The 72089-nt window shown below is 43.3% G+C and overlaps 2 protein-coding genes across 4 annotated transcripts; both read right to left on the reverse strand.

Annotated features, from left to right (window-relative positions):
• Window positions 1–12627: 12627 nt before the first annotated feature.
• LOC123137901 (rop guanine nucleotide exchange factor 14) lies at window positions 12628–18499 on the reverse strand. 3 transcript variants are annotated; one of them, XM_044557785.1, is made up of 9 exons: window positions 18254–18499; window positions 18116–18171; window positions 16872–16987; window positions 14510–14923; window positions 14282–14436; window positions 14114–14188; window positions 13640–13915; window positions 13208–13555; window positions 12628–13118 (listed from the first exon to the last, which is right to left on the reverse strand). In XM_044557785.1, exons 3-9 carry the CDS (start codon window positions 16945–16947, stop codon window positions 12831–12833), a joined length of 1632 nt encoding a protein of 543 aa, XP_044413720.1. In that variant the 5' UTR covers window positions 16948–16987; window positions 18116–18171; window positions 18254–18499; the 3' UTR covers window positions 12628–12830. The 3 variants fall into 3 exon arrangements, with proteins under 3 accessions (XP_044413720.1, XP_044413722.1, XP_044413721.1); XM_044557787.1 differs by having other exon boundaries at window positions 18116–18174; window positions 18254–18488; XM_044557786.1 differs by lacking the exons at window positions 18116–18171; window positions 18254–18499 and adding an exon at window positions 17094–17443.
• Window positions 18500–42168: 23669 nt separating this feature from the next.
• On the reverse strand, window positions 42169–46765 carry LOC123137903 (syntaxin-22). Its single transcript, XM_044557788.1, has 7 exons — window positions 46303–46765; window positions 46014–46107; window positions 45755–45891; window positions 43872–43946; window positions 42802–42959; window positions 42628–42728; window positions 42169–42547 (listed from the first exon to the last, which is right to left on the reverse strand). Exons 1-7 carry the CDS (start codon window positions 46470–46472, stop codon window positions 42482–42484), a joined length of 801 nt encoding a protein of 266 aa, XP_044413723.1. The 5' UTR covers window positions 46473–46765; the 3' UTR covers window positions 42169–42481.
• Window positions 46766–72089: the final 25324 nt, after the last annotated feature.

A 72089-nucleotide genomic window follows, 5' to 3' on the forward strand; every position in this document is an offset into this window, starting at 1 on the left:
TCTTGTGTAGCTCTTTGATGACTTGCCCTTCCTTTCCGAATCCTTTCTTCTACGAGAGGGTCTTCGTTCATAACGATCATCTCTACTCCTTCTCTCTCTTGGTAGTGACTCATCTCTTTTACTTAAATCTTCTCTTTTCTTGTAGGTAGTCGTACACTCATTGGAGTAGTGTCTGGGTCTTCCACAATTGTAGCAATTGCGATCACGACTAGAAGATCTTTTGTCATTGTAGGACCTTGACTTGGAACTTCTCTCTTTGCTTCTATTCGTGTAGAATTTGTTGAAGTTCTTCACCATTAAGCTCAATTCTTCATTGAAGACTTGTTTCTCACTTGATGTTGTTGGAGCATCACATGAAGTTTTATAAGCACCACTTGACTTGTTGTGGAGCTCCTCCTTATCCTTGAGTGACATCTCATGAGCAACAATTCTACCAATGACTTTCGTTGGCTTGAGGTCTTTGTAGTTGGGCATCATTTGGATCAAGGTGCACACGGTATCATATTTTCCATCCAAGGATCTTAGGATCTTCTTGATGATGAATTTGTCAATCATTTCTTCACTTCCTAAGCCGGCAATCTCATTTGTGATGGGAGCAATCCTAGAGTACATTTCAGCGACTCCTTCACCATCCTTCATTTTGAACTTGTCAAGTTGACTTTGAATCACATCCAATTTGGATTCCTTGATGGACTCGGTACCTTCGTGCATATCAACCAAAGTATCCCAAATTTCCTTTGCATTCTCAAGACGGCTGATTTTGTTGAATTCTTCAGGGCACAATCCGTTGAAGAGAATATCGCAAGCTTGAGCATTGTATTGCAACATCTTCAATTCTTTCGCGGATGCTTCACGATCCGGTTCTCTTCCATCCTCGAAGTATTCACCTTGCAAGCCAATACGCACAATAGCCTAAATAGTGGGATTATGATCAAGAATATGCATTTTCATCTTATGCTTCCAACTAGCAAAATTAGTACCATCAAAGTAAGGACCTCTACGGTGGTAATTTCCCTCGCTGGACGCCATGCTCTCCTAGGTTGTGAAACCAAGGCTATGATCACCAGTGCTATGGAAATCAAGGCAAATGGAGACCAAAGCTCTAATATCACTTGTAGGATCGAAAGTAGGTCTAGAGGGGGTGATTAGACTACTTGACCAAATAAAGATCTAACCTTTTCCCAATTTTAAGTGTTGGCAGATTTTAGCAACTAGCACAAGTCAAGCAATCAACCTACACATGCAATTCTAAGAGTGTAACCGCGAAAATTAAAACACTACATATGAATGTAAAGGGAAGGGTTTGGAGAAGGCAAACGCAATGTGGACATAGAGATTTTTGGCGTGGTTCTGATAGGTGGTGCTATTGTAAGTCCACGTTGATGGAGACTTCAACTCATGAAGGGTAACGGTTACGCGAGTCCACGAAGGGCTCCGCCCACGAAGGCTCCACGAAGAAGCAACCTTGTCTATCCCACCATGGTCATCGCTCATGAAGGACTTGCCTGATTCGGGTAGATCTTCACGAATTAGGCGATCTCCTTGCCCTTACAAACTTCTTGGTTCAAATCTACAATCTTGTCGGAGGCTCCCAAGCGACACCTAACCAATCAGGAGACACCACTCCCCAAAAGGTAATAGATGGTGTGTTGATGATGAACTTGCTCTTGTGCTTAAAATGATAGTCTCCCCAACACTCAACTCTCTCTCACAGATTTGGCTATGGTGGAAAGATGATTTGAGTGGAAAGCAACTTGGGGAAGGCTAGAGATCAAGATTCTTGTGGCAGGATTGCTATATCTTGGTCTCAACACATGAGTAGGTGGTTCTCTCTCAGAAAATGAGTAGTGGAAGTGTAGGCACGTTCTGATGGCTCTCTCACAAATGGATATGGGGGTGGAGGGGTATGTATAGCCTCCACACAAAATCCAACATTTACACACATTTGACCCAAATCGGTCAGACCGAAATAGAAGAACTCGGTGAGATCGATTCAGTTCAAAATCTGAACGTTAGGAATCTTGGTGGGACCGAATGGAACAACTCGGTGTGACCGATGTGCTAGGGCTTACAGCAAACATCAACTGGGTGAAGCCGGTTGCTTGAACTCGGTGAGACCAATTTCAGCAAAGAGCAAACAGAGAATTGATCAAGCAAACTTGGTTGGACCGATCGCTCATCTCGGTGAGACCGAAATGTTACGAAGGAAAACAGAGAGTTTGCAGGGCCATCTCGGTAAGACCGAGATCCATATTGGTGTGACTGGACTGTTAGGGTTTTGGAAGTGGCTATGTCAAATGAACTCGGTGGCGCCAGATGGATCAAATCGGTGGGGCCGAGTTTGACTTTGAGTTTTGGACATATTTGGAATGAGAAAGTGGTTGAGGACTTTGGAGAAATATCACTAAGCACTTTGAGCAAGTAGACCATTAAGCAACACCTTATCCCCTTTTAATAGTATTGGCTTTCCTATGGACTTAATGTGATCTTGGATCACTAAATTAGAAATGAAGAGTCTTGAGATTTTGCCAATCTTTGTCCTTAGCATTTTGAGTGGTCCATATCTCTAGTCCATGCCATGTCAATCATTGAACTCTCTGAAATGTTTAACTTGAATGGATATTAGTTCAACGAGCTATATCTTTTTATGAATTACCAAAACCACCTGGGGATTAGTTGCACTTTCACTGGCCTAAATGAAAAAATAACAAAAAGAAATGACACGAAAAAAAAATAAGAAAATGATTTGACGTCACAACTTAGATGTGTGATATTATCTCACATTTTGATATTATATAGTCTTTTTTGCGGAGTAAAGGGAGTTTTTATTGCATGTTTATAGTGTTACAAACAAGAGGCCACAAATCCTCGATACAAGGTGGAACCGAGTGTAACCACACAACTATAGTTCTCTCACAGCGGCAATAATTGGCCAACCGATCTGCAACACTATTCTGACTATGGTGAATTTTGTGAGGTAAAAACTCCGTACTACTCATTAACTCTTTGATCTCAAGAACTAAATGACCGTAAGCTGACTTAATAAGGCCGTTGTTAGACAAGGCTGAAAGTGCTTCAGATGAATCCAACTGGATGACCACTGGGAGCGATGTATGTTGTATAGCCAAAGCCATACTTTGCATGAGTGTGTGGATCGCCGCCTCTAGTTTTTTTTAGAAAAGGAGGCTCACCCATGCATGCGGCCATATTATTGAAAAGTTCGAAACAAAACATAGTCTTAGATTCATTACAGCTCGCAAACTGAGCAAAAATATAAATAAAACTCATTGCCACAACTGGCAGGAAAAATAGGACAAGATAACTAGACTCCTATCCTATTATGAGACTGTCATCCAAACCGGTTGAATATAGCCCATGCTACCATCTCCCACTGGTTGCACCCAGTAACCAAAGGCTCACTGGAGTCCGTAGGAGTGAGTAAGGAGCACGTACGGATCCATGTCATAGCTCTAAAGATGACCTGCAAGAAAGTTAAAATATGTTTTCTAGTAAAGATCATATCATTCCCGTAGTTCCATATAAGCCCAAATAAGCGCACTTATTCCAATCCGAATATGAGACGCAGTAATATGGTTACTCCAGCTAGACACGTCCCAGATAACGTTTCAATGCTAATTGGAGGAGTAATGTTAAAGGCTATATGTATCATTCGCCAAAGTAATTTTGCGAGAGGGCAATCTATGAATATGTGTTGTATTGTTTCGTCATGATCACAAAAACAACAGCGTGCACTACCTACCCAACATCGCTTTAGTAAATTATCTTTAGTAAGGATGACTTGCTTGTGGACAAACCACATGAAAATTTTGATATGTAAGGGAACCTTAATTTTCCAAATATGTATCGATTTTGGGATTGGGCCAGAATTAATTAGATCCAAATACATAGATTTGATCGTAAACACTTTGTTTCTAGTTAACTTCCAGTGAAAGGAATTGGGTTGGTCGGATAGTTGAATCTCCATCAACCTTTGTACCAAGTGTAGCCAGGAATTCCAACGCTCCCCTACTAACGATCTCCTAAACTGTATATTTAAGGGCACCGCATGTAATACTGTAGCCATGCAATCCTCCTTAGTTGTACAATATTATATAAGGTGGGTACTATATGGCTAGAGGTGTCTCCCCTAACCACGTATCATCCTAAAATCTTGTTGTCATCCCATTGCCAACAAAGAATTTGGCCCTATGAAAGAACATATCTTTCGTTCGCATAAGCCCCTTCTAGAATGGGGAATCATTAGGTCTTGCGGTACCTTGGGCCAGTGATTTAGATTGTAAATATTTGTTTCGTAATATCTGTGCCCACATACCATCAGTTTCTACTGATAACCAATATAGACATTTACTCATTAGGCATTTATTTTTAATCTCCATGTTCTTAATTCCGAGACCCCCCTGGTCCTTGGGTCGGCAAATGATATCCCATCTTGCCAAGGCGATATTTTGTCTTAACCTCATCTGACTGCCAAAAAAATCAAGATCGATAAAAATCTAGTCTCTTCCGTACCCCTTTAGGTATTTCTAAGAATGATAACAGGAACATCAACATACTCGTTAGTATTGAATTAATGAGCACCAACCGGCCTCCATAAGACATAAGCTTGCCCGTCCAGCAGCTTAGTTTTTTTTAAATCGATCTTCAATGCATTTCCATCCTTTATTAGTAAGTTTACAATGATGAATCGGGATGCCCAGGTAGCTGAAATGCAGAGATCCCAATGCACATCCGAACAATTGTCAATATGCATCTTGTTCCTCTTTGGCCATACCAAATCAAAACAATTCTCTCTTGTGAAAATCTATTTTTAGTCCTGACAATTGTTCAAAGAGACATAGCACCAGTTTCATATTCCGAGCCTTTGCAAGATCATGCTCCATGAAAAGAATAGTGTCGTCGGCATATTGTAAGATGGATACTCCCCCATCGACCAAATGAGGAACGAGACCACCAACTTGGTCATTCTCCTTGGCCCGGCCTATAAGAACGGTCAGCATATTAGCCACCATATTGAATAAGAGAGGAGACATAGAATTTCCTTGTTTCAAACCCTTATGAGTCTGAAAATAGTGATCGACTGATATCATCACTAACCTTTACTCCGACACTACCTTTTTGGACTAGGGAATCCACCTGATTCCTCCATGTCTCATTAAATCCCTTCATGCACATTGCCTGTTGACGGAAAGGCCACTTTACTTTATCATATGCCTTATCGAAATCCACTTTGAAGATAACCCCATCTAGATTCTTCGAATGGATTTCATGGAGAGTTTCATATAAGACAACAACCCCTTCTAGGATGTGTCTCCCTGGCATGAAAGCCGTCTGGCTCTGGCTTGGTTGCACCATCGAGTGGGTGATCTGTGTCAGTCTATTAGTACCCACTTTCGTGAATATTTTGAAACTCACATTTAAAAGGCAAATTGGCCAAAGTTGCTCGATTCAAAATTTCTTCTTTCTTTGGCAATAGTGTTATCATACCAAAGTTAAGATGGAAGAGTTCCAGGTGGCCATTGAAAAAAAAAATCGTTAAACATAGGCATAAGATCACCCTTTATAATATGCCAACATTTCTTATAAAATTCCGCAGGGAACCCATCTGGTCCTGGTGCTTTATTCGGTTTCATTTGTGATATTACATTGAAAACCTCTTTCTCAATAAACGGTGTAGATAAAATATCATTTTCATCTTACCGAAGTTGAGGGATATCCCCAACAATAGACTCATCCAGGGACACCACATTACCCCCGGAGACCTGAATAGTTGTTTATAATAGTTGGAAATATATGACTTGAGGTTCTCATGACCCACCACGGTTCCTTCGTCTTGTTCAAGCTGGATGATTTTATTTTTTCTATGTTTGCCATTCGCAATCATGTGAAAAAATTATGTATTATCATCCCCTTGGACAACCTTAAGAACCTTAGCACGCAAGGCCCATTTCAGTTCTTCTTCTCTAATAAGAGCACACAGGTACAAAGCATTTCGGCTTCAGACTTTGCGGCCTACTCTGACACATCGAGCAAGTTTGATTCCGCTTTCAGGTCCAAAGCATCAATCAATTGGATCAATCACCGCCTCCGGTGGATCATTGCAACGAAAGATACAATGGTACGAGAAAACTGGATTTTGCCTGTATCATCTTGGAGTATCATGCCACCAACAGCTGACCCGTCGGAGTTCAAAAAGGACCCATCCACGGAAAGGGCAACAGTGCCCAGATGTGATATAGTCAGACCCTATGCTTAACTTTTTTTGGATAAAAGAGAGTTACCTCTCTGATTTCCACTAATAGAAATCACCACGTCTTACAGACTAAGCAGAAAGATAAGATGAACGAAACGAGGCTACCTCCCCCCGGTTTTTGTCAGCATTACTTCTGGAGGAGGTAGGAGGAGCCATCCCTCCCTCTATCCATATTTTCCTCCGAACCATGAAGACCTTTACCGAGGGGGATATCTAAGGCCTGGGCTCAAAACGGTCCCAGCACCAGCATTATAGAATTTTAGCAATCTAGAACAGAGAACTACGATAAGCTATTACAAGCAGTTTCACACAAAAGTCTTCACCGGAGAGGTAGAAAAAGCAAGAAAATCAGCAAAAAGGCTTGAAGAAGCAGAATTCATTGCAGCGTCACAGGTTCAGTGGGGCTTTTGTCACCCCAAGATCCTCCTGGTCCCCAGGCGCCACCCATGTGCTGCTCGGAACACTTCTTCACCCACTTCACCGATCTGCCTTGTTCCAGCCTCCATCATTTTACTTCTTACGGGGTTTTTCTGCAAAATATTCCAATCATGTAAATTTTTGAGCAACAAGTTAACAGGCGCACAAGGATCATTCACCCTGTTATTATCAAAAACAACACTATTTCTCAATTTCCAAATAGTCCAACAAACAGCTGAAATCCCTATCCAGATAAACCCCTTTTATCCTTATCAAAAGTTCTTGCCCAATCCCTCATCATCATATCTAGATTATCTGGTATGTCTTTTAGATTAAAAGCACATTTCAAAATAGTCCACAATAATCTAGCAACTGAGCAAGTCAAAAACAAGTGATTAATGGTTTCTATTCTCCCACAAAATGGGCATTTGTCATCCCCTTTCCATCCCCTGTGAAGCAGGTTATGTTTGGTGAGAATACTATTCCTAAGAGCTAGCCACATGAAGACTCTAAGTCTAGGCAGTATCTTGATCTTCCACATATATAGATGTGGATATTTGATCCCATTTTCTATTAAATGCCTATAATAGGACTTTACTGTGTATGTCCCTTTTTTGTAAGGGTCCATTTGATCTTATCCTTTACATTACTTAATACCACCGAATTGCATGCCTCTTTTATATGCTCCCACAGCTCTCTAGAATCCCCTGTCAGAGCTCTCCTAAACTGAATATTGTCAATCCCCCCCTCAAAGACCTCTTTAACTGTCTTTTATTATCAAAACATATATTATATAGTTTGGGGAAGTTTTTGTATAAAGATGCCGATCCAATCCACCAGTCTTCCCAAAATCTGGTGTTTCCCCCATCTCCTACAACAAATTTACACAAAGAGGTAAAATGATCTCTATGCTTTAATAATTCCTTCCAAAATTGGGAATCTCCCTATTTAGCCACTATATTTCCAATGGCCTTACACCCTTGATATTTTTTCAGAATTATGTCCTGCCACAAACCTTCTGTATTGTATATTTTCCACCACCACTTGCTCAATAAAGCTTTGTTCATACAAGCTAAATTGTGAATCCCTAAACCACCCATGTCTTTGGGCCTGCAGACATCAGCCCATTTGACCAAATGATATCTTTTCTTTTTATCATCTTCTTGCCATAGAAGCCTAGCTCTAAAAAAGTCCATACGTTTTTCAACCCCCACAGGCAGTCCATAAAAGGACATCATAAAGTAAGGGATGCTTGTCAAGGAAGACTGGATCAAAGTAACCCTCCCAGCACTAGCAAGAAGCCTTCCTTGCCAGGTCTCATATTTCTTTTCCATCTTACTTTCTGTAGGCTTCCAATGTTTATTCCTGATTCTCCCCTTATCAACTGGCAAACCTAAGTATTTCATAGGCAAGGTGCCAACAGGACAAGTGAATATTTTAGCATACTCAGCTTTCCTGCTATCTGCTTCTCCAAAAAGGAAAAGTTCACTTTTGTGAAAATTGATTTTCAAACCAGACATTTGCTCAAATAGGCAAAGTATACATTTAAGGTTTTGAGCACTATCTACATCATCTTGTATAAGGAAGATGGTATCATCTGCATATTGAAGCATGTTAATCCCATCTTCAACATATTCTTCTAGAACCCCTTTAACTAACCCATTTTTCCTAGCATTATCCAGCATTATGGCCAAAGCATCAGCTGCGAGGTCAAAATTAAGAGGTGACAAAGAGTCCCCCTGTCTCAGCCCCTTATGAGTAGGAAAATATTTCCCCAGGTTTTCATTAACTTCTACACACACCTTTCCACCTCTGATGGTGTCCATCACCCAGTCTATCCATTTATTTGGGAACCCTTTGATCTTGAGTATTTGAAAAAGAAAGGTCAATTTAATCTTATCATAAGATTTCTCAAAATCTATTTTTAACAGCAAGGCACCTTGTTTTTTCCTTTTTATACTATCCAAGCTTCATGTAAGATCAAAAAACCCTCCATAATGTATCTGCCTTTTATAAAAGTAGTCTGTACAGGAGAGATAACATTAGCTGCCACCATATTCAGCCTATTCATTAAGACTTTTGTAATGATTTTGAAGCATACATTCAACAAACATATGGGCCTAAAGTTTTGTATCCTATTAGCATTTTTGCTTTTAGGCACCAAAGTGATAATACCATAATTCAACCTACTGATATCAATTTTCTTATTGGCAAAATCATCCAACAAGTTTTTGAGATCATTTTTAACCAACTCCCAATAATGCTGATAAAATTCAGTTGTAAAGCCATCAGGACCAGGAGATTTATTATGGGCCATTTTAAAGACCACATTTGTAATTTCTTCCATTGAGAATTCCTCTGTCAGCGTAGCCTTGTACTGATCTTGTATCCTCTGTGAATTTTCTATATTTAGAGATATTGTGGAATTATCAGGATGCCCAAATAGGTTTTTGTAGAAATTAGTGATATATTCCACTATATCTTTTTCACCCTCAACAACTCCCTCATCTTGTTCAAGTTTATTTATCATGTTTCTCCTTAATCTTCCATTAGCCTTGGCATGAAAGAATTTTGTATTACTATCACCTTCCAACAATTCATCCACCTTAGCTCTTTGTTTCCATTTAGCTTCCTCTTGTTGTAGGAGCCTATCCAGCTATGCTCTAAGATCTTTTTGCTCTACTCTGTCTGCAGCAGTAAGCCCATTAAGTTCACAATGTTTATCAATATTGTCTAATTTGAGTAGAATGTCTTTCTTCAACTCAATATACCAGGCATTCATGTTTCTGTTCCACCCTTTTAATTTGGGTCTAAGAAGTCTAAATTTCCCCAAAAGTCTATCAACACTATCTCCAGTGATGTTACTATCCTTCCAAACTTCATGCATAATCTTATCAATCCCCTCCCTAAGAAACCAAGCATTTTCAAATCTGAAAAGGGGGTCAGATTTCTGAATATCACCAGAAGCCAAGAAGAGTGGAGTATGGTCAGACTTTTCTCTAGTCAAAGTTGTAATATGAGTCAAGGGGTATATCTCTTCCCATTCATTACTACATAAAATCCTATCTAGTTTTCAAAGGTAGGAACAGGCAGGTTGTTTCCCCATGTAAAGTTCCTGCCACTCATTTCAAGTTCCCTAACTCCAGCTTGTTCCAGAATGCATTAAACAAGAAACTCTAATGACCTGGTGTACCAGGTTTATTTTTTTCACTGGCTTTCCTGATATTAAAATCCCCTCCAATCAGAATGGGGTTTACACTGTTTTGGAAAATTCTAGTGAGCTTAGCTAGGAATCTAGCTTTCCTCTCTAGTTGAGCATCTCCATAAACCACCACCAAATCCCAAATGAATCTAGTTTTTTGATCCTGAACTGTCATCTTAATATGATAATCTCCTTCATCTTGAGATATAACATCAAGAGTAGTATAATTAACCCCTAGCAATAATCCACCAGATTTCCCCCTAGCTGGAGTGAAATGCCAGTGAAAATCTCTAACAGCACATATTTGTTGTAGTTCATTTCTAGAAATCTCTTGCCTCATGGTCTCTTGCAATCCCAGGAAGTCTACTTTCATATCCATGATCATCTCTCTTAAGAATCTTTTTTTAATATCCCCCCCCCCAAAACCTCTCATATTCCAGAAAATACCTCTCATTTCTTTCTTCTTCTTTTTTCTTAACCGAAGATTCCAAAATTTTAACAACGCAGGCAGTTTTAACCCCAGAACCCCTGGTGGTTTTATTATTATTCTTCCTCACATCTTTTTTTCTAGATGAAAAAAGCTCTCTGACTATCTCCCAATCATCATCCTCTCTATCATCTCCCCCATCTTCCCCCTGATCTAAGAGATCTTTCAGGGTGTAATCCCCAGTATCAATGATCTCAGCCTCTTCAGGCATTACAACTTGTTTTTGTTCTCTATTAAAATCAAACAACCACAGATCAATTCTAGCTTGTTCCACTTTTTTTATCAATTCAACATTATGTTCAATCATATCAGGATTATTTCCTAGTTTCACCCCAACCCCCTCAGCAACTTTCTGAAAGAAATTATCAGAATTTGGAAAATTCTCGTTATCATTTAGCTTACCATAATTGTCCTCCTTAGCAGCCCTTTCCTTTGCTAGCTCAGTGATATTTCGATATTCCTTTCCTTTCAGCCTAAGGCACCTCCTCCGCTCCTCCTCTTCTTCCTTTAGATCAGCATCACCTTTCCCAGCCTTCATAATCTTGGTCTCAAAAGAATCAGTTTCTTGACTAGCTGTGTAATCCACTGGCTCAACATATCCTAATCCAATGTCTTGTTCCATCAACTCCTGATCTGTTATCTCTCCTTCCCCCTCTTGTTTGTCCTCAATCTGCATATCTTCATCCAAGTTTTCCATTTCCTCTCCCTCAGCAGTATTTTTCTCTCCAGATTGTGACCCTTTCACATCCTCATTCCCTTTCAGATTAACTTGAAGCAACTCATGTTGTCTCTTCACCTCTTTCTCAAGGGTTTTCCTAATTATCTCCATCTCCTTCCTCTTTTTTTCTTCCAACATCAACTGTGCAGTCTGTCTAGCAGCCAATTCTTCTGCTTTTTGCAACCTAGATAACAGATCATCTTCTCTCCCCTGCCTCTCTGCACTAATCCCTATTTTCTCACTTTCTTTAGCAGTGTCAGTATTTTGACAACTGTCTCCAGACTTCAGAACCACCTGTTCATACTGTTTTAAGCCCAAGCTTCCCAAACTCACATTTTGTTTCCCAGTATCTATTTGCTTGCTTTTCTTCTGCATGTCATTCTCTCTCTGTGCCTCAAAGTGTTCCAGCTCCAAATATTCAAACATTTTCCTTTTACTCCCCTCCTCAAACTTGTACCATCCCTGTTCAGCTACTGAATCAAATTCAAAGAAAATATCATACATGAGCAATCCTTGGTGGTTATCTCAGTCCCTGCTGGTATCTTGTGTATGTCCCTCACTCCAACCTTCACCTTGATCTCCTCCCTGGAATGAATGTGCTCAATGTCCACCTCCACCACTGGCCCCAAAGCAGAACCAATCTCACAGACCCTATGCTTAACTATAGGAGGAGAGGAGAAGGTTGCAGCAGGGCCAACAGGTCCGTGTACCTTTTCAACCAAACTACCGGCATCTGAATTGCTGACAGCAAAAGAATCAGGGGGGTCAGCTGGATGTGATATATAGACAACCTAAGCAATTTTATAGACCTGATAAAACAAGCAGCGAGTACAGAAGCCAATCATGATTCACGACATATCATCAGTCGTGGGAACGGATCATTAGCCAGCCGCGTAGTCGCACATGCTGCCGGACGAAGAAATCTGGAGTACATGGCATACTACGGACTAGTGCGCGCGCAGCCGTCATGGGCTCGGGTCCCCCACGTCTGGGGCATCTGTCACAACAGGTGGACCGAGGTCCCACCACTGCGGCAGCGCCCCCACTTTACGGCACGTGGAGGCTCTCAGCGAGTCATCAGTAGCCAGTCAGCTTTGTCACGGGCAGGTGCAGGTGCGCCCAAAAGAGCATTTCGTCGTGGAATAATCGCATTCCCCCATCACACGCTCACACCACTCTTCAGTCAAATATACGGGCAGCTTCGATTAACCACGTGCTCAGAGAATTACGCGGTCGCCACGGCACGGCAAATCTCTCGCTTGAAGCTTCAGATCACGGCGCGGCGATAGGATCGGTCTGTCTGAAAACTCCAACTCCAAGCCTGGCTTCAGATTTGACACGTTCCATTCTGCCCGGACACCGGCCACACCCACACGTCTAGTCCCACGACCGGAGACGCGTCCGTCGTCGTGAACCCGTCGAGCAGGGCCGATCTTGTACACACGCACGCATACGACCTACGTCCACCCATCATCATCACACAGGCAGGCATCGTCAGGTACAAATCTACAACCAACCAAGCACACGAACCCTGACCAAGACACAACAGGTTTCGCTCCGTTGCAAAAGCAGCAGCATCTGGGTTGCCATCAGCATTCAGCATTCAGCATTCAGCAAGACTCGGCCAATGCTGCTGTTACAGATTACAAATGCACCATTAGTAGTAAGGTAGATGCAACTTGTGTACGCAGCCGGCACGCAGCCATCACCCTGTACAACACCCCGCCCGCCCGCATCACCACATGAGCTGCTTGGCCCCTCTCTTCTTGACGACGGCGTCGAATCGGCCGTCGACCATGCTGATCTGGTCCATGAGGGACCGCCGTATGTGGCCCGGCGGCGTCTCGGTGATGCCCGCCAGGTACACGTCGGAGGAGAGGTCGAACTTGAGGGTGGCCATGGGCGTGTTGGGCTTCTTCACCAGGTCGTCCTCCAGCATGATCTCCGCCACCCGGGACAGGATGCTGAACGCCACCCCTACAAGAACCCTCGAGTAGGCCTCCACAATGGCGTGCCCCACGTCCTGCGCCACCCAAGGAGTTTTTTCAGAAAAATTGACAAGCAAGCATCCCTTTCACCCACCGGCATGTTGTGCCATGACAAACTTGTTACCTCGTTATACTGGACCTTCACGACGTCGATGAACGTTGGAGGCAGGTTGGGGAATCTGGACTTCAGAAGCTGGATGAGGGTCTCGACCCTTTCGATGCACGCCGACATCTTCTCCAGCTCCGACGAACTGTCCTTCATGAACTTCCACGAATGCCGTGCAGGAGACTTCCTGCTTCTTTCCTCTGAGATCCTTTGGTTCCATGCAAAAAGTGCACCTTCTAACCGGTTCATGGTCTCGAGCACGCTATGCTCGGTTTTTAGACTCAGAGAAACAAAGATTTCTTCGATAGGAATATAGTCCGTGGTTATGGCATGGTACAGGTCTTCACCCAAGCTAGATCTGCCAGACTGCAAGTCCAATCAAGTATTCATTACGATCATCAATTATACAACTCGGTAAAAAATGCAAGTAAATATAATTTGTGTCCTTGCCTTTGGAAGGGCGTCCATAACAGCCATGGGAATAGGGATCTGAAACAGGACTTGTTCGTTGATAGACTTGGCAGCTTTGAGGATTTGATGAACAAGTTTAGCCTGAAACACAATCCTTTTCCTCTGGGACTGAGATAGACCTTGTTCAGGGACACAAGGGGATGGAAGCCACCACTTTTTGGTCTGTCTTTCACCATTATTTTTGCCCCGGCCACCTGATCGGCTACCACTCTCCACGTACCAATACTCCGTGTCAACCATTGAGTCCAGAACTTCCTGCATATTTGGTTGCATACGCCATTGGTAAATCCAAACTGTCGCAAACAAGCATAATATGCGGAATATGCAATATTTGTTATGGCTAGATCGATGTTTTTTTTAATAGAGATGAAGATTGTGTTAGATCTGAATATCCATATAGTGCTCTCTATCAAAGATAATTTCAAGAGAGATGAAAACACAGTGGCAACATACAATTAGCATGGAATCAAGCTTCTGTAGAGCAGGAAGGTTCACATGAACATCTGAACGGGCCTTCGGGGTCATAATCTGCACGAAGCAACCAAACAAAATAGTTTTTACATCTCAGATGAACTTCATGCAAACAGAGAACACTTAATTCAGTTGCTCATTAGCCATTACCTCAAACATGCACCCATCTGCTCCATTTTGCTTTGTGGGTACCAGCTCGACCATGTAGGTCGTAGGAGAAAGCAACCAGTCCATTTCCTTCCGCCACCTGATCTTTTTTTCCTCACACAATGGTTCCAACTTCCACAGCTCTCCAAAAATAGTGGCTGTCATGGTGAACGCTCATTTTACTGATGATGATGGTAAACTAAATTGGGCAGCTTGTGAAGTTCAGTATACCTGAGAGATTGGTTATGCCATTGGACAAGGCCAGAGCAGCACAAACTCCTCTGGCACCTCCAGAAACGTCATCACCAAGCAGTAGCTTTGCAAACTTCTCCTTCATGGTTTCAATATCAGCGGCACTCAATGTATATGTGATTGGATTCTTCCCTTTGACAGGGAGTAGATGGATAGCATCGAGTGTATCCAACTCATAAAGTGAATGCTCCTCCTGCTTGCTCAGTGGAAGGCATTGGGAAGAGAAGGAAGAGCCATCAACATCTTTGCTGGAGGAGCAACTTGAAGCTTCATCTTCAAGGGAATCAGCGGTGACACAGCCATCCGCCCCTGTTGTTGCACTAACGCCACTATCCTCATCATATGAGGAACTGTTGAAAATGCAGCTCTCGAGGCCATTGTATGTCGTCACCTCTACATCAGTGGATATTTTTCAATTTATATGCACAACTGAAAAAATATATTATGGAGACATACGCACTAAAAATATTTGGTCAGATGCCACGGCACAATAGCACCTTAGCTTAGGATATTGCAAAGAACGGATTAAAATAGCATCAGGATATACAACTGCTATTGGATCTTTTGGGTCACTGAACTTATGCATGCGCATATATGCGCCTTATTAGCAGTAATTTAAGCAAGACTTGCAGCTCATCATGGTTTAAGGAGGAGCCCCAGTTAACCAAGAACAAAAACTGGAGCAATTATGAATATGTACAAGTCATTCGTTGCTTAGATAGGAGGAACGATAATTAAAGTAAGCATGGCAGCATCTGGGACTCCTCGGTTCACTAAAGCTTATAAAAGTGCATATGAGCACTTCATTAGAACGATAACGCAAGTAAGCCATTGATGTTCCTGGTGGTTTAAAGAGAACCCCCGGTTAACCATAGAATGGGTACAGCACAGCAATAAAGCAAACTAAGATTATAACAATCCATCTCAGGGAGAACTTTGAAAGTGCATCTGCAAAAGAATCTTGTGCATCTCTCTACGACAGTATAGACTACATAGTTGTGACCCAGACTTAGCTTAATCTAAACTACTTATTAGCTATAGTATCATCACAGAAACGGCATAAAAAAACGCTCCACTCAGTGCTAAACAAGCAAACAAATCTCCGCACCCCAAAAAACGGACATCGTATATACAAGTTACAAATTTACAATACAAATCCTGAGAGAGTCGCAACGTCCTTGTTCAGGAATTAAATAAAATACAGCAACTCATTATTTGTAACCCGCATTTCTATACAGAAACTAATTATCGACACTCCATCCAGTGACCTACGCCGCGCAAACCGTGATAGAAAGATTCTCACGAGGTGTACACACATTCTGCAGGCATATGCTCGCCCCACATGTTCGTAGACAGGCTATCCTGCCGTTACGCATTGTGGTACTAGCCAAGTCGTAGGCCCTGCTCTCCTCTACCTGCCCTGCGTCTCAAAAGCAGCAGCGTGCTACCACGTTAGCCCTTTTGCCCCCAAAGTCAATGGTGGCACAGAGACGCCGCACTTGGCGTTGCTGGGAGCGGCCGGGGCCCACACCACCCAACCCAGTAACCCCGCTCCACTCCACTCCACTGTATATAAACAACTCTACAGGAAGCTACAGAAATATACAAACGGACGCGAAACGGATGGCACCAGAAAGGGGCCAAAAAGTAGCCGGAGATAAGAAATCTTCACGGGTTCGAAGCAAGCAGCCGTTGATGGATAGCCAGAGGCAAAAGTCGGTGATTAATGGCAACCATACTGTAATCGGAGTGCCAGTGCTGTGTTGCCAGGGGAAGTTGAACGGGGCGTGAATGCCGGATCCTATCGATCGGACAAGGAGATCATAAACTAGTGTACTATACTAGCTCCAGTTGCCGTGTCTTTCGTGGCCGGTGATCCCCATTTACTCCCACGTCGCACAGCAGAGTGTGGCAGCCAGCCTCTGATGAGAAAGCACGCGTGCAGGGGTACGCGATGAACAGTGGGCTGCCGCAGGCCCTGACTTCTGGGTTCCGAATGACAGTACCACCCGGGCATCTCTAACAGGCTCGGCGGCTTTGATTTGAGCAGCTGAAAGGGTTGTAACTTGCAAGTAAAAGCTCCTAATTTCGGGCCAGATTTGGGACCTCCTGATGCAGCACGGCAGGGCGCCCGGGGTTTGCACACACGGGCATCCAACGGCTAACAGCTAGTACCACTACCAACTCGTGCACTCGAGTATAAAAATGGGTAACGAAGATACGAACATAAACTGCCTTGATGAACACCACGCAACAGATCAAAAATTTAGACCAAAAATGTCACTACCAGGACCTAAGAGAGAAAGGGTGAGGGGATAAGGGTCTCTCTTATGATGCTTACTTTCCGGCTCTTGGTCCATGTCGACGCTGAAGTCCTGCGGCCGCCGCCGGCAGCAGGCCAGCGTCTTCATCCTCATCTTCCTCCTCCCCGGCAAGCACGATCAGTGGGCACCAAACCTGAAACCCCAGAGACATCGCAACGGGCAGAAGAGTCAGACGAACTCAAAACCAATCTCAAAACTACTAGTAAATGCGCTGCCGCAATAAACGCGGGGAGCCGTACGCGGCGGCGATTTGGAGGCGAGGCGACCGGCGAACGGCAAGAGAAGGAGACGGGTTCCCGTCGGTACGGCCGCAGATTTTAATCCCCTCACCTCACCCCCTCCCTTTAATTTGTTTACCGCGACGCGCCACCTCCCTCGCCCACGTCCACGAACGAACGAACAATCGCGCCTTTTCAGATGCTACCGAATGATTGACGCATCAGCAGCGCAAAGGCAAAAGCGAAAAATAAAGAATTGCTAATGGAGAAGCAAATCTAGCGAGGGTATGCGGCTAAGGGATGCATTGACGGCGCGATATTGCGCATTTACTAGTTACTAATAATCGGAGGCGTCGACTGATGATAAAAATCCGTTGTGTGTCTTTGCTGTCCGGACGGGGATTTATGGGCGCAACGGAAACGGAGGGCGGTGCTACGGCTGGCTGGTGGTGACGCGTCAGGGGGGGGGGGGGGGGGGGCTCGCCGGTCGAGGCACTGGCGGCCGTGCAGGCGGTGCGGAGGCGTTGGGACTTTGAACTTTGAATTTTGAACTGGGCCGGTGGGTGGGAAGGACTAGGGAAAGAAACAGGGTTCACGAGGACATGGGCAGTAGGCTTTCTGTTGTGAGCTTCGCTATGCTATGCTAGCTTTTTAGTGCGGGACGACGACTGTGAGACGGAAAGCGATGACCTGAGAAAAAGATGTGGGGGCAGGGTGAAAAGAGATGAGGTGAAAACTGAAAAGGCCCCGAGGTTTGTTGGCTCGCGCTTTTCCTCCTCCCCGGCGTTGGTGCCGCGGCGAGGCGATGACGGCCTGACGACGACCTCTCGCAAGAAGTTGAGATGGGGCTGTGGAAAGGCAGCTCGCCTCACTACTGCCCTGCGACAGCTTTTTTCATGGCGATGGGGATGGAACGAGCAGGAATGGGGTTAAAAGGGGTCGGTTCGAGGGGGAAATACCGGGAGCGTTCGAGCTCGAATCGCGCCGGCATTTCTAGTGGGCGAGGTTCTTGCGAAATGTAGAGGCGAGGGGAGTGGTGGTACCTTTGCGGCGTCGTTCGGAGGCAAGGTGTCAGCGGCCGGAGCGCTCCGGCATGGATCTGCTGCCAAGGAAACAAGAGGTGATGAGAGAACCTCAATCAAGAAGGAAACCATGAACAGATGGAAATAAGACTGGCTTACCAGTGTAGATGGAGGGAGGCAGAGGCAGGCCTCGAGCGTGAGGAGACGGAGGAGGCAGGGCAGCGAAGAAGAAGAAGAGGGGGAGGAAGCGTGTGTGTCCCTGTGTGAAGGGGGGCTGCTGGTAGTGGTAGTGGTGGTGGTGGTACTCTGGTCTGTCTGACTATGTTGCGATAGATAATAAATGCGGCAGGAAGGGAGAAAAGAACAGAAAGCGGAGCGAAACCAGGAAGCCAAGCATGTGAGCGTGCAGGTGCCGCCGGATCAAATATACTACCCCGCAACCGCACCATCAACGGCTTGCCCCTGGGATTTGCTCCGTACCTCCAACCAACGGAGCCCACCCGCGCTAATCAGCATCTCATCCTGCTCGTCTGGCTCGCTCGTTCGCTCGTTAACCTCTCGCAGCCGGCAGCCCCGCTCCACCACGGGCTCGATGAGTTGAGATCCTGAACCCAAAAGAATGGCTTTGTTTTCTTTCTTTCTGGTAATCACGAAGGAAAAAAAAACCTTTTCTCGTCAGTGTGGTGTGGCAGCGACGCCGCCTACCTACCCATGACGACGGCAGCACGCGGGCGGGATCCAATGCTGCTGCAGCGGCAGCGGGCGGAATCGTTTGCTTCCTCCCTTCTCCTCCCTACCCGATCCCTGACACCTCATTTGTCACCTGTCTCGGCCTTCATTTACCCGCGGAATCGCTTGCCCTTTTCGTTTCCTCCTCCCCTCCCCCTGAGTGACCGATCACTTCAGCCCAGGCACGCTTCTACACTTTCACATTTCCCGGTCAACTTTACTTTTACGACGCGCGCGCAGGCGGTCGGTCGGAGCCGTCGGATGCCGGATGGACGGTTGAGATTCGTGACCGTGGTCTGTAGACCAGGGGTATCCGAGGTCTGATGGATACGTTTGACGTTCCTACACGTACCGCTTTGTTCTCTTGTGTCACGTGTGGCCACTGGCCAGCCATGCCACTACACACGTTCCCGCACGTACTACTTGTCATCCTGGCTGGCTCGATAGGTATACCGGGTCCTGGACGTACACGTAGTGGAATGAAAACAGACGCCATTGATGTACGTGAAGCCGGCCGGAAGAATGGAAGGGGGATAGGGACAAATCACCAGGCGGGTAGAATAGGCAAGAATGCGTGCAAAGTTTTTGGTCCCCAGCCCACTCGCACTCTTTCGGTTTTCTTTCCCAGGCGCGCGACGCGACAACGGGCGCATGTTGCTTCTCGGGCCCAGGGTTACGGACACGAACACACACGCACAGTGACAGTATAATACGGTACCGTGTGTATTGTACGTGCTGCTAGTGGTGGGTCGTTGGAAAGTTCGTCTCAGTGTGCGCACGCGAACTACTATCGGACCGGAGTGCCGGTCCCTCCCGCCGGCATCAACCATGGATGGATACAAAGCGTGTGGCGTGTGGCGTGTGTACGGTGCATCCATCGAAACTCGAGAGCAGTAATATGTGCGCACCGGCCGCGGTTGTCAAATACCCAACCACAAGTTTAGAGCTCGATCGAAAGCCCTGGGACTGGGATCCCCACCACGTCCGGGTGAACCGAAATGATAGGCAATCAGTTGCTACTTGTTCCTTTCCAACAAGAATCACATGTCTCAAAAATCATTGTCTCTAAAAGGTTGTAGATTGCTTGTACGAGTAGAATGTCAACCCGAGCATCATGCATTTGAACCCGTCCAAAACGTACGCTTCAAATCAACCAAAGGCCAGCACACCATACAGGACTCGATAGGACAGGGCGCATGAGTGATCCTGCTCAAGCGGACACACGGCTCAAATGCGGCCCCATTTCCCGTTGCACGCAAGCTATGCATACCATGGTGAATTAGTGATTCGTCCAGTATGTTCACTTCACTCTTCGCAAAAAAAAAGTATGTTCACTTCACATATATACGACCCCGTCCGGGCCACCGAAAGAGGGGAAGGACACGAGCGATAACAAGCGAATGACGATGACCAGCTAGCGCGCAATGCTCACTATCATCGATCGACGCACGGTCGGTCGGTCACGTGCCAACTGCCTTAGACGAGAGGGCAAGGCAAGCAACGCCTCATGAGTGTACTGTAGTAGGCCGTGCAGGTGCAGCACGCACGCTCGAGCCCCTCCCCTGTGCGGTCCAAGCTGCTGCTGTCCAGCAGAATGGAGAGCGACGCATCAGCGCACACATCACACACGCGTCACCTCCGTTCGGCACGTCGATCTTCGGGTGCGCCGGTGCGGGTAGGCCTCGGGTCGGGCGTTCCGAAGGTTTTTGCCTCTCCTTTTCTGGCACGGGCAGGCGCCGACTCTCACGCACGTACTACGCCCTAGGTTGCATCAAGGCCAAGCATATGTAGGGCGTGTTTGGTTGCAGTCTTGAACAGTACCCACATTGCATATACATTTCAACCCAGCCTGACTTTGAAAAAATAGCCTCATATGTGACATCTGCGAGTTGTTTGGTTGCCTGCATATGGACTTTCTGCATTAGAGGATCAACTTTGGCATCTTGTTTGGTTACCTGCATTGTCTCGTGCATGCAACTAACGTTGTTTGGTTGCCCGCATGAGGTATGATTAAGAGCTAGCACTTGCACCTAGCACACAGGGTTAAGAGCTAGCAGAGGAAGGGGAGAAGAAATGCAGTGTGCGTCGGACCATGGCGACTGCGGTGGATAGTGGTCATGGCGTCGTGTCTGACATGACGAGCATGGAGTCGTGGACGAGCGACACCGTCGGCGAACTAGTTGCGGTGCTCGCGCAAAGACAGTGGACAGAGGAGGAGAATGCAGCGCTTGCGCCATGGTATCGTCAGTGCCGTGGACGAGAGAGGAGGCCAAGATGATCGACGCCGGGAACGACTCCAGTGTAGTAGGGCGAGAGAGAGGAGACCAAAATGATCGACCCCGTCGGCGACGCGGCGAACTGCAGTGTGCACGAAGGCAGAGGACACAAGAAAGCAGTGTGCGCGCCATTGCAGCGTCAGCGCAGTACGAGGACGACAGAGAGTAGGCCGAGATGAGCGACACCGGAAACGACTCTAGTGCAGTAGGACGTGGGCAAAGAGATCAAGGGAAAGAGTTTCGGCGTCGAGAGGAATGAATAAAAAAGCTCTGAGTAGAGGACAGAGGAGCTCGACATGGCGGCGTCAGTGCAGCTGCAGTAGACTGTTGTTCAAAGAGAGATGCAACTACGATCGTCGAAACTAAAAACTTACAACATGAATGTTGCGAGGGACTGTGAGATTAGGCTGTTGGTCAAAGAAAATTTCAAATGATCGGTTGTGCGCGACGAATGTGACAAAATTCGTCCAGAATAGCTTCAAACAGAAATACAAGATTAAGAACTTACAGCCGACGAAACTACGAACCGATCGCTTGAATGGAACTGTAGCATCGAGGTGCATCTTTTTCGTATAGAGCTTACCTCGAAACGAAGCACCGTTGTGTAGATCAGAGAAAGGAGATTAGATAGAAGCTTACTCGAGGTTGAAGAAAAACCTAGAGTAATCAGCTCGCATCTCTCCCGTCTTCATTCGTGCAAGGGCCCGCTCGCTAGCGTGCTCGCCTCGGCGTGGCTCGCGAGAAACTGTCGATTCAAGTGTTTTCAGCGAGTCAGGCTCTAGGCTTTTTTAAAAAGCGTGCGATGCGATCTCAACAATGAAAACGGACAACCAAACAGGCCTTTTCGCTGATTGGGTCCGATGCGGGCAACCAAACATGCCCATAGCAACGGATCGGAAGTGGCTCTCATACAAGACCGTTCATCGGCATAGCGCATGGCGGCTTCGTGCCGGCCCCGAAGCTTCACCGCGGCGTACGATGCCACGATTTTTCGAACTTCATGAGGGCGGTGACATGATTTGGAACGCCGATGGGATGGCAGACGTGCTCCGTGGAACGTGGTTGAGGTTCGCAATCACAAGGACGGTTTCGGGCTTCGGGCGCGGCTGACGAGTGGTATTTTTCGGGGGCAGAAGCGAACGATTACGATTTGTGACAAGGAGCAGATCAACGACCCGCCGATCACTGTACGGTCCTCGAATTCGCGGCCGACCACCTTGTTCTAGCACGCCGATGCTGGTCGAGACATCTAGAAATGGGACGAGTTTTTCGCCGATGGGAACGACTGACCGGGGGAAGTCAAACGGGGATGAGACGACGGCGAAGCAACGCCGCTCCTGTGGTCTGCTTGAATCCTCGGCACGGTTCAAATGAGCCCAAGAGCTGCTTTGCTCTTCGGTGGTGAGCTCCCGGCGGGTTTGGTCATCATTCCCTGGGCGCCACGTTGGGTGTTTCCGTCCTTTTTAAGTTTGGTGTAATCGGGTAGTCCTTTTCTCAAAAAACTGCCTTATTAATCAAGTATGGAAAACATACAGACTTAGGAAAACCCTGAAACATATGTGAGCAACAGAGCACTATGACAAAAATAGAGCACCATTATTTTGCTCAAGTGTCTTGGTGAAAGATTGGTACACTTAAGAGTGCTTCTGCACTGTAATAATAAGTTAAGGAGAGAAGGTGTCCAACCTATCATTGATAAGATCATTAATAACATTTCTCCACGGATGCGCAAGCATCTCTCAATATGGGTCGGTGGACTTCACGGAGTAAGAGGTATGTCTCTGTGGTGGTAAAAACCGGGAAAACATTCTTGATTTCAAATATGGATTTTCTAGACCAAATTTGCTTTCATCTAAAACTGGCATTTTTTAGGGATTTTAATATGGCTCTGTTGACTAAATGGAGTAGGAGGTATTTCTCTGGTGGTGGTGATAACAATTGGCAAAAAAGGTCTAATTCTTAAATATGTAACGTCTAGACCTAATTTGATTTTGTCTAAAACTGGCATTGGTTCCCCCTTTTGGAAAGGGATGACTTGCACCATAACTGCTTCTACAAATTTTTACAGATGGAGAGTAGGAAATGGTGTCAACATTAGCTTTCGGGTTGATATTTGGTCAGCGGACTGTTCCTTGAAAACAGACAGGGCGATTTAGTCTCAGCTGCTCTTGCTCATGAAGTGTAGCAAAAAAGAAAAGGAAAACTGAAAATTTTCAACATCCAAGATATTCGGGTGTGCAATGCGCGTACAAATGTTAGTGGTGTTTCGACATTTGAGGAGGTCATGACGAAAAAAACAAAACTTGTTTTTTTCAAAACAAAGGCAAAAGTTTTGCCTCATTGATTAATTAAGAAGAAGAGAGTTGCCCGGTTAATTACGGAAAACCGGGCGAAAACCGATACAAACAACTCATACGTGTACTACTCACGAAGTACAAAACACCCACACCACTCAAGAGGCCCTCCAAAGGTGCAACAATCGCAACCCTCGACACTTGCACAACACAATGATACTCCTGCCAAACACACCGACAACGGCAAAACCTGAGCACCCTCCATCATGAAACCATGGACGCCTTTCGGATGGCGCCACTCCTCTTACTTTTGTCCCTCTTTGCTTTCTCCCTGCTTGGCTTCTCCTTTGAGGGGCAACCACTTGTCCTGCTAGATTGAGGCTGATCTGCTACCCATTTGTCAAGAAAATCATAAAACTCCTCAAATTTCTGGGTGTCAATGTCGTCCACCAGAAGGCTCCGAGGAGCCAACATCAACACACCAGCTGCATCGACATCCTCAACTAGAGGAACCATCGACACGACATCATCAACCGTATGGTCTGCCGACATGATGGACTCATGAACCTTCAGATGCTTAGATGACAGAGGCGAAACATGTCCCTCACACGAGGTCATCGATGAGTCAACCTCCAAATGCTCCACAAACAATGGCGAAGTATGGCTCAGACATCGCTCCCGCAGCTCGGGCATGGCCTCCAGAACCGGAGCCTGAAGCACGACGACGGATTCACCCTCAATGGTAGACAACACAGGGGACGAGGCCGACAGAGATGATGACCTGTCCCCAACACGAGGGGAGAAACATCCATATAGCTCTTGGTCCCCTTTCTCAATGGAGCCAACATTGGCCACACCAGGAGGGCGTGACATCAGAGCGGTTTGCGACAAAGCCGGCGCAAGGGAGAGACTGTTGGAAATATGCCCTAGAGGCAATAATAAATTAGTTATTGTTATATTTCCTTGTTCATGATAATCGTTTATTATCCATGCTATAATTGTATTGATAGGAAACTCAGATACATGTGTGGGTCCATAGACAACACAAGGTCCCTAGTAAGCCTCTAGTTGACTAGCTCATTGATCAATAGATGGTTACAGTTTCCTGACCATGGACATTGCATGTCGTTGATAACGGGATCACATCATTAGCAGAATGATGTGATGGACAAGACCCAATCCTAAGCCTAGCACAAAGATCGTGTAGTTCGTATGCTAAAGCTTTTCTAATGTTAAGTATCATTTCCTTAGACCATGAGATTGTGCAACTCCCGGATACCGTAGGAATGCTTTGGGTGTACCAAACATCACAGCGTAACTGGGTGGCTATAAAGGTGCACTACAGGTATCTTCGAAAGTGTCTGTTGGGTTGGCACGAATCGAGACTGGGATTTGTCACTCCGTGTAAACGGAGAGGTATCTCTGGGCCCACTCGGTACGACATCATCATAATGTGCACAATGTGACCAAGGGGTTGATCACGGGATGATGTGTTACGGAACGAGTAAAGAGACTTGCTGATAACGAGATTGAACAAGGTATCGGGATACCGACGATCGAATCTCGGGCAAGTACAATACCGCAAGACAAAGGGAATTGTATACGGGATCGATTGAGTCCTTGACATCGTGGTTCATCCGATGAGATCATCATTGAACATGTGGGAGCCAACATGGGTATTCAGATCCCGCTGTTGGTTATTGACCGGAGAACGTCTCGGTCATGTCTGCATGGTTCCCGAACCCGTAGGGTCTACACACTTAAGGTTCGATGACGCTAGGGTTATAAAGGAAGTTTGTATATGGTTACCGAATGTTGTTCGGAGTCCCGGATGAGATCCCAGACGTCACGAGGAGTTCCGGAATGGTCAGGAGGTAAAGATTTATATATGGAAAGTCCTGTTTTGGTCACCGGAAAAGTTTCGGGTTTTATCGGTAACGTACCGGGACCACCGGGAGGGTCCCGGGGGTCCACCAAGTGGGGCAACCATCCCCGGAGGGCTGCAAGGGCCAAGTGTGGGAGGGGACCAGCCCCAGGTGGGCTGGTGCGCCCCCCCCCCACAAGGGCCCAAGGCGCCTAGGGTTGGGGGAGGGGGCGCACCCACCTAACTTGGGGGGCAAGTTTCCCCTCTCCCCCCCTTTGGCCGCCACCCTAGATGGGATTGGGGCTGCCGCACCCCTTGGGGTGGAAACCCTAGAGGGGGCGCACCCCCCTCCCTCTCCCCTATATATAGTTGAGGTCTTGAGGGCTGCCAACAGATGAGTTTGACCTCTCCCTGGCGCAGCCCTACCTCTCTTCCTCCTCCTCTCCCGCGGTGCTTGGCGAAGCCCTGCAGGATTGCCACGCTCCTCCATCACCACCACGTCATTGTGCTGCTACTGGACGGAGTCTTCCTCAACCTCTCCCTCTCTCCTTGATGGATCAAGGCATGAGAGGCGTCACCGGGTTGTACGTGTGTTGAACGCGGAGGTGTCGTCCGTTCGGCACTAGGATCTCCGGTGATTTGGATCACGACGAGTACGACTCCTTCAACCCCGTTCTCTTGAACGCTTCCGCTTAGCGATCTACAAGGGTATGTAGATGCACTCTCCTTCCCCTCATTGCTGGTTTCTCCATAGATAGATCTTGGTGACACGTAGGAAAATTTTGAATTTCTGCTACGTTCCCCAACAGTGGCATCATGAGCTAGGTCTATTGCGTAGATTCTTTGCACGAGTAGAACACAAAGTAGTTGTGGGCGTTGATTTTGTTCAATATGCTTACCGTTACTAGTCCAATCTTGATTCGGCGGCATTATGGGATGAAGCGGCCCGGACCGACCTTACACGTACACTTACGTGAGACAGGTTCCACCGACTGACATGCACTTGTTGCATAAGGTGGCTAGCGGGTGCCAGTCTTTCCCACTTTAGTCGGATCAGATTCGATGAAAAGGGTCCTTATGAAGGGTAAATAGCAATTGACATATCACGTCGTGGTTTTTGCGTAGGTAAGAAACGTTCTTGCTAGAAACCCATATCAACCACGTAAAACATGCAAACAACAATTAGAGGACGTCTAACTTGTTTTTACAGGGTATGCTATGTGATGTGATATGGCCAAGAAGAATGTGATGAATGATATGTGATGTATGAGATTGATCATGTTCTTGTAATAGGAATCACGACTTGCATGTCGATGAGTATGACAACCGGCAGGAGCCATAGGAGTTGTCTTTATTTATTATATGACATGTGTGTCATTGAACAACGCCATGTAATTACTTTACTTTATTGCTAACCGGTAGCCATAGTAGTAGAAGTAATAAGTTGGCGAGACAACTTCATGGAGACACGATGATGGAGATCATGATGATGGAGATCATGGTGTCATGCCGCTGACGACGATGATCATGGAGCCCCGAAGATGGAGATCAAAAGGAGCAAAATGATATTGGCCATATCATGTCACTTTTTATTGCATGTGATGTTTATCATGTTTATGCATCTTATTTGCTTAGAACGACGGTAGTAAATAAGATGATCCCTCATTAAAATTTCAAGAAAGTGTTCCCCCTAACTGTGCATCGTTGCGAAAGTTCGTCGTTTCGAAGCACCACGTGATGATCGGGTGTGATAGATTCTTACGTTCACATACAACAGATGTAAGCCAGATTTACACATGCGAAACACTTAGGTTAACTTGACGAGCCTAGCATGTACAGACATGGCCTCGAAACACAAGAGACCGAAAGGTCGAGCATGAGTCGTATGGAGGATACGATCAACATGAAGATGTTCACCGATGATGACTAGTCCGTCTCACATGATGATCGGACATGGCCTAGTTGACTCGGATCATGTAATCACTTAGATGACTAGAGGGATGTCTATCTGAGTGGGAGTTCATGAGATGAACTTAATTATCCTGAACATAGTCAAAAGATCTTTGCAAATTATGTCGTAAGCTCGTGCTTTAGTTCCACTGTTTAGATATGTTCCTAGAGAAAATATAGTTGAAAGTTAACAGTAGCGATTATGTGGACAGTAGAAAGCTTATGTCCTTAATGCACCGCTCAGTGTGCTGAACCCCAAACGTCGTCTGTGGATGTTGCGAACATCGGACATACTGAAGGAAATATGCCCTAGAGGCAATAATAAAGTTATTATTTATTTCCTTATTTCATGATAAATGTTTATTATTCATGCTAGAATTGTATTAACCGGAAACATAATACATGTGTGAATACATAGACAAACATAGTGTCACTAGTATGCCTCTACTTGACTAGCTCATTAATCAAAGATGGTTATGTTTCCTAACCATAGACATGTGTTGTCATTTGATTAATGGGATCACGTCATTAGAAGAATGATGTGATTGACTTGACCCATTCTGTTAGCTTAGCACTTGATCGTTTAGTATGTTGCTATTGCTTTCTTCATGACTTATACATGTTCCTGTAACTATGAGATTATGCAACTCCCGTTTACCGGAGGAACACTTTGGGTGCTACCAAACGTCACAACGTAACTGGGTGATTATAAAGGAGTACTACAGGTGTCTCCAAAGGTACATGTTGGGTTGGCGTATTTCGAGATTAGGTTTCGTCACTCCGATTGTCGGAGAGGTATCTCTGGGCCCTCTCGGTAATGCACATCACTATAAGCCTTGCAAGCAATGTGACTAATGAGTTAGTTGCGGGATGATGCATTATGTAACGAATAAAGAGACTTGCCGGTAACGAGATTGAACTAGGTATTGGATACCGACGATCGAATCTCGGGCAAGTAACATACCGATGACAAAGGGAACAACGTATGTTGTTATGCGGTTTGACCGATAAAGATCTTCGTAGAATATGTAGGAGCCAATATGAGCATCCAGGTTCCGCTATTGGTTATTAACCAAGAATAGTTCTAGGTCATGTCTACATAGTTCTCGAACCCGTAGGGTCCACATGCTTAAGGTTACGATGACAGTTTTATTATGAGTTTATAAGTTTTGATGTACCGAAGTTTGTTCGGAGTCCCGGATGTGATCACGGACATGACGAGGAGTCTCGAAATGGTCGAGACATAAAGATTGATATATTGGACGACTATATTCGGACACCGGAAGTGTTCCGGACGTTGTCGGAGAAAACCGGAGTGCCGGAGGGTTACCGGAACCCCCCGGGGAGAGATAATGGGCCACATGGGCCTTGGTGGAAAGAGAGAGGGGCGGCCAGGATGGGCCGCGCGCCCCCTCTCCCTCTGGTCCGAATTGGACTAGGAGGGGGGGGGGCGGCGCCCCCCTCTTTCCTTCCCCCCTCTTCCCCTTCCTTCCCCCTCCTAGTAGGAGTAGGAAAGGGGGAGTCCTACTCCTACTAGGAGGAGGACTCCTCCTCCTTGGCGCGCCCACAAGGGCCGGCCGGCCTCCCCCCTCCCTCCTTTATATACGGGGGCAGGGGGGCACCCCAGGACACACAAGTTGATCTACGGATCGTTCCTTAGCCGTGTGCGGTGCCCCTCCACCATATTCCACCTTGGTCATATCGTCGCGGAGTTTAGGCGAAGCCCTGCGCCGGTAGAACACCATCATCGTCACCACGCCGTCGTGCTGACGGAACTCATCCCCGAAGCTTTGCTGGATCGGAGCCCGGGGATCGTCATCGAGCTGAACGTGTGCTGAACTCGGAGGTGCCGTACGTTCGGTGCTTGGATCGGCCGGATCCTGAAGACGTACGACTACATCAACTGCGTTGTCATAACGCTTCCGCTTATGGTCTACGAGGGTACGTGGACAACACTCTCCTCTCTCGTTGCTATGCCATCACCATGATCGTAGGATTTTTTTTGAAATTACTACGTTCCCCAACAATGGTATCAGAGCCATGTTATATGCGTAGATGTCATATGCACGAGTAGAACACAAGTGAGTTGTGGGCGATACAAGTCATACTGCTTACCAGCATGTCATACTTTGGTTCGGCGGTATTGTGAGATGAAGCGGCCCGGACCGACATTACGCGTACGCTTACGCGAGACTGGTTTCACCGTTGCGAGCACTCGTGCTTAAAGGTGACTGGCGGGTGTCTGTCTCTCTCACTTTAGCTGAATCGAGTGTGGCTACGCCCGGTCCTTGCGAAGGTTAAAACAGCACTAACTTGACGAACTATCGTTGTGGTTTTGATGCGTAGGTAAGAACGGTTCTTGCTCAGCCCGTAGCAGCCACGTAAAACTTGCAACAACAAAGTAGAGGACGTCTAACTTGTTTTTGCAGGGCATGTTGTGATGTGATATGGTCAAGACGTGATGAGATATAAGTTGTTGTATGAGATGATCATGTTTTGTTGAAGTTATCGGCAACTGGCAGAAGCTCTATGGTTGTCTCTTTGTTGCATAAGATGCAAGTGTCAAATAATTGCTTTACTTTATCGCTATGCGATAGCAATAGTTGCAAGAGCAATAGTTGGCGAGACGACCATGTGACGACACATTGATATAGATCAAGATGATGAAGATCATGGTGTCGTGTCGGTGACGATAGAGATCATGACAGTACTTTAGAGATGGAGATCAAAGGCGCAAGATGATCATGGCCATATCATGTCACATATTTTGATTGCATATGATGTTTATCTGTTATACATCTTATTCTGTTTTGTTTGACGGTAGCATTATAAGATGATCTCTCACTACTTATCAAGAAGTGTTCTCCCTGAGTATGCACCGTTGCCAAAGTTCGTCGTGCCCAGACACCACGTGATGATCAGGTGTGATAAGCTCTACGTCCATCTACAACGGGTGCAAGCCAGTTTTGCACACGCGGAATACTCAAGTTTAACTTGACGAGCCTAGCATATGCAGATATGGCCTCGGAACACGGAGACCGAAAGGTCGAGCGTGAATCATATAGTAGATATGATCAACATAATGATGTTCACCATTGAAAGCTACTCCATTTCACGTGATGATCGGTTATGGTTTAGTTGATTTGGATCACGTGATCACTTAGAGGATTAGAGGGATGTCTTTCTAAGTGGGAGTTCTTAAGTAATATGATTAATTGAACTTAAATTTATCATGAACTTAGTCCTGGTAGTATTTTGCAAATTATGTTGTAGATCAATAGCTTGCGTTGTTGCTTTCATATGTTTATTTTGATGTGTTCCTAGAGAAAATTGTGTTGAAAAATGTTAGTAGCAATGATGCGGATTGGATCCGTGATCTGAGGTTTATCCTCATTGCTGCACAGAAGAATTATGTCCTTGATGCACCGCTAGGTGACAGACCTATTGCAGGAGCAGATGCAGACGTTATGAACGTTTGGCTAGCTCAATATGATGAATGCTTGATAGTTTAGTGCACCATGCTTAACGGCTTAGAATCGGGACTTCAAAGACGTTTTGAACGTCATGGACCATATGAGATGTTCCAGGAGTTGAAGTTAATATTTCAAGCAAATACCCGAGTTGAGAGATATGAAGTCTCCAACAAGTTCTATTGCTAAAAGATGGAGGAGAATCGCTTAACTAGTGAGCATGTGCTCAGATTGTCTGGGTACTACAATCGCTTGAATCAATTGGGAGTTAATCTTCCAGATAAGATAGTGATTGACAGAATTCTCTAGTCACCACCACCAAGTTAGTAGAACTTCGTGATGAACTATAATGCAAGGGATGACGAAAACGATTCAAGTGAACAAGAGTATATTTGATATACAGGTTATTGATGTGTGCCTTACTAGTGTTTATAGTAGCCCCTGAGTATTTGATACTTGTTCGGTTACTAAGATTAGTAACTCGAAACAGGAGTTACAGAATAAACAGAGACTAGTTGAGGGGAAGTGACGATGAGTGTTGGAAATAGTTCCAAGATTGATATGATCATCATCACACACTCCCTATACTTTCGGGATTAGTGTTAAACCTAAATAAATGTTATTTAGCGTTTGCGTTGAGCATGAATATGATTTGATCATGTTTATTGCGATACAGTTATTCATTTGAAGTTAAAGAATAATTGTTATTCTGTTTACATGAATAAGACCTTCAATGGTTATACACCCAATGAAAATAGTTTGTTGGATCTCGATCGTAGTGATACACATATTCATAATATTGATGCCAAAAGATGCAAAGTTAATAATGATAGTGCAACCTATTTGTGGCACTGCCGTTTGGGTCATATCGGTGTAAAGCGCATGAAGAAACTCCATAAAGATGGATTTTAGGAATCACTTGGTTATGAATCATTTGATGCTTGCGAACCGTGCCTTTTGGGCAAGATGACTAAAACTCTGTTCTCCGGAACAATGGAACAAGCTACTGACTTATTGGAAATGATACATACCGATGTATGCGGTCCAATGAGTGTTGATGCTCGTGGCGGGTATCATTATTTTCTGACCTTCACAAGATGATTTGAGCAGATATGAGTATATCTACTTAATGAAGCACAAGTCTGAAACATTTGAAAGGTTCAAATAATTTCAGAGTGAAGTGGAGAATTATCATAACAAGAAAATAAAGTTTCTGCAATTTGATCGCGGAGACAAATATTTGGGTTACGAGTTTGGTCTTCAATTAAAACAATGTGGAATAGTTTCACAGCTCACGCCACCTGGAACACCACAACGTTATGGTGTGTCCGAACGTCGTAACCGCACTTTATTGGATATGGTGCGATCTATGATGTCTCTTACTGATTTACCACTATTGTTTTGGGGTTATGCATTAGAGACAGCTGCATTCACGTTAAAAGGGCACCATCTAAATCCGTTGAGACAACACCGTATGAACTATGGTTTAGCAGTAAACCTAAGCTGTCGTTTCTTAAAGTTTGGAGTTGCGATGCTTGTATGAAAAAGGTTTTCAACCTGATAAGCTCGAACCCAAATCGGAGAAGTGCGTCTTCATAGAATACCCAAAGGAAACTGTTGGGTACTCCTTCTATCACAGATCCAAAGGCAAAACATTTGTTGCTAAGAATGGATCCTTTCTAGAGAAGGAGTTTCTCTCGAAAGAAGTGAGTGGGAGGAAAGTAGAACTTGATGAGGTAACTATATCTACTCCCTTGTTGGAAAGTAGTTTATCACAGAAATCAGTTCCACTGATTCCTACACCAATTAGTGAGGAAGTTAATGATGATGATCATGAAACTTCAGATCAAGTTACTACCAAACCTCGTAGGTCTTCCAGAGTAAGATCCGCACCAGAGTGGTGCAGTAATCATGTTCTGGAAGTCATGTTACTAGACCATGATGAACCTGCAAACTATGAGGAAGCGATGATGAGCCCAGATTCCACGAAATGGCTTGAGGCCATAAAATCTGAGATACGATCCATGTATGAGAACAAAGTATGGACTTTGATTGACTTGCTCGATGATCAGCAAGCCATGTTAAATAAATGGATCTTCAAGAGGAAGACGAACACTGATAGTAGTGTTAGTGTTACTATCTACTAAGCTCGACTTGTTGCGAAAGGTTTTCAACAAGTTCAAGGTGTTGAATACGATGAGATTTTTTCACTCGTATCGATGCTTAAGTCTGTCTGAATCATGTTAGCAATTGCCACATTTTATGAAATCTGGCAAATGGATGTCAAAATTGCATTCCTTAATGGTTTTCTTAAACGAGAGTTGTATATGATACAACCAGAAGTTTTTGTCGATCTGAAAGGTGCTAACAAAATGTGCAAGCTCTAGCGATCCATCAATGGACTGGTGCAAGCATCTCAGAGTTGGAATATACGCTTTGATAAGTTGATCAAAGCATATAGTTTTGTACAGACTTACGGTGAAGCCTGTATTTACAAGAAAGTGAGTGGGAGCACTACAACATTTCTGATAAGTATATGTGAATGACATATTGTTGATCGGAAATAATGTAGAATTATTCTGCAAAGCATAAAGGAGTGTTTGAAAGGAGATTTTTCAAAGAAAGACCTCGGCAAAGCTACTTACATATTGAGCATCAAGGTTTATTGAGATAGATCAAGACGCTTGATAAGATTTTCAATGAGTACATACCTTGACAAGATTTTGAAGTAGTTCAAAATGGAACAGTCAAAGAGAGAGTTCTTGCCTGTGTTGCAAAGGTATGAAATTGACTAAGACTCAAATCCCGACCACAGCAGAAAATAGAAAGAGAATGAAAGTCATTCCCTATGCCTCAGCATAGGTTCTATAAAGTATGTTATGCTATGTACCAGACCTATTGTATACCTTGCTCTGAATTTGGCAAGGGAGTACAATAGTGATCTAGGAGTAGATCACTGGACATTGGTCAAGAATATCCTTAGTGAGGACTAAGGAAATATTTCTCGATTATGGAGGTGATAAAAGAGCCCGTAGTAAAGAGTTACATCGATGCAAACTTTTACACCGATCCAGATGACTCTAAGTCTCAATCTGGATACATATTGAAAGTGGGAGCAATTAGCTAGAGTAGCTCCGTGCAGAGCATTGTAGACATAGAATATTTGCAAAATACATACGGCTCTGAATGTGACAGACCCGTTGACTAAGCTTCTCTCACGAGCAAAACATGATCACACCTTAGTACTCTTTGGCTGTTAATCCCATAAGCGATGTGAACTAGATTATTGACTCTAGTAACTCTTTGGGTGTTGGTCACATGACGATGTGAACTATGGGTGTTAATCATATATAGATATGAATATTGATGTTAAATCACATGGCGATGTGAACTAGATTATTGACTCTAGTGCAAGTGGGAGACTGAAGGAAATATGCCCTAGAGGCAATAATAAAGTTATTATTTATTTCCTTATTTCATGGTAAATGTTTATTATTCATGCTAGAATTGTATTAACCGGAAACATAATACATGTGTGAATACATAGACAAACATAGTGTCACTAGTATGCCTCTACTTGACTAGCTCATTAATCAAAGATGGTTATGTTTCCTAACCATAGACATGTGTTGTCATTTGATTAATGGGATCACGTCATTAGAAGAATGATGTGATTGACTTGACCCATTCTGTTAGCTTAGCACTTGATCGTTTAGTATGTTGCTATTGCTTTCTTCATGACTTATATATGTTCCTGTAACTATGAGATTATGCAACTCCCGTTTACCGGAGGAACACTTTGGGTGCTACCAAACGTCACAACGTAACTGGGTGATTATAAAGGAGTACTACAGGTGTCTCCAAAGGTACATGTTGGGTTGGCGTATTTCGAGATTAGGTTTTGTCACTCCGATTGTCGGAGAGGTATCTCTGGGCCCTCTCGGTAATGCACATCACTATAAGCCTTGCAGCAATGTGACTAATGAGTTAGTTGCGGGATGATGCATTATGTAACGAGTAAAGAGACTTGCCGGTAACGAGATTGAACTAGGTATTGGATACCGACGATCGAATCTCGGGCAAGTAACATACTGATGACAAAGGGAACAACGTATGTTGTTATGCGGTTTGACCGATAAAGATCTTCGTAGAATATGTAGGAGCCAATATGAGCATCCAGGTTTCACTATTGGTTATTGACCAAGAATAGTTCTAGGTCATGTCTACATAGTTCTCGAACCCGTAGGGTCCGCCCGCTTAAGGTTACGATGACAGTTTTATTATGAGTTTATAAGTTTTGATGTACCGAAGTTTGTTCGGAGTCCCGGATGTGATCACGGACATGACGAGGAGTCTCGAAATGGTCGAGACATAAAGATTGATATATTGGACGACTATATTCGGACACCGGAAGTGTTCCGGACGTTGTCGGAGAAAACCGGAGTGCCGAAGGGTTACCGGAACCCCCCGGGGAGAGATAATGGGCCACATGGGCCTTGGTGGAAAGAGAGAGGGGCGGCCAGGGTGGGCCGCGCGCCCCCTCTCCTTCTGGTCCGAATTGGACTAGGAGGGGGGGTGGCGCCCCCCTCTTTCCTTCCCCCCTCTTCCCCTTCCTTCCCCCTCCTAGTAGGAGTAGGAAAGGGGGAGTCCTACTCCTACTAGGAGGAGGACTCCTCCTCCTTGGCGCGCCCACAAGGGCCGGCCGGCCTCCCCCCTCCCTCCTTTATATACGGGGGCAGGGGGGCACCCCAGGACACACAAGTTGATCTACGGATCGTTCCTTAGCCGTGTGCGGTGCCCCCCTCCACCATATTCCACCTCGGTCATATCGTCGCAGAGTTTAGGCGAAGCCCTGCGCCGGTAGAACATCATCATCGTCACCACGCCGTCGTGCTGACGGAACTCATCCCCGAAGCTTTGCTGGATTGGAGCCCGGGGATCGTCATCGAGCTGAACGTGTGCTGAACTCGGAGGTGCCATACGTTCGGTGCTTGGATCGGTCGGATCGTGAAGACATACGACTACATCAACCGCATTGTCATAACGCTTCCGCTTACGGTCTACGAGGGTACGTGGACAACACTCTCCCCTCTCGTTGCTATGCCATCACCATGATCTTGCGTGTGCGTAGGAATTTTTTTGAAATTACTACGTTCCCCAACACATACACGTTTTGATAACTACGTGATAGTTCAGTTAAACGGTTTAGAGTTGAGGCACCAAAGACATTTTCGAAACATCGCGGAACATATGAGATGTTTCGAGGGCTGAAATTGGGATTTCAGGCTCGTGCCCACGTCAAGAGGTATAAGACCTCCGACGATTTTCTTAGCCTGCAAACTAAGGGAGAAAAGCTCAATCATTGAGCTTGTGCTCAGATTGTCTGAGTGCAACAATCACTTGAATCGAGTGGGAGTTGATCTTCCAGATGAGATAGTGATGTTTCTCCAAAGTCATTGCCACCAAGCTGATAGAGCTTCGTGATGAACTATAACATATCAGGGATAGATATGATGATCTTTGAGGTATTCACGATGTTTGACACCGCGAAAGTAGAAATCAAGAAGGAGCATCAATTGTTGATGGTTGGTGAAACCACTAGTTTCAAAAAGGAAAAGGGCAAGAAGGGATACTTCATGAAACGGCAAATCAGCTGCTGCTCCAGTGAAGAAACCCAAGGTTGAACCTAAACCCGAGACTAAGTGCTTCTGTAATGAGGGGAATAGCCACCGGAGCAGGATTACCCTAGATACTTGGTAGATAAGAAGGCTGGCAAGGTCAATAGAAGTATATTGGATATACATTATGTTAATGTGTACTTTACTAGTACTCCTAGTAGCACCAGGGTATTAGATACCGGTTCTGTTGCTAAGTGTTAGTAACTCGAAATAAAAGCTACGGAATAAACGGAGACTAGCTAAAGGTGAGCTGACGATATGTGTTGGAAGTGTTTCCAAGGTTGATGTGATCAAACATCGCACACTCCCTCTACCATCGAGATTGGTGTTAAAATAATTGTTATTTGGTGTTTGCGTTGAGCATAGACATGATTGGATTATGTCTATCGCAATACGGTTATTCATTTAAGGAGAATAATGGTTACTCTATTTATTTGAATAATACCTTCAATGGTCTTGCACCTAAAGGAATGGTTTATTGAATCTCGATCGTAGTGATACACATTTTCATGCCAAAAGATATAAGATAGTAATGATAGTACCACTTACTTGTGGCACTGACATGTAAGTCATATTGGTATAAAACGCATGAAGAAGCTCCATGTTGATGGATCTTTGGACTCACTCGTTTTTGAAAAGTTTGAGACATGTGAACCATGTCTATTGGTGTATACGCATGAAGAAACTCCATGCAGATGGATCGTTTAGACTCACTTGATTTTGAATCACTTGAGATATGCAAATCATACCACACGGGCAAGATGACTGAAAAGCCTCGTTTTTCAGTAAGATGGAACAAGATGGCAACTTGTTGGAAGTAACACATTTTGATGTGTGCAGTCCAATGAGTGCTAAGGCATGCAGTGAATATCGTTATGTTCTTACTTCACAGATGATTCGAGTAGATGTTGAGTATATTTACTTGATGAAACACAAGTCTGAATTATTGAATGGTTCAAGTAATTTCAGAGTGAAGTTGAAGATCATTGTGATAAGAGGATAAAATGTCTATGATATGATCATAGAGATGAGTATCTGAGTTACGAGCTTTGGCACGCAATTAAAACATTGTGGAAATTGTTTCACAATTAATACCGCCTGGAACACCATAGTGTGATGGTGTGTCCGAACATCATAGTTACACCCTATTGGATATGGTGCGTACCATGATGTCTCTTATCGAATTACCACTATCGTTCATGGGTTAGGCATTAGAGACAACCACACTCACTTTATAGGGCACCATGTAATTCCGTTGAGACGACACCGTTTGAACTCTGGTTTGGAGAAACCTAAGTTGTCGTTTCTTAAAAAATTTGGGGCTGCGACACTTATGTGAAAAGTTTCAGGTTGATAAGCTCGAACCCAAAGCGGATAAAATGCATCTTCATAGGACACCCAAAACAGTTGGGTATACCTCCTACTTCAGATCCAAAAGCAATATGGATTGTTTCTTGAATCAGATCCTTTCTCGAGGAAAGGTTTGTCTCGAGAATTGAGTGGGAGGATAGTGGAGACTTGATGATGTTATTGAACCGTCACTTCAACAAGTGTGTAGCAGGGCACAGGAAGTTGTTCCTGTGGCGCCTACACCAATTGAAGTAGAAGCTTATGATAGTGATCATGAAGTTTTGGATCAAGTCATTACCCTACCTCGTAGGGTGACAAGGATGCGTACTACTTCAGAGTGGTACAGTGATCCTGTCTTGAAGGTCATGTTGCTAGACAACAATGAACCTACGAGCTATGGAGAAGCGATGGTGGGCCCAAATTCCGACAAATGGTTAGAAGCCATGAAATCCGAGATAGGATCCATGTATGAGAACAAAGCATGGACTTTGGTGGACTTGCCCGATGATCGGCAAGCCATAGAGATAAATGGATCTTTAAGAAGAAGACGGACGTGGACGATAATGTCACTGTCTATGAAGCTCGACTTGTGGCGAAGAGTTTTTCACAAGTTCAAGGAGTTGACTACGATGAGATTTTCTCATCCGTAGTGATGCTTAAGTCTGTCAGAATCATGTTAGCATTAGCTGCATTTATGAAATCTGGCAGATGGATGTCAAAATGAGTTTCCTTACCAGTTTTCGTAAGGAAAGGTTGTATGTGATACAATCAGAAAGTTTTTGTCGATCCTAAGGATGCTAAAAGGTATGCTGGCTCCAGCGATCCTTCTAAGGACTGGAGTAAGCATCTCGGAGTTGGAATGTACGCTTTGATGAGATGATCAAAGATTTTGGGTTTATACAAAGTTTATGAGAAACTTGTGTTTCCAAAGAAGTGAGTGGGAGCACTATAGAATTTCTGATGAGTATATGTTGCTGACATATTGTTGGTCAGAAATGATGTAGAATTTCTGAAAAGCATATAGGGTTATTTGAAAAGTGTTTTTCAAGGGAAAACCTGGATTAAGCTACTTGAACATTGAGCATCAAGATCTATGAGGATAGATCAAAACCGCTTAATGGTACTTTCAAATGAGCATATACCTTGACATGATCTTGAAGGTGCTCAAGATGGATCAGTCAAAGAAGGAGTTCTTGCCTGAGATGTAAGGTACGAAGTTAAGACTTAAAGCTCGACCACGACAGAATAGAGAGAAAGGACGAAGGTTGTCCCCTATGCTTCAGACGTAGACTCTATAATATGCTATGCTGTGTACCGCACCGGAAGTGTGCCTTGCCATGAGTCAGTCAAGGGGTACAAGAATGATCCAGGAATGGATCATTGGACAACGGTCAAAATTGTCCTTGGAGTAAATAAGGACATGTTTCTCGATTATGGAGGTGATAAAGAGTTCGGCGTAAAGGGTTACGTCGATGTAAGCTTTAACACCTATCCGAGTGACTCTGAGTAGCAAACCGGATACGTATAGTGGAGCAACCATTTGGAATAGCTCCAAGTGGAGCGTGGAAGCAGCATTTACAGAATGACCTAGAGATTTGCGAAGTACATACGGATCTGAAAGTTGCAGACCCGTTGACTAAAACCTCTCTCACAAGCAAAACATGATCAAACCCCAGAACTCATTGAGTCTTAATCACATGATGATGTGAACTAGTTTAATGACACTAGTAAACTCTTTGGATGTTGGTCACATGGCGATGTGACGTGTGAGTGTTAATCACATGACGACGTGAACTAGATTATTGACTCTAGTGCAAGTGGGAGACTGTTGGAAATATGCCCTAGAGGCAATAATAAATTAGTTATTATTATATTTCCTTGTTCATGATAATTGTTTATTATCCATGCTACAATTGTATTGATAGGAAACTCAGATACATGTGTGGGTACATAGACAACACAATGTCCCTAGTAAGCCTCTAGTTGACTAGCTCGTTGATCAATAGATGGTTACGGTTTCCTGACCATGGACATTGGATGTCGTTGATAACGGGATCACATCATTAGTAGAATGATGTGATGGACAAGACCCAATCCTAAGCCTAGCACAAAGATCGTGTAGTTCGTATGCTAAAGCTTTTCTAATGTCAAGTATCATTTCCTTAGACCATGAGATTGTGCAACTCCCGGATACCGTAGGAATGCTTTGGGTGTACCAAACGTCATAACGTAACTGGGTGGCTATAAAGGTGCACTACAGGTATCTCCGAAAGTGTCTGTTGGGTTGGCACGAATCGAGACTGGGATTTTTCACTCCGTGTAAACGGAGAGGTATCTCTGGGCCCACTCGGTACGACATCATCATAATGTGCACAATGTGACCAAGGGGTTGATCACGGGATGATGTGTTACGGAACAAGTAAAGAGACTTGCCGGTAACGAGATTGAACAAGGTATCGGGATACCGACGATCGAATCTCGGGCAAGTACAATACCGCGAGACAAAGGGAATTGTATACGGGATCGATTGAGTCCTTGACATCGTGGTTCATCCGATGAGATCATCATGGAACATGTGGGAGCCAACATGGGTATCCAGATCCCGCTGTTGGTTATTGACCGGAGAACGTCTCGGCCATGTCTGCATGGTTCCCGAACCCGTAGGGTCTACACACTTAAGGTTCGATGACGCTAGGGTTATAAAGGAAGTTTGTATGTGGTTACCGAATGTTGTTTGGAGTCCCGGATGAGATCCCGAATGTCACAAGGAGTTCCAGAATGGTCCGGAGGTAAAGATTTATATATGGAAAGTCCTGTTTTGGTCACCGGAAAAGTTTCGGGTTTTATCGGTAACGTACCGGGACCACCGGGAGGGTCCCGGGGGTCCACCAAGTGGGGCCACCATCCCCGGAGGGCTGCATGGGCCAATTATGGGAGGGGACCAGCCCCAGGTGGGCTGGTGCGCCCCCCCCCCCCATAAGGGCCCAATGCGCCTAGGGTTGGGGGAGGGGGCGCACCCACCTAACTTGGGGGGCAAGTTTCCCCTCCCCTCCTTTGGCCGCCACCCTAGATGGGATTGGGGCTGCCGCACCCCTTGGGGTGGAAACCCTAGAGGGGGTGCACCCCCCTCCCTCTCCCCTATACATAGTTGAGGTCTTGAGGGCTGCCAACAGATGAGTTTGACCTCTCCCTGGCGCAGCCCTACCTCTCTTCCTCCTCCTCTCCCGCGGTGCTTGGCGAAGCCCTGCAGGATTGCCACGCTCCTCCATCACCACCACGCCGTTGTGCTGCTGTTGGACGGAGTCTTTCTCAACCTCTTCCTCTCTCCTTGCTGGATCAGGGCATGGGAGACGTCACCGGGCTGTACGTGTGTTGAACGCAAAGGTGCCGTCCGTTCGGCACTAGGATCTCCGGTGATTTGGATCACGACGAGTACGACTCTTTCAACCCCGTTCTCTTGAACGCTTCCGCTTAGCGATCTACAAGGGTATGTAGATGCACTCTCCTTCCCCTCGTTGCTGGTTTCTCCATAGATAGATCTTGGTGACACGTAGAAAAATTTTAAAGTTCTGCTGCGTTCCCCAACAGAGACTGCTCAAAGCAGCCTCCGCTCGCTCGAGAAAACTCCCAACACGCGCCAGGCAAATCTGCAGCAGCGCTGTCTGATCCGCCAAAGCGGACTGTAACATCACATCGGGCGGTGTAGCCAAGCCAACAGGAGCTCCTGTATACATTGACAAAAATACATTGTCTAGAAAGTATATTTTGTTTTGCTAGAGCTCCTCGGATATCCAAACACCATGAAAATTTGCCCGCACCCGAGCATCTTGGATGCAAAAAAAAAAGGATTCTTTTGAATTTTCTTTTTTTTATCACTGTTCATCAGGCGTAGATGAGCCTGAGCTCAGATGGTAATTACGATTTGTTTATATATGTAATCAACAAGATTGTTCAGTTTCCCAGGTCTGGGATGGACTAACCTGAAGTTAACTTTCAGGAGATGTGTAGGTGAGGCTTTTCTGAGATTAGCAAAAAATGCTTTGCTTGTTAGAAACTGCGACTCTTTCTTCTTATAGAGATTGCCCAGTCTGGCTATTGGAGCCTTCTGGCTGTTATTCTGTTAAGTCCTTCTATAATGCCATAAACTTTGGACATGTGGTCTCACCCCAAGAATTGATTAGGAAGATTTTGACTCCTCAAAAAAATTATGTGTTCCTTTGGTTGTGTTTTTAAGCAAAAATCAACTAGGGATAATAATCTAGCTAAGAGATGGACTGTCGATGACATGGCTTTCTATAATTGCAGCGACAAAGCTGACACGAGCAGGAGGCCTCTAGTTTGCTCTTGCGGCAGCTGGTCTAAAGACTTGTGGGCTTTCCCTTTTAGACACCAGGACTTGTCGCCTGTTTGTTGCTGAGGACGAACAAGTTCCAATCAAGTGTTTCAAGACAAAAATAGCAAGGTTGAGAATGAATAATCTCTGTTCATTTTATTCAGTGGAAATACTTACAGAATGTCAAGTTTCTGACTCAAGCAAAGCAGCAAACAAACCTTTGTAGGTGAAAAAGAGCATGACTGTTCACTCAGGGCAAGCCGTGGGAAAAAAAGGACTCGCGCCACACAAGAATACGCACTCACAAACCACAAGGAAAAAAGAAGAGAGAAAAAGAAAATGTACACTTCAGTTAGCGACAGTCTTCGGCGCACAGCGAGGATTAATCTTGCACGTAATATGGCTCCTCAGAGGGCACCAATAGGCCTCTAAGCATCCGTGTCTCAAGATGCCAAAACTATTATCACGATAAGCAAAACAACCCCAAAGATCACCATAAGCAGGCAAAGCTGCACATGAAATGAATGGGCAGGGTAAAGAAAATAGCTAGAACAGTGACAATGCGGTAATTTGTACAAGTCTGACTTACCAAGGATGAATTTGACTTCTGAGTCTTGGACGCTTTGCCGATTTCTTTCTTCGCTTCACTGGTCGCGGCTGCAGAGTTTTCAATGTTGCTGTCGACTTCCTCTGTTACCAAAGATGTCGGCATTAGCTAGTAAGTCAAGGAACAGGAGTGCACAGAATGTAATGTAAAACGTGCCTATTATGCCTCCTTGCGCATGCACGAGCGTAGCAAGATCCTTAAATGCTTCATGTACTTCACCAATCTGCTGTTGGATGTCTTGAATCGCCTGGTCCCTTTCCTCGATGATAGCCTCATTGAAAACAATTTCATTATCCAATTGCAACACCTCTAGCCTGCAGAGTAACATGGCATATCCGAAAAAATGTGAGAGGAATGGATTCCTTTTTTTTGTGGGTAGAGAGGAATGGATTCTGCTGATTCTTGCATACAGTATTGATCTTTTGGCTCAAACACATATTAGGATTTTAATTAAGAATCTTGCATGCCATATGTTAACACCATGTGTTTCAACAAACAGGACTTGCCAGTCTAAAAGGTTATGTAACATAGAGCCCCTATGGGCTTCCCGATGTAATGAGGAATCGAGCAAAGCCCAACAATTTAGGAATGAAGAAATTATGAGTTGAGAAAGAAGCTTTGGACACATATTGTTCATGGGCTGAGAGAGGAGGCTGAACTCTAGGACTCAAATACCTCATTGTCCCTTGGTAGTTCAGTGGTGCAGAGAGGACGCTGATGTTAATTTACTGGTGTAGGTTCGAATCCTACTTGGGGAGATTTTGTAAATAAATAAACAAAAGGGCTTGCTTTGACCCTTCTTAGTAGGTAACTCATTTGTCAATGCAGCAAACCTTCAATTCATATGGCAATCAACTTGTACAAACTCACGATAGTTACCACACTGCACACAATTTGGACCCGGTCAAAATAGTACATGAGCAGCATATTCTACATATAATCAAATCAAGAGACGGTAGAACTCGTGAAGCAATGTACCGTCTACAAGACAAACTAAATACTGCAGGGTAGCAGTGGTTTTTAACACGATCTTTCAGAAGTTCATAGTGCCTGTTGTTGTATCACAGTCACGATCAAGTACAAAAAGGATGTAACTACAATAGTTGAATGTTTTCCATGTGAGAAGTGAACAGATAGTGCTAAGCAAATAAAGCTAGGCCACAGACAGCAAATACCCCTACCACGAACCTGAAGGAAGAACAAAAAAGGGCAATGAGAACACTGACCTGTTTGGTTCTGCAAGCAATGCGCGCTGTTCAGGCATTTTATCAAAATCAGATCTTCCATCATTTGTAGTATAGCTGTATCACAACGATCACAACAACAGTAAGGGATATTAAACAAGTTAAATCTGCACAATAAACTATCTTATACTATTAGTTAAACGAGCATTTTCTGCATATACCAAAAGGGAGAAGAGTTGCTCTACTTAAATCCGGAAGTTGAGAATGAACAATAAATGCTTGATTATGCATGCTAAACTAAATCCATCAGTCAGAGAAAAAAAATGTCAATATAAGCCAGACAGCATCGCTAGGGGTTGTTAGTATCAGGAATGATTTGCCATGAAAATTGCCACAATCAAGTTATAGTTTTCTAGAGTGGTATGGTATGGTCAGAATGATTCACATACAAAACATCATCCAAATGATCCAATTGTTCCAAATTTAGTCTTCCCCATTTCTCCAATAACCGGACAAAGTACGTAAATACTACTAGCGACTGGTTAGAATTAGATGCAGCCCACCAGGGGCGGAGCTACGTGAGGGCCAACACGTGCCCCGGCCCGCCCAGAGCAGGGTCTTCTTCGTTGTACATCCAGTTTTGGGGCGTGGAACCTTTTGCTCCAAGCTCCGCCACTGCACCCCACTAATATGCCCACTGTGGCAATCAGTGAAGGGAGCCTGTGCAAGATATGAGCCTGCACAGAGCCCCCAAATATCTAGGGCCCCCAATTTGGTTCTACATACTATACTTGAGATTAGTCATGAATTTAAGGATTATGCATTTACTACAGGGTATCTGACCACCGCATGCAAGCCTCTCCATTTTCATCTTGTCCGATCTCAGTTGCACATTTCTCTTTCTCTTCTAATTGCAACGCATCATGCTCTTCCTCTTTCAATCACATGCGTAGCAAGCAGCATCCATGTGAAATTAACTACAACTTCAATTTTCTTCATAGTAGTATTCCTTTTGACTAACAATTTCTTCATGATTTAAAAGGGAAGCCCGGTGCACGTAGCTCCCGCTTGCGCAGGGTCCAGGGAAGGATCCGACCACTTTGGGTCTTTTCAAGTGCTATAATTTCTCCAAAACATATCTAAACTTAAAAATTTGAGTTCTTATGTTCTAGAACAACACAAGATATACTTAGTGGATTGGCTATTATATCACTTGAAAATGAAGTTTAAGAGAAAGGTTTTTATGATAAATATAATTGAAGAGGAATGATATAATGATGGAGGGGCGGGCCTGGCACAGTGGTAGAGTCTCTCCACTTGTGGCCTGGAGGCCCTGGGTTCGAACCAGCCTCCTTGCAGAATTAAAGGGTAAGGCTGTCTAGAAATTCCCTTCCTCAGACCCCACCTTGTGTGGGAGCTTTCAGCACTGGGTATGCCCTGTAATGATAAAATGTTGACACATTTATGCACTCGCTTAATGCTCGTGTGTTGCTATTGAAGTTACTTCTCGTTATATATTATTAGTTGTTTAAAACACTTGTGCCACCATAGTTCTAGAGTGGCTGAGTATGTGTAAAATGTAAAAATTATCTCAAAACATACACCAGTTGAATCAACCAATACTCCTCCATAAAATGGATGGCAGCTGTGCTAATTCCAATTAATTTAAGACATGAATACACTGCCACCAACTCAGATCTTTATAAGAGTAAAGATAAAGAAAAAATAAATTTGTAGGTAATGATTCCAAAATTTTATATTTGACAGTTGTAGCTTTTAGAACAATTATTAGCGGTATGATATGAAAATAAAACTTTTCACCGGGCGTCCAACTTCTCAGGTACGGCACTGAACTGTGCAACTCATTTAACACATAAGATAAAACTTCTGGATGAACTGATATTAGAGTGAACAAGCACTATTACCTTGGCTGAGCACTCTGGGGAACAACCGGCTTATATGCCATCTCCCTCTGAATTGCAAGATTCTGAAGTTTCCTGAATTCCTCCATCGTCGCTGCAAAATCTTTGGCAAGCTTCATGTCAGCTACCCGCTTGTCTGCCTGCAAGCGACACCCAAATTCATTAGCTTATTCGTATAAAGGGCCTCATCCAGGCAGAAGTACTGAATCTTGATCTAAAAGAAGGGAATATAATCTTAGAAAGGTGGTGAAATATTACTGACACTAGTTCCAGTGCTCTTGTCTGCTTCAGCAGCACTCGTCAGCTTCTCCTTCGCATCCTTCGCCAATTGCAGGACTTTATGACTAGTCTTCTGCCTGCGAGGAAATCATTGTGGCACAAAGTAATTCAGAAAGTGACACCAGCATGCCGTGAATGCATTAGCCCCCTCGATCCTAGTACCAATTAGAGCACAAACTACGTGCTCCTAACTTGAAATGGGCAAAACTGTTCCAAATAACTAGCACGCGATGAAATTGCGCGGGCGAGAGGAGAGGGGGTTGAGGACAGACAGCTGATCACGGAGGGCGGGCGTGTCCTTGGGCGTGCCGAGCGAGTTGAGGAGGCGGCGGTAGGAGGACACCGCGGTGGTGATCTGGAAGACGAGCGCGCGCGTGGCGTCGGCGCCCCTCCCCCTCCGGGGCGCCTGCAGCGCCCCGGACTCCAGATCCGCGAAGCTCATCGCCGATCCCTCCCGCCCTCGCGCGCCGGCCGATGCCCGCCGTCGAGCCCGTCCACTCGGTCACGCCGTGCGGCGAAAGGTGGCGGAGGCGGTCGGCCGGACTCGCCGGAGCGTAGCAGGATACGGTAAGGGCGGGGGTCGCCGTCGGTCGCCACCGGCCACGCAGTGAGGTGCCCCAGTTTCTTTATTATTCCATGGGATGGATTGGCTGTTGTTGTGATCAAGTTGATTGATGGGAGAGGGGTGATGGGGCAGCACGAGGTGGCACGAACAGAACAGGCGTCGCGGGCTCGATCCACGCCCGGAATTTGGGAGGAGCGCTTGGCATCGACCGCAGCCCCCGGTCGCGGTCGCACCGCACCGGCATGGGTCCAGCAGGGGCCCCGAGGACGAGCAGGTCGGCCGGAACGCCGAAAGACGATCACGAATTATCGTCACCGTTGGATTAGGGCCTGTTTGTTTGGTTCTAATAAGTCAACTTACTAAAACCAGTGACTTATAAGTCACGCCTATTTAGTTGTCACCTGATTTATAAGTCACTTGACACACCTTCTCACACCAATCAACATCATACAGGTGGTGGGACCCACGCAAAAAGAGGTAACTTATAAGTTTTAAGTTGGGGTGAAGCAACTTATGACTATAAGTTGAGGTGACTTATAAGTCGGGTCTGTTTGATAAAATAAGTCATTTTTTTTTCATTTTTCGACTTATAAGTTGGTGACTTATTTGAAACAAAACATGCCCTTATGCTGGTACCTCTTTAATACTATCGTTTGGCAACACGGTAACGGTCGGTTATACAAAATCTCTATCTCTATTGTATTCCTATATACTACAATACTCCCTCCATCCTGAAATAAGTGTCTCAATTTTATACTCTCTTCGTCTCGGTTTGTAAGGCATGCACATAGTTCCAAGTCATCGATTTGACTAGCTAAATATGAGTTATATACCACTAAAAATATATCATTAGATTCTTAAGTTGATGTAGTTTCCAAACATATATTTTTCATCAAATATAATACAAATTTGGTTAGCTAAATTGTCAACCTAGAACGACGTGCATGCCTTATAAACTGAGACGGAGGGAGTACTAACTTTAGTACAAAGTTGCACTACGGTTGAGACACTTATTTTGGGACGGAGGGAGTATTTTTTTATCCTATAAAAATACTTTTTTTACAGCAAATACTCTTTTATTGTAAGCTGATTGTCCACCCCACGCACACTTACTTCTAGCTAGTTTGGCTAAATCATGGACAACATAATTGGGGGATTTGATTATTTACCACCCCTTACTTGAGACTTTGATATTTTGCCAATAGTTACTTTGTATTTAATCTGATGACACTTTTTATCCGGGTGTTTGATATTTTGCCCTCTTTCAAATGGGTCCCACAAAAAAGGACGAATTTACCCTTCCCTCGATTGACTAGGAACAGGGGAGTTGCCCGTCGTTCTCATCTCCTCCCTTCGTCTCTCGCACGCAGGGTCAAGCAGAGGCAACGACGACGGCTGCTGGACGACGACGGCGGCCCTGGTGAGTCTCTCTCTCCCTCTCTCTCTCTCTCTTTCTCTCTCTCTCTCTCTCACTCTCTCTCCGCTCCCTCCCTCTTTCCTGCTCCCTCCCTCTCTTCTCTCTTGTTCATCTCCTTGGTGGCGCCCTAGGTTTAGGGTGACCAGCAAGGGGAGCGGCGACGGTGGCCGGTTGGAGCCTCGCCGCGACTCGCCTGATCGTGGCGCCTCGCAGAAGCCCCGGCTTGCCCGCGCGTCGACGGCCGCCGCTGCACCTGGAATTCGCTATGTGCTGCTGTTGTGTGTGTGTGTGGGGGGGGTTGAAATTCTCATGTTCGTGCTTCTGTTGCGGCCTCTATGTGTTGCTGCTGCTGTTTGTTGTAGCTGCCGCCTCCGCTATGTGCTGCTGCTGTGTGTTGCTTCTGACGCTGCTACTGCTTATTTGCTGCTGTACATCTCATGATTTTTGCTTGATTTCTTCTTGCTACAGACCACATAACTCGGTTGAGCTAGGTGTTGAAGACGGCTGAGCTGGAGAGAGGTGACCACGTCGTAGTAGACGGCTTCGACTTTCCTCCTTTGTTTGTTCCCGAGTCTAGGTACTTTAGCGAATACACGCTAACTCCATAGTATGTTGCTCCTTATTGGTCATTGACAGTTCAAAATCTCTATAATCAAGTTTCAATGACAACAAGACCAGCTGAGCCATGAGGTCTCTTCTTTTCCTTTTTACGAGAAGATTGTTCTGGTGGTTTTAGATTGAGGTTACCAAGATCGATCAGATCTAAGCCATAACAAGGCAGGTACATCATCCTTCACTACTTCCCTTCCAATCTTAGGTTGCAGTTAGAGCAATCGTCCTCGGTGCAAATAAAATCCACTTCTGTTGCATATTTTAAACTTGGCAAACCTAGTATAGTTTGTCGGTGACACATTTCGATTTCTTACGACAACATAAACGGAATAAGATTTCTTCTGGAAAAGGATGAGCTTAATTTGTCAGTGCCAAGGTCTAGTGAGCTAGCACGTATGTATGTTCAGGTTGTAGTTGCCATCCATTGTTTTCCTGGGTAGCCAAAATATCTGGAATTAATCTCTAACGTCGCTGTTTATAATGCTTGTTGGTATGGGAAACTAGGCCAGGCATATACTCTTGTGTTGAAGATACAGTATATTGGAAATTTTCATATGTTCTTGTGGGAAATTCTACCCTCATAAAACGAACATTCTTGTTGTGTGAGGATTTCCTGAAGTGAAAATTGATGGCTCCTTTTAATTGGAGTCACTGTAATCATGGGAGTACATATTGATTTGCCTAATGACATCTATGGCACTATAGTTTTGCTTTATTATACATTTATTGATTGCGCTACAACTTTCTTTCTTGTATCTTAATCAACAACTTTAGCTATTAGTCTCTCCATATATCTAGGAAAATTAATTACATAGATACCAAGGAAATACTGAGCTAAGTTACTTGGAAGTAGAATATGCATATTGATATGTCTTCAACATATCTACTTTTCCAAACTCTTTTGCCCTTGTTTTGGACTATAATTTGCATGATTTGGATGGAACTAACCTAGACTGACGCTGTTTTCAATAGAATTGCCATGGTGTTATTTTTGTACAGAAATAAAAGTTCTCGGAATGACCTGAAACTTCACGAAGATACTTTTTAGAATTAATAAAAAATACTGGCGAAAGAATCAGCTGAAGGGCCCACACCCTAACCACGAGGGTGGGGGCGCGCCCTACCTCATGGGCGCGCCCTCCTGTCTTGTGGGCCCCTTGGACCTCCATCGACCTCAGCTCCAACTCCATATATTCATGTTTGGGGAGAAAAAAAATCAGGATTCATCGCGTTTTATGATACAGAGCCACCGCCAAGCCTTGTTCTTCCGCGGGAGGGCTGATCTGGAGTCCGTTCGGGGCTCCGAAGAGGGGAATCCGTCGCCATTGTCATCATCAACCATCCTTCATCACCAATTTCATGATGCTCACCGTCGTGCATGAGTAATCCCATCATAGGCTTGCTGGACGGTGACGGGTTGGGTGAGATTTACCATGTAATCGAGTTAGTTTTGTTAGGGTTTGATCCCTAGTATCCATTATGTTCTAAGATTGATGTTGCTATGACTTTGCCATGCATAATGCTTGTCACTAGGGCCCGAGTACCATGATTTCACATCTGAACCTATTATGTTTTCATGAATATATATGAGTTCTTGATCCTATCCTGCAAGTTATAGTCACATACTACGTGTTATGATCCAGCAACCCCGGAGTGACAATAGTCGGGACACTTTCCGATGATGACCGTAGTTTGAGGAGTTAATGTATTCACTAAGTGCTAATACTTTGGTCTGGTTCTCTATTAAAAGGAGGCCTTTATATCCCTTAGTTTCCATTAGGATCCCGCTGCCACGGGAGGGTAGGAAAAAAGATGTCATGCAAGTTCTTTTCCATAAGCACGTATGACTATATTCCGAATACATGCCTACATTATATTGATGAATTGGAGCTAGTTCTGTGTCACCCTATGTTATAACTATTGCATGATGAATGCCATCCGACATAATTATCCATCTTTGATCCATTGCCTACGAGCTCATTTTATATTGATCTTTGCTAAGTTACTTCTCCGTTGCTACTATTACGATTGCTACAAAACTGCTACTATTATTTTTGCCACCGTTACCTTACTTCCATACTACTTTGCTGCAGATATTAAATCTTTTAGGTGTGGTTGAATTGACAACTCAGCTGCTAATACTTGAGAATATTCTTTGGCTCCCCTTGTGCCAAATCAATAAATTTGGATTGAATACTCTACCCTCAAAAACTGTTGCGATCCCCTATACTTGTGGGTTATCAAGACCTTTTTCTAGCGCCGTTGCCGGAGAGCATAGCTCTATTCTTTGAGTCACTTGGAATTTATATCTGTTTATCACTATGAGGAATCTGAAAGACAACAAAACCAAGATCTACCCCTCAACTACGAGGGGAGGTAAGGAACTGCCATCTAGCTCTGCACTTGATCCACCTTCTGTTTTGAGTAAACTTGCGACACCTACACCTGCTATTGATTCTGATATGTCGCATGTTATTGATGGTGCCACTTCTGCTATGCATGATTCTTATGTTGATACTGCTTCTCTGCTTGATAATAATGTGCCACTAGGTGAATTTCTTGATGAACAACTTGCTAGGGTTAGAGTGAATGAAATTATTGAAACAGATGATATTAATGAAAGTGATGATGAAGATTCTCCCTCTAGATATGAATTGCCTGTTGTACCTGAGGGTTATGTCATGGATGAAGAAACTGCTAGAGTCTTTTTTGCTTGCAATGATAGATATGATCTTAAGAAACTGTTAGCTAAGCTGAAAGAAAAGTCTTTGAATGCTAGAATGAAATATGATCCTGCTTTTGCTACTTCACCTATATGTGTTACTGATAAGGATTATGAATTCTCTGTCGATCCTGAGTTAATTACTTTGGTTGAATCTGATCCTTTTTATGGTTATGAATCTGAAACTGTTGTGGCACATCTTACTAAATTGAATGATATAGGCACCCTATTTACTCATGAGGAAAAAATTCGCTATTACTATATTCTTAAATTGTTTCCTTTCACATTAAAGGGTGATGCTAAGATATGGTTTAATTCTCTTGCTCCTGGTTGTGTGCGTAGTCCCCAGGATATTATTTATCACTTCTCTGCAAAATATTTTCCTAGTCATAAGAAACAAGCTGCCTTGCGGGAAATATTTAATTTTGTGCAAATTGAAGAAGAGAGTCTCCCATAGGCCTAGGGGAGGCTTCTCCAATTACTTAATGCTTTGCCTGAACATCCTCTCAAGAAAAATGAAATACTTGATATATTTTATAATGGACTAACAGATGCTTGTAGAGACCACCTGGATAGTTGTGTTGGTTGTGCTTTCAGGAAAAGAACCGTTGAGCAAGCTGAATTGCTATTGAATAATATACTGAGTAATGATAATGATTGGACACTTCCTGAACCAACTCCTAAGCCAACTCCGAAGAAAAGAGGTATTCTATTTCTCAGTCCTGAAGATATGCAAGAGGCAAAGAAATCTATGAAAGAAAAAGGTATTAAAGCTGAAGATGTTAAGAATTTACCGCCTATTGAAGTGATACATGGTCTTGATAACCCGCCACAGGTAGTAAAGGTAAATTCTCTCTATATATTTGATGAAGGTGATATTCCTCATAATAAGTTTGCTAGTCAATGCTTGGATGAGTTTGCCAACTTTATTGTTAAACAAGAAAACTTCAATGCATGTTGATAGACAATTGAAACGTAATGCTTATATGGTTGAACACTTGAGTGATTATATGTCTAGAGTTAAAAGTGATCTTAAGCTTATGAGTAAACATGCTTCCATGGTTACGACTCAAGTAGAACAAGTACTTAAGGCACAAGATGATTTGCTCAAGGAGTTAAATAATAAGAACAATGATAATGCTATTAGAATTATGACTAGAGGTGGTAAAATGAAACAGGAACCTTTATATCTTGAGGGCCATCCTAAGAGAGCTGAGAAAGATTCTCAGAGAATTAATACTGATACACCTAGTCCTTCTAATAAAAATAAAAAGAATAATGATAGGACTTTGCATGCTTCTAGTGAACCTGTTATTGACACACCAGAGAATCCCAATGATATTTCTATTTCTGATGCTGAGACACAATCTGGTGATGAACATGAACCTAGTGATAATGTTAATGATGATGTTCATGCTGATTCTCAACCTAGTAATGATAATGATGTAGAGATTGAACCTGATGTTGATCTTGATAACCCACAATCAAAGAATCAACGTTATGATAAGAGAGACTTCGTTGCTAGGAAGCACGGTAAAGAAAGAGAACCATGGGTTCAGAAACCCATGCCTTTTCCTCCTAAGCCATCCAAGAAAAAGGATGATGAGGATTTTGAGCGCTTCGCTGAAATGCTTAGACCTATCTTTTTGCGTATGCGTTTGACTGATATGCTTAAAATACATCCTTATGCTAAGTATATGAAAAATATTATTAGAAATAAAAGAAAGATACCGGAAGCTGAAATTTCCACCATGCTTGCGAATTATACTTTTAAAGGTGGAATACCAAAGAAACTAGGAGATCCAGGAGTACCAACTATACCATGCTCCATTAAAAGAAACTATGTTAAAACTGCTTTATGTGATCTTGGAGCCAGTGTTAGTGTTATGCCTTTGTCTTTATATCATAGACTTGATTTGAATAAGTTGACACCTACTGAAATCTCTTTGCAAATGGCGGATAAATCAACTGCTATACCAATCAGTATTTGTGAGGATGTGCCTGTTGTGGTTGCAAAAGTTCCTATTTTAACGGACTTTGTTATTCTTGATATTCCCGAGGACGAGAGTATGTCGATCATCCTTGGTAGACCCTTTCCGAATACTGCAGGGGCTATTATTGATCGCAACAAAGGCAATGTCACTTTTCATGTTAATGGTAATGAGCATACGGTACATTTTCTGAAGAAACAACCTCAAGTCATAGTATCAATTCTATTGAAAAAATCTCAACTATTACTATTGGAGGTTTTGAATTCCCTCTTCCTACTGTCAAAAAGAAATATGATATTCTTATTGTTGGGGACATGCATATCCCCGTTGAGGTAACCTAGTGTTATTCGAAAATTCTCCGGTTTCATGTTATTTGAAAAGGGTTTGTTAAACAAGACTTGATCAACCTTGTTAGTGGATTCCTTTTGATGAGCATGAGATGGATGAATTTAGAAAAGCACAACTTGCCGTACCCTCCTTTTACTTTCTGTTATTTAGAATAAATAAAGCAAAAATAGTATTTTCTATCTGTTTTTTGAATTATCCTTGCATTAAAAAATACCCTAAAAATAAAAGTTCTCCAAATGCCCTAAAAATTCAGTATGATTTTTATAGAATATTTGAGAATTTCTGGCACTTAGAACACACCAGGGGGCCACACCATCTAGCCACGAGGGTATAGGGTGCGCCCTACCCCCCTGGACGTGACCCTTGCTTCATGGGCCCCATGTGGCCCCCTCCACTTATTCCAACACCCACACACTTCGTCTTCCTCCAGAAAAAATCATCCCGTAGCTCAAACTCATGTTCTTGCTCATTTTGCTGCCATTTTCGATCTCCTTGCTCAAAGCTCCATTCACAAAACTACTTTGGGGGATTGTTCTTCGGTATGTGATTCCTCCAATGGTCCAATTAGTTTTTGTTCTAGTGCTTTATTTATTGCAATTTTTTGCTGCTATGGTGACCCTGTTCTTGAGCTTGCATGTCAAATTTATATGGTCAAAAGTAGTTTTAATGCATGATATAGTCTTTAGGCACTTGTGGGAGTAGTTGCTATCAATATTGCTGAGTTTGGTTCACTTTTATTATGAGTCACTAAAAATTTCAGAAATTTCAGAGGAAGAGAGATGTCTAGGAGAATGTACCAAGGTGGTTCTTCGAGGAAACAAGCACCGAGGCTCGCGATACGTGAGCCAGACCTTGAACCATGAAGGGAAGCTCAAGTGCGGCCTTGTGAATGGCCGTCAGATGAAGTTATGGTCCATGCAGGCTTCAAGGATGAATTTGATGCGTACGTGCGTAATGCTGATTGCTACGTCTCCAACGTATCTACTTTTCCAAACACTTTTTCCCTTGTTTTGTACTCTAACTTGCATTATTTGAATGAAACTAACCCGGACTGACGCTGTTTTCAACAGAATTGCCATGATGTTGTTTCATGTGTAGAAAACAAAAGTTCTCGGAATGTCCTGAAAATCCACGGAGGCACTTTTTGGAAAATATAAAAAAATTGGAGAAAGAATCAAGAACAGAGGGCCCACACCCTATCCACGAGGGTGGGGGGGGGGCGCCCCCCCCCTCGGGCGTGCCCCCCTGTCTCGTGGGCCTCTTGAGGCTCCGCCGACCTCAACTCCAACTCCATATATTCCGTCTCGCAGAGAAAAAAATTAGAGAGAAAGTTTCATCGCGTTTTACGATACGGAGCCGCCGCCAAGCCCTAATCTCTCTCGGGAGGGCTGATCTGGAGTCCGTTCGGGGCTCCGGAGAGGGGGATTCGTCGCCGTCGTCATCATCAACCATCCTCCATCACCAATTTCATGATGCTCACCACCGTGCGTGAGTAATTCCATCGTAGGCTTGCTGGACGGTGATGGGTTGGATGAGATTTACTATGTAATCAAGTTAGTTTTGTTAGGGTTTGATCCCTAGTATCCACTATGTTCTGAGATTGATGTTGCTATGACTTTGCTATGCTTAATGCTTGTCACTAGGGCCCCAGTGCCATGATTTCAGATCTGAACCTATTATGTTTTCATGAATATATATGTGTTCTTGATCCTATCTTGCAAGTCTCTAGTCACCTATTATGTGTTATGATCCGACAACCCCGAAGTGACAATAATCGGGATACTTCTCAGTGATGACCATAGTTTGAGGAGTTCATGTATTCACTATGTGCTAATGCTTTGTTCCGGTTCTCTATTAAAAGGAGGCCTTAATATCCCTTAGTTTCTGCTAGGACCCCGCTGCCACGGGAGGGTAGGACAAAAGATGTCATGCAAGTTCTTTTCCATAAGCATGTATGACTATTTACGGAATACATGCCTACATTACATTGATGAACTGGAGCTAGTTCTGTGTCACCCTATGTTATAGCTATTACAAGAGGAATCGTATCCGACATAATTACCCATCACTGATCCATTGCCTATGAGCTTCTCACATCTTGTGTTTCGATTATTTACTTTTCCGTTGCTATTGTTACAATCACTACAAAACCCAAAAACATTACTTTTACTACCGTTACCTTTATTATCATACTACTTTGCTACTAAATACTTTGCTGCAGATACTAAGTTATCCAGGTGTGGTTGAATTGACAACTCAACTGCTAATATTCAAGAATATTCTTTCGCTCCCCTTGTGTCGAATCAATAAATTTGGGTTGAATACTTTACCCTCGAAAGCTGTTGCGATCCCCTACACTTGTGGGTTATCAAGACTAATTTCTGGCGCCGTTGCCGGGGAGCATAGCTCTATTCTCTGAGTCACTTGGGATTTATATCTGTTGATCACTATGAAGAACTTGAAAGACGCTAAAACCAAGATTTTGCCCTCAACTATGAGGGGAGGTAAGGAACTGCCATCTAGGTCTGCACTAGATTCTCCTTCTATTATGAGTAAGCTTGCGACACCTAAACCTGTTACTGCTATGAACTCTGATATGTCGCATGTTAATGATGATGCCACTTCTGCTTTGCATGATACTTATGATGAAACTACTTCTGTGCGTGATACTACTTTGCCATTAGGTGAATTTCTTGATGAACAACTTGCTAGGGCTAGAGAGAATGAAATTTTTGAAGATGTTATTGTTGATGATAGTGATGATGAAAATTCTCCCAATGATTATGAATTGCCTTTTGTTCCTGAGGGTTATGTTATGAATGAAGAAGCTGCTAGAGCTATCTTTGCTTGCAATGATAGATATGATCTTAAAAAGTTATTAGCTAAATGGAAGCAGCAGTCTCTTAATGCTAGAATGAAACCTGACCCTGCTGTTGCTACTTCACCTATTTGTGTTACCGATAAGGATTATGAATTCTCTGTTGATCCTGAAATCATTACTTTAGTTGAATCTGATCCTTTTTATGGCCTTGAATCTGAAACTGTTGTGGCACATCTTACCAAGTTGAATGATATAGCCACCATATTTACTCATGATGATAAATCTCGCTACTATTATATCCTTAAGATATTTCCGTTCTCATTAAAGGGTGATGCTAAGACTTGGTATAATTCTCTTACTCCTGGTTGTGTGCGTAGTCCCCAGGATATGATTTATTACTTCTCTGCAAAATATTTTCCTGCTCATAAGAAACAAGCTGCCTTGCGGGAAATATATAATTTTGTGCAAATCGAAGAAGAGAGTCTCCCACAAGCTTGGGGGAGGCTTCTCCGATTACTTAATGCTTTGCCTGATCATCCTCTCAAGAAAAATGAAATACTTGATATCTTTTATAGTGGACTAACCGATGCTTCCAAGGACTACTTGGATAGTTGTGCTGGTTGTGTTTTCAGGGAAAGAACAGTCGACGAAGCTGAATTACTATTGAATAATATGTTGACTAATGAAAATAATTGGACTCTTCCTGAGGCAATTCCCGAGGCAATTCCTGAATCAATTGAGCCAACTCTTGAGCCTATTCCTAAACCCACTCCAAAGAAGAGAGGTGTTTTATTTCTCAGTCCTGAAGATATGCAAGAGGCAAAGAAATCAATGAAAGAAAAAAGTATTAAAGCTGAAGATGTTAAGAATTTACCACCTATTGAAGAAATACATGGTCTTAATATACCACCTGTCGAAGAAACACATTGTCTTGATAACCCGACACAGGTAGTAAAGGTAAATTCTCTCTATAGATATGATAAAGTTGAAATTCCCTCTACTAAATTTCATAGCCCATGCTTAGATGAATTTGATGACTTTATGGCTAGACAAGAAAGTTTTAATGCTTATGTTGGTAGAGAGTTAAAGAATAATGCTTTCGAGATAGGACGCATGAGCGATAATATGGCTAGAGTTAAAGGTGAACTTAAACTCATTAGCAAATATGCTTCTATGGTTGCTACTCAAGCGGAGCAAGTACTTAAAGCTCAAAATGATTTGCTTGATGAATTAAATAATAAAAATGACTTTGCTGTTAGAGTGGCTACTAGAACTGGTAGAATGACTCAGGAACCTTTGTATCCTGAAGGCCACCCTAAGAGAATCGAGCAAGATTCTCAGAGAAATAATTTAGAGGCACCTAGTTCTTCCAAAAAGAAGAAAAAGAAAAACGATAGGACTTTGCATGCTTCTAGTGAACCTGTTGTAGACACACCTGAGAATCCTAATGATATTTCTATCTCTGATGCTGAAACACAATCAGGTGATGAACATGAACCTAATGATAATGTTAATGATAATGTTCATGTGGATGCTCAACCTAGCAAAAATAATGAAGTAGAAGCTGAACCTGCTTTTGATCTTGATAACCCACAATCAAAGAATCAACGTTATGATAAGAGAGATTTTGTTAATAGGAAGCACGATAGAGAAAGAGAACCATGGGTTCAGAAACCCAGGCCCTTTCCTCCTAAACCATCCAAGACAAAGGATGATGAGGATTTTGAGCGCTTTGCTGAAATGATTAGACCTATTTTCTTACTTATGCATTTAACTGATATGCTCAAAGTAAATCCTTATGACAAATATACGAAGGATATCATTACAAATAAAAGAAAGATACCGGAATCTGAAATTTCCACCATGCTTGCTAATTAACTTTTAAGGGTGGAATACCAAAGAAACTTGGAGATCCGGGGGTACCAACTATACCATGCTCCTTTAAAAGAAATTATGTTAGAACTGCTTTATGTGATCTTGGAGCCGGTGTTAGTGTTATGCCTCTCTCTTTATATCATAGACTTGAATTGAATACGTTGACACCTACTGAAATATCTTTGCAAATGGCTGATAAATCAACTGCTATACCTGTTGGTATTTGTGAGGATGTGCCTGTTGTGGTTGCAAATGTCACTATTTTAACAGACTTTGTCATTCTTGATATTCCCGAGGACGATAGTATGTCGATTATCCTTGGTAGACCCTTTTTGAATACTGCAGGGGCTGTTATTGATTGCAACAAAGGCAACGCCACTTTTCATGTTAATGGTAATGAGCATACGATACACTTTCCGAGGAAACAATCTCAAGTTCATAGCATCAATTCTATTGGAAAAGTTCCAACTATTATTATTGGAGGTTTTGAATTTCCTCTCCCTACTGTCAAGAAAAAGTATGATATTCTTATTATTGGGGATGTTCATATCCCCGTTGAGGTAACTTAGTGTCATTCGAAATTTCCCCAGTTCCGTGTTATTCGGAATGAGTTTGTTAACAAGACTTGATCAACCTTGTTAGTGGATTCATTTTGATGATCACGAGATGGATGAAACTAGAAGGCACAACCTTCTGTACCCTCTTTTTACTTTCTGTTTTTTCGAATAAATAAAGCAAAAATAGTATTATCTATCTGTTTTCTGAATTATCCATGCATTAAAAATATCCCAAAAATAAAAGTGCTCCAAATGCCCTGCAAATTTATATGATTTTTTATGGAATATTTGAGGATTTTAGGCACTGAAATCACTACTGCAGGGGCAAGCACCAGGCCACGAGAGTGGAGGGCACGCCCACCCCACCTGGGCACGCCCCCCTATCTCGTGGGCCCCTGGTGGACCCCCTCCACTTATGCCAGCACCCACACACTTCATCTTCTACCCAAAAAAAATTCCCATCTAGCTCAAGCACGAGTTCTAGCTCATTTTGCTACGATTTTCGATCTCCTTGCTCAAAGCTCCATTCACAAAACTGCTTTGGGAGATTGTTGCTTGGTATGTGACTCCTCCATTGGTCCAAATAGTTTTTGTTCTAGTGCTTTATTCATTGCAAATTTTTGCTACATAGGTGACCATGTTCTTGAGCTTGCATGTTGAATTTATGAGGTCCCAAGCAATTCTAATGCATGATATAGGCTCTAGGCACTTGTAGGAGTAGTTGCTACCAATCTTGTTTAGTTTTATTCACTTTTATTTTGAAGTTACTAAAATTTCAGAAATTTTTCAGAAAAAGAATTATGTCTAGGAGAATGTACCAAGGCGGTTCCTCGGTAAAGAAAGGACCCAGGATTGCTATGCGTGAGCAAGATGTTGAATTACCAAGGGACGCGAATGTACGAGCTTGTGAGTGGCCATCCGATGATTTTATGGTCAGAGCAGGCTTTAAGGAGGAATTTGACGTGTATGTGCGTAATGCTGAGATGGAGGACTTCTTACAAGATAAGTGTCCTCAGTACTATCAATTGACTGATTCCTTTGTGCGGAGGTTCTAATATAACTGTACGCGTAATTCTCCTAGTGTCCTATTTGATATTTATGATACATCTTATACCATGGACTTAGAGGATTTTACAACTGCTTGCAAACTTCTACAATGGGGTAATATTAATGATCCTCACAAATCTGAATTTAGAGACTTCCTTGCTAGTATTACTGTGGGGGAATCCAGGGACATAGCACAAGCTACCATAGGGAGCATTCATTTTCCTGCTATACATTGTTTTGCTCTCTTCATTGGTAGATGCATTAACGGTAAAGATTAAGCATGTCATATGTATGTCCCCGATCTTTGTGTCCTCAAGAGTGTTGTGTTAGGTTATAAAGGTTATAACTTGGGGGCAATAGTTGCACGTAGGTTGCAGAATAATGGTAGAGCTGGAGATTCATCTGAAGGAATTTATGCAACCTGTGTGGCTAATTATCTTGGTATAGCCCCATGAGAGGGGGATATGATGATACCTCCTGCTTATTTAGATTATGACGCTATGGTCAATCATCATTTTCTTAGGAGGAATGAACAATTCCTCCATTATCGACTAATCTATAACAGACGCAACGTCGTCCATGTTACTCTTCCTACTCCTCTCCTTTTTGATTATCAGGCAAAAGGAAGACTTGTTGTTACCAGGGAGGAAGCAGATGAACACGAGGGGAGAGCGGAGGCAGCTCGCCAACATGCCACAGCTCAGGAGGCGGTTGCTGCTGCATCTCAGTACGACCCCAGCTACAACTATGGATATCAGCCAGGCGGTCCTTGGTACTAGACCAACTTGGGCCAAACGCCTAAGCTTGGGGGAGTACGTATTTCTCACCGTCTTTACATTCATGTTCACACACTAGTCGTCGGTGCTCATACTCTTTCTTTGTATTATCCATGTTAGTTTAATTTTCTTTTTCACTTTCTTTTTGTGTGTTTGATAAATCTTAAGAAAAACAAAAAAAATTAGTTAGTTTATTTCCATGCTTGTAGTAGAATTAAAATGAAAACCCAAAAAGATTTCTCGTTCTTCTTTTACTTGTTGGGAGCTTTCTCGTGTAAATAGTTTTATTTTCTTTTCTTTCCTTTGGGGGTCGAGAAGACCATATTGAAAATGCTTAGTGGCTCTCATATGCATCATTGTTTATTTAACCTAGAGCCCATATTACCTTGTCTTCTCTTTTGAGTTGAATGCTTGCAGATTCCAGCTTAGTCCAATGCACGTGCACTGTTATTATTATACACATCGTTCGGTCGTGCAAGTGAAAGGCAAGAATGATGATATATGATGGACTTATTGAGATGAGAAAAGCTGGTATGAACTCGACCTCTCTTGTTTTTGTAAATATGATGAGTTCATCGTTCCTGATTCAGCTTATTATGAAGTAAACATATCTGCAATGACATTTAGAGATTATAGTTGCTTGTGCCATGCTTGATTAGCTTTGAGTTATAATGGTTTACCTTGCGTGCCAACATGCTATTAGAATGATTATGATGTGGTATGATGGGATGGTATCCTCCTTTGAATGAATTGAGTGACACGACTTGGCACATGTTCACGCATGTAGTTGAAACAAATCAACATAGCCTTCACGATATTTATGTTCATGGTGGATTATATCCTACTCATGCTTGTACTCGGTGTGAATTAATTTTAATGCATGTTTATGACTGTTGTCGCTCTCTTAGTTGGTCGCTTCCCATTATTTTGCTAGCCTTCACCTGTACTAAGCGGGAATACTGCTTGTGCATCCAAACTCCTTAAACCCCAAAGTTGTTCCATATGAGTCCACCATACCTACCTATATGCGGTATCTACCTGTCGTTCCAAGTAAATTTGTATGTGCCAAACTCTAAACCTTCAAATGAAATTTTGTTTTGTATGCTCGAGCAGCTCATGTTTCAACTAGGGCTGCCTATATCTTCCATGCTAGGTGGGTTATTCTCAAGAGGAGTGGACTCCGCTCCTCATTCACGAGAAATGGTCGGTAACCGGGATGCCCAGTCCCTTGATCCAAAAAGATCAAAGCAAATCAAAATAATTAAACAAAACCCCCGAGGGCTGTTGTTAGTTGGAGGCACTCGTTGTTTCGAGCAAGCCATGGATTGATGCTTGTTGGTGGTTGGGGGAGTATAAACCTTTACCATTCTGTTTGGGAACTGCCTATAATGCATGTAGTATGGAAGATACAGCCATCACATAGTTGTTGAGTTGACAGTGAAAGTATGCCGCTCAAAATGTTATTCAATCTCTATTTTAAAATCGAGCTCTGGCACCTCTACAAATCCCTGCTTCCCTCTGCGAAGGGCTTATCTATTTACTTTTATGTTGAGTCATCACCTTCTTATTAAAAAGCACCCGCTGGAGAGCACACTGTCATTTGCATTCATTATTGTTGGTTTATATTGGGTATGACTTGACTGGATCTCTTTTACCATGAATTACAATGTTTAGTCAGTCCTTGATCTTTAAAGGTGCTCTGCATTCATGTTTTGCGGTCTCAGAAAGGGCTAGCGAGATACCATTTTGTTATATCATGTTATGATTGTTTTGAGAAAGTGTTGTCATCCGAGATTTATTATTATGGCTCGCTAGCTGATTATGCTATTGATATGAGTAATTGTGAGACCTAAGCGTTATTGTGAGTATGGTTAGTTCATAATATTTGCTGAAACCTGAATGCTGGCTTTGCATGTTTACAATAACAAGAGCAAACAGAGTTTGTAAAAGTTTTTCTTTATCACTTTCAGTTTATCAGCTGAATTGCTTGAGGACAAGCAAATGTTTAAGCTTGGGGGAGTTGATACATCTCCAATGTATCTACTTTTCCAAACACTTTTGCCGTTGTTTTGGACTCTAACTTGCATTATTTGAATGAAACTAACCCGGACTGACGCTGTTTTCAGCAGAATTGCCATGATGTTGTTTAATGTGTAGAAAACAAAAGTTCTCAGAATGTCCTGAAAATCCACGGAGGCACTTTTTGGAAAATATAAAAACTACTGGAGAAAGAATCAAGACCAGGGGGCCCACACCCTGTCCACGAGGGTGGGGGGCGCGCCCTCCCCCTGGGCGCGCCCCCCTGTCTCGTGGGCCCCCTGAGGCTCCGCCGACCTCAACTCCAACTCCATATATTCTGTCTCGCAGAGAAGAGAAAAAGAGAGAAAGTTTCATCACGTTTTACGATACGGAGCCGCCGCCAAGCCCTAATCTCTCTCAGGAGGGCTGATCTGGAGTCCGTTCGGGGCTCCGGAGAGGGGGATTCGTCGCCGTCATCATCATCAACCATCCTCCATCACCAATTTCATGATGCTCACCGCCGTGCGTGAGTAATTCCATCGTAGGCTTGCTAGATGGTGATGGATTGGATGAGAGTTACTATGTAGTCAAGTTAGTTTTGTTAGGGTTTGATCCCTAGTATCCACTATGTTCTGAGATTGATGTTGCTATGACTTTGCTATGCTTAATGCTAGTCACTAGGGCCCGAGTGCCATGATTTCAGATCTGAACCTATTATGTTTCCATGAATATATGTGTGTTCTTGATCCTATCTTGCAAGTCTATAGTCACCTATTATGTGTTATGATCCGACAACCCCGAAGTGACAATAATCGGGATACTTCTCGGTGATGACCATAGTTTGAGGAGTTCATGTATTCACTATGTGCTAACGCTTTGTTCCGGCTCTCTATTAAAAGGAGGCCTTAATATCCCTTAGTTTCCGCTAGGACCCCGCTGCCACGGGAGGATAGGACAAAAGATGTCATGCAAGTTCTTTTCCTAAGCACGTATGACTATTTACGGAATACATGCCTACATTACATTGATGAACTGGAGCTAGTTCTGTGTCACCCTATGTTATAGCTATTACATGAGGAATCGCATCCGACATAATTATCCATCACTGACCCATTGCCTATGAGCTTTTCACATCTTGTGTTTTGATTATTTACTTTTACGTTGCTATTGTTACAATCACTACAAAACCCAAAAACATTACTTTTGCTACCGTTACCTATATTATCATACTACTTTGCTACTAAATACTTTGCCGCAGATACTAAGTTATCCAGGTGTGGTTGAATTGACAACTCAACTGCTAATACTCAAGAATATTCTTTGGCTCCCCTTGTGTCGAATCAATAAATTTGGGTTGAATACTTTACCCTCGAAAGCTGTTGCGATCCCCTACACTTGTGGGTTATCACTGATCTTGAGGACTTCATATTAGATAAGTGCCGGCAATATCATTACCTTACTGATTCCTTTGTGTGGAGGTTTGAGTTTTCGTCTAAGCGTAACACTCACACGGTTATATTTGACCTTTATGATGAATCATATACCATGGACCTTGAAGATTTTAATACTTCTTGCAAAATCCCACAGTGGGGCATCTTTAGTGAACCTCACAAATCTGAATATAATGATTGCCTTGCTAGCATCACTGTGGGAGAAACTAGAAATATTACACAAGCTACCATAGGGGGAATTCATTTTCCTGGCATACATTACTTTGCTCTCTTTATAGGTAGATGCATTAATGGTAAGCACGAGCATAGCCACATTTGCGTCCCAGATCTTAGTGTTCTCAAGAGTGCGGTATTAGGTGATAAGCGATATAACTTGGGGGCCATTACTGCACGGAGGTTACATCTTAATGCTAAAGATGGAGATTTATTTGGTGGGATTTATGCAACTTGTTTAGCTGATTATCTTGGTGTATCCGTAAGAGAAAATGATATTGAATTGCCACCTGCTTTTGTAGATTATAATGCTATGGTTCGTTACTAGTTTCTTGAGAGGAATAATCAGTCCCTCCAGTACCGACTAATCTTTGACAAACGGCGTGCTGTCATTATTACCTTGCCTGCTCCTTCCTTCTTTAACTTTCAAGCAAATGAGAGATATGTTATAACCAGAGAGGAGGCAAACGAGTATGAGAGACCAGCGGAGGCTGCTCGTCTCCAGGAAGCAGCCCGTCAGGCGGCAGCTGCCGCAGCACAGTACAACCCCAACTATGATGTCGAATATCATCCGGGCCAGTGGTGGCCTTACACCAACTTAGGCCAAAAGACTAAGCTTGGGGGAGTAAATATTTCTCACCGACATTACATTCATGTTCACACACTCATTCTAGTTGTCGGTGCTCATACTTTTTCATTGCATTATCCATGCTAGTTTATTTTATTTTTCTGCTTTCTTCTTGTGTGTTTGAAAAACTTTGAGAAAAACAAAAGAAATATTAGTTGTAGCTTTTAGCTAGTTTACTTTCCATGCTTGTAGTGGTAGTATTTAAATAAAAAAACCCAAAAAGATTTCTCGTTCTTCTTTTGCTTGTTGGGAGCTTTCCTGTGCAAATAGTTTTTCTCGTTGTTGTTTTACTTTCTGCTAAAAAACAAAAACTCCAAAAACATTTTAGTGTGTTTCTTTGAAATTCTTTTCTTTTTCTTTGGGGGTCGAGAGGAGAAGACCACGATGAAAATGATGAGTGGCTCTCATATGCATCATCGTTGATCTAACAAAGAGCCCATATTACCTTGTCTTCTCCTTTGAATTAAATGTTTGCAGATTCCAGCTTAGTCCAATGCACGCACACTATTATTATTATTATTATTATCCACACCGTTCGGTCGTGCAAGTGAAAGGCAATAATTATGATATTTGATGAAATGATTGAGACGAGGAAAAGCTGGTATGAACTCGACCTATCTTGTTTTTGTAAATATGATTAGTTCATCGTTCCTGATTCAGCCTATTATGAATGAAACATGTTTGCAATGACAATTAGAGATTATAGTTACTCATGCCATGCCTAATTAGCTAGGAGTTTATAATGGTTTACCTTGTGTGCTGACATGCTATTAAAATGGTTGTGATGTAGTATGATAGGATGGTATCCTCCTTTGAATGATTCGAGTGACTTGACTTGGCATATGTTCACACATGCAGTTGAAACAAAATCAACATAGCCTCCATGATATTTATGTTCATGGTGATTTATATCCTACTCATGCTTGCACTCATTGTTGGTTAATCCTAATGCATGTTTATGACCGTGTTTCTCTCTAGTTGGTCGCTTCCCTGTCTCTTTCTAGCCTTCACCTGTACTAAGCGGGAATACTGCTTATGCATCAACTTCCATAAACCCCAAAGTTGTTCCATACGAGTCCACCATATCTACCTATATGCGGTATTTACCTGCCGTTCCAAGTAAATTTGCATGTGCCAAACTCTAAACCTTCAAATGAAATCATGTTTTGTATGCTCGAATAGCTCATGTAGCAACTAGGGTTGTCTATATCTTCCATGCTAGGTGGGTTATTCTCATGATGAGTGGACTCCGCTCATCATTCACGAGAAAATGGATGGTAACCGGGATGCCCAGTCCCATGCTCAAATCAAATCAAAATAGTTGCAAAGAAAACTTCCCAGGGTTGTTGTTAGTTGGACGGTACCCATTGTTTTGGAACAACCATGGAATGTGCTTGTTGGTGGTGGGGGAGTATAAACCTTACCATTCTGTTTGGGAACCGCCTATAATGTATGTAGCATGGAAGATATCAAGATCTCTTGGTTGTTATGTTGATAATGAAAGTATGCCACTCAAAATATTATTTATCTCTATTTCAAAAACTCGAGCTCTGGCACCTCACAAATCCCTGCTTCCCTCTACGAAGGGGCTATCTATTTACTTTCATGCTGAGTCATCATCCTCTTATAAAAAGCACCAGTTAGAGAGCACCACTTTCATTGTGTGCATTGTTATTATTTGATACTGAGTATGACTGTGACTGGATCTCTTTCACCATGAATTACAATGTCTAGTCAGTCCTTGATCTTCAGGGGTGCTCTGCATTTATGTTTTGCGGTCTTAGAAAGGGCTAGAAGGATACCATCTTGTTATATCATATCATGATTGTTTTGAGAAAGTGTTGTCATCCGAGATTTATTATTATTACTCGCTAGTTGATCATGCCATTGATATGAGTAAACATGAGACCTAAATGTTATTGTGAATATGGTTAGTTCATGATCTTTGCTGAAAACTTGAATGCTGGCTTTACATATTTGCAACGACAAGATCAAACAAAGTTTGTCAAAGTTTTTATTTATCACTTTCAGTTTGTCAACTGAATTGCTTGAGGACAAGCAAAGGTTTAAGCTTGTGGGAGTTGATACGTCTTCAATGTATCTACTTTTCCAAACTTTTTTGCCCTTGTTTTGGACTCTAATTTACATGATTTGGATGGAACTAACCCAAACTGACGCTGTTTTCAGCAGAATTGCCATGGTGTTATTTTTGTGCAGAAATAGAAGTTCTCGGAATAACCTAAAACTTCACAGAGATACTTTTTGGAATTAATAAAAAATACTAGCGAAAGAATTAGCCGAAGGGGCCCACACCCTGGCCACGAGGGTGGGGGCACGCCCTACCCCCTGGGCGCGCCATCCTGCCTCGTGGGCCCCCTTGACCTTCACCGACCTCAACTCCAACTCCATATATTCACATTCGGGGAGAAAAATATCAGAGAGAAGGATTCACCACGTTTTACGATATGGAGCCGCCGCCAAGCCATGTTCTTCCTTAGGAGGGCTGGTCTGAAGTCCGTTCAGGGCTCCAGAGAGGGGAATCCGTCGCCATCGTCATCATCAACCATCCTCCATCACCAATTTCATGATGCTCACCATCGTGCGTTGGTAATCCCATCGTAGGCTTGCTGGACGGTGATGGGTTGGATGAGATTTACCATGCAATCGAGTTAGTTTTGTTAGGTTTTGATCCCTAGTATCCATTATGTTCTAAGATTGGTGTTGCTATGACTTTCCCATGCTTAATGCTTGTCACTAGGACCCGAGTGCCATGATTTAAGATCTGAACCTATTATGTTTTCATGAATATATATTAGTTCTTGATCCTATCTTGCAAGTTATAGTCACCTACTACATGTTATGATTTTGCAACCCCGAAGTGACAATAGTCGGGACACTTCCCTGTGATGACTGTAGTTTGAGGAGTTAATGTATTCAGTAAGTGCTAATGCTCTGGTCCGGTTCTCTATTAAAAGGAGGCCTTAATATCCCTTAGTTTCCATTAGGACCCCGCTACCACGGGAGGGTAAGAGAAAAGATGTCATGCAAGTTCTTTTCCATAAGCACGTACGACTATATTCGGAATACATGCCTACATTATATTGATGAATTGGAGCTAGTCCTATGTCACCCTATGTTATAACTATTGCATGATGAATGCCATCCGACATAATTATCCATCATTGGTCCATTGCCTACGAGCTCGTTTTATATTGATCTTTGCTAAGTTACTTCTCTGTTGCTACTATTACGATTGCTACAAAACTGCTATTGTTACTTTTTCCACCGTTATTGCTACTTCCATACTAATTTTCTACTAAATTCTTTGTTGCAGATATTAAGTCTTTCATGTGTGGTTGAATTGAGAACTCAGCTGCTAATACTTGAGAATATTCTTTGGCTCCCCTTGTATCGAATCAATAAATTTGGGTTGAATACTCTACCCTCAAAAACTGTTGCGATCCCCTATACTTGTGGGTTATCACATATTGGCAAGCTGACAGGTATGACAGATTGGTTTCCTCTTTGACTTGGTTCAAATTTCAACATTTGGGGTGTTTTAACCTAATATATCCCTATAGGGAAGATGAACATACATGAGCGGTTATTTGGTGAAGTGTCACTAGTTCTTCACACGCAAAAAAAGTGTCACTAGTTCTTGTTGCTAGTTTATAACATTTTGTTCCATAGTTGACTATAGCGCAGTCTCAAGTGTTCTAAAATTCATGGACATGCCTGTCAAAAGAGCTAACTTTGTTTGTCTATCTCGGTTTGAATTTTATTTCATCACTTGTTTTACTATGTATTAACTGGTTTATGTGCAGGAAAAGAAAGAAGAGAGCACCAAGACATCCAGTTGACGACGATGCCTCGGCACCGGAACCTGAAGTGACAGTGCAACAACCTGAAGTTGTCACTCCCAATAGGCACATGATCACTATGCCACAAAGTCTTCAAGGCCCCAATCCAGTGACAAGAAGGTAACACATCCACATACTATAGCAATGTTGGCTTATTACAATTCTATTTTAACTTGCACTTATTACATTTCTATATACATGCAACATGTTGGCTTCAGCGTTGGCTGATGAGGCAACACATGCAGCACCACAACTTGATGTGGCTGTCACTCTAACAAGGCACGTGATCACTATGCCAGAGTCTCCAAAGAAGTCCCAATCCAGTGACAAGAAGGATGTTGGCTATGGCATTGGCTGATGAGGCATTCCAGAAACCTACCCCTAGCATGGAGGACACCATGATAGCATACGACATGGCCTCAAGCTCAAAAGCTAGAAAGTTGACCCCGAAGAGAAGGGAGTACTAGTGTGGTGCTTGATCTTCTCTATACTTTTGGTTGTAATATGGCAGACTTAGCATCCTTTACTTTGCATGTAGCATGGGAGCATGGCAACAACTATTTCTTTATACTTTTGTTTGCACTCCCTCCGTTCGGAATTACTTGTCACAAAAATGGATAAAAATGGATGTATCTACAACTAAAATACATCTAGATACATTCATTTCTTCGACGAGTAATTCCGAACGGAGGGAGTAACATGGCAGCTACTATGGCCTCGTGCTTTTGGTTGTAAAACATGGCAACAAGAATGGATTATGGTAGATGGTGTATGACCATGTTAAATGCTTTATTTTGTTACATTGTCTTGATATTGTGTTGTGGTGTATGAATATGTCCATCTGGAAATATATGTTTGAAATTTTCTGTTTTGTGCTTACATATCTTCAAAAGTGAATTAACAAGCAAAATGTTGTCCAAATTAAGCCAAAATGCTGCCCAAAATTTGCACATTTTTTGAACCACCCAAAAAAATTTCTAAGAATTATAGAAAATCATTCATATATGTGTGACTACTCTGGGAAAGTTTTATGCAATTTGGATCATCGATTCAATGGCAAAATGCATTTCAACTTTGAACTTAACTACTTTGACCACATTTTGACCGAAATTTAAAAGTTGTCAGAAAAAATTCAAAAAATTATAGTAAATCATTCATATATGTGTGACTAATCTAGGAAAGTTTAATGCAATTTGGATCATTGGTTCAACGGCGTTATGCATTTCTACTTTGAGCTTATGGAGATATGTAATGAAGCTCATGGAGTTTGAACGGGGGAAGGATGGGGCGCAGGGAGCAGCGGGGTAGCCTGAGGCAGCATGAGGAACTTGAAAGGGTGAAGGCCATAGAGCAACAAGGGGGAGCAGTAGGTACAACAGCGACGGGCGAGCAGCAGGTACAGCGGCGGCCCTCCAAGCCATACATAGGACTTTCATCGAATACAACTTTCCACAGAATTCTATAGGGATCTATGAGATCGAGTATAGAATTCTGTTTAGTCACTTTAAATTGAGTATCTGTTTCCCTTTACAACACGACCCAACTAACCCTCACTCACGGGTATCTGAGAAATTATTCTTGTTGCTTTTACAAAACTTCCCTCTTGTATCATCAACCCATCGCCCATTAACACAATCCCAACATTTTTGGATTCCAAATTCAGAGCAATACCCCTTGGATTAGGGAAGAAGGAGATATTCGTGACTACTGGCGATTTCATTATGGGGTAGCTCATGATCTTCATATTGATCTATTATCCAGAAATTTATTTACCTGTTCAATTTCTAACGAATTAATATGTCCTCTTGTTCCAGTATAAATAGTAGCTTGTCACTACCTTATCCTATTTCCATACTTCTGTCGCTCCATCCCCGTATGGGTGGAGAACCCATCGCTATCTCGGCTGCGATACCGAAGGCTCGCAGCAACTATGGTTGCTGCGGGAATTTTTCTTCTAGCTCGGCTTCTTCCTCTTTTCATATATTTACCTTTGATAATGAGTTTTATTTCTTTAGTAGGTACAATAACACTATTCTTAGGAGCTACTTTAGCTCTTGCTCAGAGAGATATTAAAAGAAGCTCCTATAGTGATGGATATAAGCGCAATCGAAATTCCTGGGGAGTTATACGTTTGTGTATTGATCAGACCGTTCACAATTTCTTGAAGATTTTGGACGAGAATGGCTAAGGATGTGCTATGTTTGGGTCCAAGGGTACAATGGTCCTCTATTTTGTTTACTTAGTTTTTCTAATATTTCCATAGATTGTTTTTGTGTTGAGAAGTGGCAAAAGATCAAAGTACTAAGTAATAAGTGTCACCAGATCAATTACAATCTAACTAGTGGCAAATTGTCAAAGTCCAAAGTGAAGGGTGGCAAAAAATCAAATCCCCCCCAGCATAATTAGTCTCTCTAGAATCATGCTCAAAAATAATAAACGAAGAGTCACACGCAAGGTGATATATATTATCAAAAATTGCCGCCAATAGACTGCAAGAGCGACCTCCATTCTTCATTATCTCTATCACCTCGATGTTGTTGGAGTTCACACACCTGACTGTAGTTGCCAAATTGTGACCAAACCGTAAGGCTCCTTGGCCATAAGCGCGTCTTTGGACCAATCGATTTCCCCGTTTCCCACCGCGATCAAGTCTCTCATGACAGTGCTGACGATGTCCTGGACTAGGAGATACCAACCTAGTTGGCCCACATCAGGTCGAGCTTATGGGCCATTTAGAAATATTACAACCGAGCACTTTTCTAGTCCTCTCAGGCTATTGGCATCTCAAACGTCGGATCTGTAGTTCTAGGAGTTTTTGGTTGTTCGATGCACCTTCCACCCCATTGGGAGCGCTAAATGGACCGGGCCGCTGCTTTGACAACAAAATTAATGATCTGCTATTGTTTGGGCCTACTAGGCCCATGCCATCCGATTTCTTCTTGTCGCAAGTAAAAAACATCCACCACATACCCATCATCACGACTGGGCGAAGCGGCATGTACGAGGCGAGCGCTTCTCCCCTAAAAATGAGGCGAGCAATTCACACCTCGCCGCCCTGGGTATGAACTTGGTCGTATGACTTGGGCAAGAGGGTCTCACATCGCATGGTGGGGAGACGCCAGGGTGCCGTGGTATTAGCAGGAAACCGTCGCTGTCG

This window comes from Triticum aestivum, chromosome 6B, assembly GCF_018294505.1.
Source record: "Triticum aestivum cultivar Chinese Spring chromosome 6B, IWGSC CS RefSeq v2.1, whole genome shotgun sequence".
Taxonomy (NCBI): Eukaryota; Viridiplantae; Streptophyta; class Magnoliopsida; order Poales; family Poaceae; genus Triticum; species Triticum aestivum.

What these genes read in the sequence shown, in the direction of transcription:
- LOC123137903 (XM_044557788.1), bottom strand. Translation starts at nt 46,472, where the DNA reads ATGAGCTTCGCGGATCTGGAGTCCGGGGCGCTGCAGGCGCCCCGGAGG. An exon ending in CCCGCCCTCCGTGATCAGCT is followed by an intron (nt 46,108 to 46,302) that starts GTCTGTCCTCAA and finishes ATTTCCTCGCAG; the next exon opens with GCAGAAGACTAGTCATAAAG. An exon ending in ACAAGAGCACTGGAACTAGT is followed by an intron (nt 45,892 to 46,013) that starts GTCAGTAATATT and finishes TGTCGCTTGCAG; the next exon opens with GCAGACAAGCGGGTAGCTGA.
- LOC123137901 (XM_044557785.1), bottom strand. Translation starts at nt 16,947, where the DNA reads ATGAGGATGAAGACGCTGGCCTGCTGCCGGCGGCGGCCGCAGGACTTC. An exon ending in CAGATGGGTGCATGTTTGAG is followed by an intron (nt 14,189 to 14,281) that starts GTAATGGCTAAT and finishes TGCTTCGTGCAG; the next exon opens with ATTATGACCCCGAAGGCCCG. An exon ending in TGAAGGTCCAGTATAACGAG is followed by an intron (nt 13,119 to 13,207) that starts GTAACAAGTTTG and finishes TGGGTGGCGCAG; the next exon opens with GACGTGGGGCACGCCATTGT.